The 72,089-nt window shown below is 44.3% G+C and overlaps 1 protein-coding gene, 1 long non-coding RNA gene and 1 pseudogene across 4 annotated transcripts in view; all 3 read left to right on the top strand.

The window, feature by feature from the left end:
* Nucleotides 1-8,515: 8,515 nt before the first annotated feature.
* Nucleotides 8,516-31,309, top strand: LOC135542703 (serine/threonine-protein kinase PAK 2-like; annotated as a pseudogene).
* Nucleotides 31,310-40,993: 9,684 nt separating this feature from the next.
* Nucleotides 40,994-60,710, top strand: LOC135542702 (plastin-1-like). 3 transcript variants are annotated; one of them, XM_064969835.1, is made up of 17 exons: nt 40,994-41,104; nt 41,938-42,069; nt 43,300-43,392; nt 55,217-55,377; nt 55,925-56,054; nt 56,410-56,542; nt 56,651-56,732; nt 56,867-57,032; nt 57,254-57,396; nt 57,510-57,605; nt 57,692-57,887; nt 58,120-58,198; nt 58,872-58,986; nt 59,381-59,514; nt 59,602-59,725; nt 59,806-59,930; nt 60,040-60,710. In XM_064969835.1, exons 3-17 carry the CDS (start codon nt 43,323-43,325, stop codon nt 60,176-60,178), a joined length of 1,893 nt encoding a protein of 630 aa, XP_064825907.1. In that variant the 5' UTR covers nt 40,994-41,104; nt 41,938-42,069; nt 43,300-43,322; the 3' UTR covers nt 60,179-60,710. The 3 variants fall into 3 exon arrangements, with proteins under 3 accessions (XP_064825907.1, XP_064825908.1, XP_064825909.1); XM_064969836.1 differs by having other exon boundaries at nt 41,938-42,102; XM_064969837.1 differs by having other exon boundaries at nt 40,999-41,104; nt 41,943-42,069.
* Nucleotides 60,711-69,450: 8,740 nt separating this feature from the next.
* The window catches only part of LOC135541209 (uncharacterized), a 12,764-nt gene continuing 10,125 nt past the window's right edge, over nt 69,451-72,089 (top strand). The window contains exons 1-2 of the long non-coding RNA XR_010455939.1: nt 69,451-69,653; nt 69,820-69,970. This is a non-coding gene — a long non-coding RNA (uncharacterized LOC135541209). The remainder of the gene's footprint in view (nt 69,654-69,819; nt 69,971-72,089) is intronic.

The following is a 72,089-nucleotide window of genomic DNA, read 5'->3' as shown; positions in this document are numbered from 1 at the left end:
GGGCAGCGTTTAGGTCATGTAATTGATTTTGTTGGAAAGGGGAGAAATTGTGCTTTACAATGGTGTTGACATACAGTTGATCTGGAAGTATTACGTTTTTGGGGCGCTAAAATAAGGACAATTGTACGGACCAAAGCAATGTACAAGTTTACGTTATACTGTATTCTTGTCAAACGCCATCCTATTTAACTATTGCTGTACATATACTATTCTATCCACATATTCTTCAGATATACTACATATTCTATCCATATACTGTGCATAATGTCTATACATCCCAACACACACACACACACAGTACCAGTAAAAGTTTGGACATACCTACTCATTCCAGGGTTTTTCTTTGAAGACATCAAAACCAGGAGACTGGGTCTGGGTCCACTCACTAAAGAAAAAGGACTGGAAGCAGCCACGTTGGGAGGGGCCATACCAAGTACTCCTGGTGACAGCCTTCGCTGTGAAAATATCTGAAAGAGCTACCTGGCTTCATATCACACATTGCAAGAGGGAAAGACACACTGCCATTGTCGAACAATCACAGAGTTAGGAGAAGAACCTAATACCAAAAGGGTTCGGGGGTTACCTCTAATGAAGATTCCCTGACACTTTCATAGAAGTGAAAGTATGGGCTGGCCTCTAGCTGATGATATGTTCTCTGGGAAAGGGTGGGGCTTTACAGGAGTGCTGATTGGTCTGAGCTGTCTTATTGTGGGAGCCATATTCCTATTACACCATGACCCATCCGAGAATGCAGAAGGTGGTAACTTGACCCATAGTTTAGACGATGAGGATTTTGTATTAACCAAGCATTAGAAATCACTTGAACTGGGTAAACAGGAAGTGAGAGTGGAGATCGAGAAGGATGTCTCAGTGGAGTTCGATGTAGACAAAATGGGTTCTCTAACTCCGTGGCAGTCTAGGACTATGAGCCATTATGGAAGATATCTGTGCAGGTCCCCGTGTAGTTCATGGAAACAGGTCATAGCTCACACCGAGAGAGAGGGCTACATAAATCCACATACCCAGTATGGAAGAAGATGGAGTGTAGTGAAGGTGAGGGTTTTTGACTGTAATCCTGAGCAAGGGAAATATTGCGTAAAGGTACGAATTACCATTAAAAACGTAAAGGAAGAGGATCTCAGGTTATGGTATGTTGGTTTTGATCAGGTTTTGGTTGACACCATAGTACCATTCTGGTTAGAAGAGGTTAGGGCAGGTGATAGTTCTACAGCCAGCCAGAATACAAGCAGAGCCCCTGGCAAATCAGACACTGACCGTGGAGTCGTCCAGAGCCAAGGGCCGGTGCGGATAGTGCAGACGAAAGATCTTAAGGAAGTGATTGAGGTGGAAACTAGTTATGGGGATTCTAACCTATGGTTAGAATGGATTCAGTATACAGCCAGATCAGTAGCGAAAGAAGAATGTTATGCCTGCGCCACAGCAAAACCTCAATTGACAACCATTCCCTTTCAATTTAATGGAATTGATTCACCCAGGGGAATGGCTTTTATGTTAATTAAAGCTGTTCATGAAGGCAGGGAAGCCAGACAATGACAGTTGCATTGATCTGCATTATCGGTATCCCCATGTGCCCATTACATCCAGACTTCCCCCTTTCACAGTTACAGGACATTACTATTGTATGGCTTGCGACATCACACACGTATGGGACGTAGGGGAAGTAAGAACATGCAATAGGACAGAGAATGTTACACCCGACAAGACAATGAGGGACCTGACTGGGTGGTTGAGTTCCGAGGACTTTAGTGAGCTAAAAAAGGCCGAGAGCGGATGTCTGGTGGTTGTGTGGAGGTATGAAGCTGTGGCCCAACCTGCCTACAAATTGGACCGATATAGGTGCAGTTGGGCATGCCCTTCACCCTTATCAAATACAAAGACCGCGGGCAAGGTAGAAGAGACAGGAGTGCTCTATCAGGATCTTTTGACAATAGAGTTTACATTGATAGCATTGGAGTTCCCAGGGGGATGATGAGTTCAAAGATAGGAATCAGAGGGCTGGCTTGGAATCAAGCATCTTCTGGTGGTCAACTCTCAATAAGAATGTAGATTGTATTAATTATATCTACTATAACCAACAGCGTTTCGTCAACTATACTAGAGATGTGATACAAGGGTTGACAGAACAGACAGCTGCAACTGGTTTGATGGTGTGGCAGAATAGAATAGCATTGGATATGTTACTGGCTGAAAAGGGTGGTGTGTGTGTGTGATATTCGAGGCCGAATGTTGTACTTTCATCCCCGATAACACAGCTCCAGACGGATCAGTGACCAAGACCCTGGCTGGTTTAACCACATTAGCTCACAAATTAGCAGAGAACTCTGGGGTGGATAATGCTCTAACAAATTGGTTTGATAGTCTGTTTGGGAAATGGAAAAATGTCAATCACTGTGTTGTGCGCAACTTTCACCTGTATGAGTATCTTGGCTCTGTGTGGATGTTGTTTGGTCCCCTGTGTGAGAGGTTTGATTACCAGGACTCTGGAGAGGTCAATGACGCAACAGGTGGTGAGGTACGGACCGATTTCGCGCTCCGGCCAGTGTGATGACGAATACGGGCCTCCGGGCCTAGAAGATGGCTCCATTTCTTTTAACTACGAGGAGCCCATGTTGGATGAGACTGTTTTTTTATGAAGATTGTAATAAAAATCCTAACAGGAAGCGTTATGATTGGATAGGCCTATAACAGTCATTGATGAATATCGAATGTACATACATGTATTGGTTTGATTTATTCTTGGATACCATAAATATTTCCATATAGTATATATTGTATTTTTAGTCAATAAGGGTGGATGTGTTGATGGAATTTATATGAATGACTAGAATATTCCACCCTGAAGCCATATAATCGCATGAAATTGATTAGAATTATGTATAACCATAGTTAGTGCAATATGTCTATAATAGTATCTTAAAAACAGACCAGAACGTTCTGTCTGAGCAAGATTCAGTGCCGACCTTGACTGGGGCCATTGAGAGTACTTTCCAGAGTACGGAATCCCCTAATCTTTGTCGGCTGGGTAGCAGGAAATGTGTGTGCGTATGTTAGTGTGAATGTGTGTGCGTGAGAAGCCAGTATAAAATGAATTGTCTTGTACAACAGAGCAGGGCGCTTTCGTAAATAAACTTACTGACTATCGTAGCTGGGCCTCCATCTGATTCATTTCAACCAGTTTATTACAAATTATGGGTTTCAGGCTGAGTAGTTCATTGAATTGGGTTTATGAACATTGAGAAGATAATTCTCGTGACAGTAGGATAGTCAGTTTTACGAGGGTATGTTTGGCAGCATGAGTGAAGGATGCTTTATTGCGAAATAGGAAGCCGATTCTAGATTTGATTTTGGATTGGAGATGCTTAATGTGAGTCTGAAAGGATAGTTTACAGTCTAACCAGACACCTAGGTATTTGTAGATATCCACAAATTCTAAGTCAGAACCGTCCAGAGTAGTGATACTGGACGGGCGGGCAAGTGCTGGTAGCGATCGGTTGAAGAGCACGCATTTAGTTTTACATTTAATTTAAGAGCAGTTGGAGGCCACGGAAGGAGAGTTGTATGGCATTGAAGCTCGTCTGGAGGTTAGTTAACACAGTGTCCAAAAAAGGGCCAGAAGTATATAGAATGTTTTCGTCTGCGTAGAGGTGGATCAGAGAATCACCCGCAGCAAGAGCGACATCATTGATGTATACAGAGAAAAGAGTCGGCCTGAGAATTTAACCCTGTGGAACCCCCACAGACTGCCAGAGGTCCAGACAACAGGCCCTCCGATTTGACACACTGAACTCTGTCTGAGAAGTAGTTGGTGAACTAAGTGAGGCGGTCATTTGAGAAACCAAGGCTGTTGAGTCTGCCGATAAGAATGTGGTGATTGACAGAGTCGAAAGCCTTGGCCAGGTCGATGAATACAGCTGCACAGTATTGTTTCTTATCGATGGAGGTTATGATATCGTTTAGGACATTGAACGTGGCTGAGGTGCACCCATGACCAGCTCGGAAACGAGATTGCATAGCGGAGAAGGTATGGTGGGATTCAAAATGGTCAGTGATCTGTTTGTTAACTTGGCTTTCAAAGACCTTAGAAAGACAGGGTAGGATAGATATAGGTCTGTAGCAGTTTGGGTCTAGAGTGTCACCCCCTTTGAAGAGGGGGATGACCGCTGCAGCTTTCCAATCTTTGGGGATCTCAGATGATACGAGAGGTTAAACAGGCTAGTAATAGGAGTTGCAACAATTTCGTCTGATAATTGTAGAAAGAGAGGGTCCAGATTGTCTAGTCCTGCCAATTTTAGGGGTCCAGATTTTGCAGCTCTTTCAGAACATCAGCTATCTGGATTTGGGTGAAGGATACATGGGGAGGCTTGGGCAAGTAGATGTGAGGGGTGCAGGGCTGTTGACCTGGTGGAAAGCATGGCCAGCCGTAGAAAAATGCTTGTTGAAATTCTCATTTATCGTTGGTTTATTGGTGGTGACAGTGTTTCCTAGCCTCAGCGCAGTGGGCATTTGGGAGGAGGTGCTCTTATTCTCCATGGACTTTACAGTGTCCCAGAACATTTTGGAGTTTGTGCTGCAGGATGCAAATTTCTGTTTGAAAAAGATAGCCTTTGCTTTCCTAACTGCCTGTGTATATTAGTTCCAAACTTCCTTGAAAAGTTGCCTATCGCGGGGGCTATTTGATTCTAATGCAGTACACCACAGGATGTTTTTGTGCTGGTCAAGGGCCAGTCAGGTCTGGAGTGAACCACGGGCTATATATTTTCCTGGTTCTACATTTTTTGAATGGGACATGCTTATTTACGATTGTGAGGAAAGCACTTTTAAAGAATAACCAGGCATCTTCTACTGACAGAATGTGGTAAATATCCTTCCAGGATACCTGAGCCAGGTCGATTAGGAAGGCCTGCTCGCTGAAGTGTTTTAGGGAGCGTTTGACAGTGATGAGGGGTGGTCATTTGACCGCAGACCCATTACAGATTACGGATATCTGGTGGTCTGTCTCCTCATGGCTCAGCCACATAATGCCAGAGTATATCTGGTGGTCTGTCTCCTCATGGCTCAGCCACATAATGCCAGAGTATATCTGGTGGTCTGTCTCCTCATGGCTCAGCCACATAATGCCAGGGTATATCTGGTGGTCTGTCTCCTCATGGCTCAGCCACATAATACCAGGGTATATCTGGTGGTCTGTCTCCTCATGGCTCAGCCACATAATACCAGGGTATATCTGGTGGTCTGTCTCCCCATGGCTCAGCCACATAATGCCAGGGTATATCTGGTGGTCTGTCTCCTCATGGCTCAGCCACATAATGCCAGAGTATATCTGGTGGTCTGTCTCCTCATGGCTCAGCCACATAATGCCAGGGTATATCTGGTGGTCTGTCTCCTCATGGCTAGGCCACATAATGCCAGGGTATATCTGGTGGTCTGTCTCCTCATGGCTCAGCCACATAATGCCAGGGTATATCTGGTGGTCTGTCTCCTCATGGCTCAGCCACATAATACCAGGGTATATCTGGTGGTCTGTCTCCTCATGGCTCAGCAACATAATGCCAGGGTATATCTGGTGGTCTGTCTCCTCATGGCTAGGCCACATAATGCCAGGGTATATCTGGTGGTCTGTCTCCTCATGGCTCAGCCACATAATGCCAGGGTATATCTGGTGGTCTGTCTCCTCATGGCTCAGCAACATAATGCCAGGGTATATCTGGTGGTCTGTCTCCTCATGGCTCAGCCACATAATGCCAGAGTATATCTGGTGGTCTGTCTCCTCATGGCTAGGCCACATAATGCCAGAGTATATCTGGTGGTCTGTCTCCTCATGGCTCAGCCACATAATGCCAGGGTATATCTAGTGTGCTTTCTGGAATAAGAGAAAGCCTATATCGTGGCAGAAAGAGCAATAGAGGATAAAATTAGTTTCATTCTCTATTTCTTCAAGATCACAGTAGTTACATCGTCTTTCCTCTTCCATTTCACCACAATACCGACCTGTTTCAATTTGCAGAGGCAATATCCCTGATCTTAGCTATATTTCATATTTCCATTCTTTTACTTTTAGATTTGTGTGTTGTTGGTAAAATTATGATTAAATGACTGAACAAGTCATTTTAAATGGAACTGTAACTAAGTAAAACTTATACTCTGTTTTATTATATCTGATTAACAATATGAGTTCATAAGAAGGGATTGTGAGACACGGACAAGGAGTAATTAAAGTTAATGAACACCATTCCAACTAGGAAGAAACGAATGGGTTGGGGACTGTGAAAACAGATAAGGTTGTTAGCCTATGGTTGACCCTACAGAAACTTAGCTCTGGGGTTTTTAGATAAGACAGTGAGTGCATTCCTAAATGTTCTGTTAATTAGAACTGTCAGCTCAGTGGTGATTGATAATGTTGAGGGGTCAAAAGTTACCTGGGAGTGTGTTAGTAAGTTAGAATGAACTTTTCACCTCACTTTGTCCCAGTCGAGAGGAGGGGATTCTGTTAAAGCAATGAAATGACGTCATGATCTGTATATAAACTGTTGTTCGTGGTTAAGTGGCAGCGCGCTCCGAGAATAAATTCTGTTACCTATTATTGAAAGACTGGTCTGCATCTATTTTATGCAAACAAGAATCTTACAAATTCTCATAAAATAGATTAAGGGTTTTCAATTAATGAAAGCACATTGGCATAATTAAATTAACAGTGTTTAGTTGTTTATTGTTAGATATTACTGCACTGTTGGAGATAGGAAAACAAGCATTTTGCTCCATATGCAATAACATCTACTAAATACTGTATGTGCATGCAACCAATAACATTTTATTTGATTTCTGATCATATACTTAGACTAATTCAAACTGTTGGCCTCTTCATCAAATATTTGGCAGCCGTCAATAAAACATGTTTTTGCTTGCATATATTCAAATAGGCTACATTCAAATATTACTTGGTTTTCTGAGAGGTAGGCCTAGTCAAAATACTTTCAAATATTATTTGGTTTTCTGAGACCTGTATTTGAATATCAAAGAAAATATACTGAACAAAAATCTAAATTCATCATTTTCAGAAATTTGACTGAGTTACAGTTCATATAAGGAAATAGATCGATAGAAATAAATAAACGAGGCCCCAATCCATGGATTTCACATGACTTGGCAAGGGTGCAGCCATGGGTCGGCCTGCGAGGGCGTAGACTCACTCGGGAGCCAGGCTCACCCATTGGGGAGCCAGGCCCAGCCAATCAGAATGAGTTTTTCCACACAAAAGGGCTCTATAACTGTAACGGTTATCTTCCATTGAAGGAGAGGAGGACCAAAATGCCGCGTGGTTAGTGTTCAACATGTTTAATATAGACGATAAATGAGAACACTTACAAAATACAAAACAACAAATGTGAAAACCGAAAACAGTCCTATCTGGTGCATAGACACAAAGACAGAAGACATTTAGGCAGCCATATTCTGTGGGTACTTTGTGGGTGGTTGTCTTCTGTCTTTGTGTGTTTACATGTGGTCTGCGGTTTTGAGGCCGGTTGGACATACTGCCAAATTCTCTAAAATGACGTTGAAGATGGCTTATGGTAGAGAAATGAACATTCAATTCCCTGGTAACAGCTCTGGTGGACATTCCTGCAGTCAGCATTCCAATTGCAAGTTCCCTCAAAACTTGATACATCTGTGGTGTTGTGTGACAAAATTGCACATTTAGAACGGCCTTTTTTCTTGTGCCCAGCACAAGGTGCACCTGTGTAATGTGCATGCTGTTTAATCAGCTTCTTGATATGCCACACCTGCCAGGTAGATGGATTATCTTGGCAAAGAAGAAATGCTTACTAACAGGGATTTAAACAAATTTGTGCAAAAAAAATGAGCGAAATAAGCTTTTTGTACATATGGAACATTTCTAGGATATTTTATTTCAGCTCATGAAACATGGGACCAACACTTTTTACATGTTACATTTATATTTATAATACCTAGGATAGGATAAAGTAATCCTTCTCACCCCCCCACCCCCCCATTTTTAGATGCACTTTTGTAAAGTGGCTGTTCCACTGGATGTCATAAGGTGAATTCACCAATTTGTAAGTCGCTCTGGATAAGAGTGTCTGCCAAATGACTTAAATGTAAATATTGTTGTTCAATATAGTTGGCTTTTAGTTGAAACTCTATATAAACTATATTAGACGACCTAGAGTATCTTAAATGTTTTTATTTTCTACTGAACTACAAAATACAACTATTTTCGACCCTACTCTGTTTAGCTTTATGAATGTTGGTGGCACTTTAGATATAAAGAAATGGTAGTAACAAACTTGAGTTTAACTCAAATGTTGTCTTTAGATTGGATATGTGTATTTCGATGCTCTAAAGCTCTTATAGGAAATTGCCAGAAAAATGCAAAGAACGTTTTCTAAATCAATGTACAGACAGAGAAAGGCCACCACCACACTGTTTTAAAAACCCGCCCACCCGGCGCGCCGGCGTGGAAACTAAATCGAGTGTACCGTTCCGTCTGGGCTTGGTCTGTGGTTCGTTCCGTTTCCGCCCTGTCATCCTGGCTTTTCTCCGGTCCTCGGGGCCCAATTCCAGAAGAGGACAGCTAAACAAGTGAAAACTGTGTATTAGCTAAACTGACATCAGTCTATTAGCTCAAATCTTAAGTAAATCACAGCGCCAGATCGGTGTACCGCGGAGACAAAGAGAGGAGGAGGGGCGGGGTTTCAGGAGTTTTACATGAGACGAGATATTGCTTCCTAGTTAAGCTTACTGGTGAGTAAAAGGCGCACATTACAACATGGCTAGGCTATCCAGCTATCTGCTTAAACTAGCCGTACTACTGGACTTCTGTTAGATAGTTACTGATAATCACTAGTGAACGTAACATAATATTGCATTTCACATGGTTATAAACCTTTTATTACAGTGGATATAGTGCATCCATTCTCATAGGCCTAGCTGTGAACCGTATTTTTTATAGTGGACATACACCCACCTATCATACCCTGTCTGTAACCCTATCATTAAGGCCTAGTGGACATATTACACTCAGCCTCACATCCATATAGCTACTTTTATAGTGGAGATATCACACCCACCTATTATATAGCCTGGCTATAAACATATTATTATTATAGTGGAGATAGCACACCCACCTATTATATAGCCTGGCTATAAACATATTATTATTATAGTGGAGATAGCACATCCACCTATTATATAGCCTGGCTATAAACATATTATTAGATTATTATAGTGGAGATATCACATCCACCTATTATATAGCCTGGCTATAAACATATTATTATTATAGTGGAGATAGCACATCCACCTATTATATAGCCTGGCTATAAACATATTATTAGATTATTATAGTGGAGATATCACATCCACCTATTATATAGCCTGGCTATAAACATATTATTAGATTATTATAGTGGAGATAGCACATCCACCTATTATATAGCCTGGCTATAAACATATTATTATTATAGTGGAGATAGCACATCCACCTATTATATAGCCTGGCTATAAACATATTATTATTATAGTGGAGATAGCACATCCACCTATTATATAGCCTGGCTATAAACATAGTATTATTATAGTGGAGATAGCACATCCACCTATTATATAGCCTGGCTATAAACATATTATTATTATAGTGGAGATAGCACATCCACCTATTATAAGCCTGGCTATAAACATATTATTATTATAGTGGAGATAGCACATCCACCTATTATAAGCCTGGCTATAAACATATTATTATTATAGTGGGGATAGCACATCCACCTATTATATAGCCTGGCTATAAACATATTATTATTATAGTGGAGATAGCACATCCACCTATTATATAGCCTGGCTATAAACATATTATTATTATAGTGGAGATAGCACATCCACCTATTATATAGCCTGGCTATAAACATATTATTATTATAGTGGAGATAGCACATCCACCTATTATATAGCCTGGCTATAAACATATTATTATTATAGTGAAGATAGCACATCCACCTATTATATAGCCTGGCTATAAACATATTATTATTATAGTGGAGATAGCACATCCACCTATTATATAGCCTGGCTATAAACATATTATTATTATAGTGGAGATAGCACATCCACCTATTATATAGCCTGGCTATAAACATATTATTATTATAGTGGAGATAGCACATCCACCTATTATATAGCCTGGCTATAAACATATTATTATTATAGTGGAGATAGCACATCCACCTATTATATAGCCTGGCTATAAACATATTATTATTATAGTGGAGATAGCACATCCACCTATTATATAGCCTGGCTATAAACATATTATTATTATAGTGGAGATAGCACATCCACCTATTATATAGCCTGGCTATAAACATATTATTATTATAGTGGAGATAGCACATCCACCTATTATATAGCCTGGCTATAAACATATTATTATTATAGTGGAGATAGCACATCCACCTATTATATAGCCTGGCTATAAACATATTATTATTATAGTGGAGATAGCACATCCACCTATTATATAGCCTGGCTATAAACATATTATTATTATAGTGGAGATAGCACATCCACCTATTATATAGCCTGGCTATAAACATATTATTATTATAGTGGAGATAGCACCTCCACCTATTATATAGCCTGGCTATAAACATAGTATTATTATAGTGGAGATAGCACATCCACCTATTATATAGCCTGGCTATAAACATATTATTATTATAGTGGAGATAGCACATCCACCTATTATATAGCCTGGCTATAAACATATTATTATTATAGTGGAGATAGCACATCCACCTATTATATAGCCTGGCTATAAACATATTATTATTATAGTGGAGATAGCACATCCACCTATTATATAGCCTGGCTATAAACATATTATTATTATAGTGGAGATAGCACATCCACCTATTATATAGCCTGGCTATAAACATATTATTATTATAGTGGAGATAGCACATCCACCTATTATATAGCCTGGCTATAAACATAGTATTATTATAGTGGAGATAGCACATCCACCTATTATATAGCCTGGCTATAAACATATTATTATTATAGTGGAGATAGCACATCCACCTATTATATAGCCTGGCTATAAACATATTATTATAGTGGAGATAGCACATCCACCTATTATATAGCCTGGCTATAAACATATTATTATTATAGTGGAGATAGCACATCCACCTATTATATAGCCTGGCTATAAACATATTATTATTATAGTGGAGATAGCACATCCACCTATTATATAGCCTGGCTATAAACATATTATTATTATAGTGGAGATAGCACATCCACCTATTATATAGCCTGGCTATAAACATATTATTATTATAGTGGAGATAGCACATCCACCTATTATATTGCCTGGCTATAAACATATTATTATTATAGTGGAGATAGCACATCCACCTATTATATAGCCTGGCTATAAACATATTATTATTATAGTGGAGATAGCACATCCACCTATTATATAGCCTGGCTATAAACATATTATTATTATAGTGGAGATAGCACATCCACCTATTATATAGCCTGGCTATAAACATATTATTATTATAGTGGAGATAGCACATCCACCTATTATATAGCCTGGCTATAAACATATTATTATTATAGTGGAGATAGCACATCCACCTATTATATAGCCTGGCTATAAACATATTATTATTATAGTGGAGATAGCACATCCACCTATTATATAGCCTGGCTATAAACATAGTATTATTATAGTGGAGATAGCACATCCACCTATTATATAGCCTGGCTATAAACATAGTATTATTATAGTGGAGATAGCACATCCACCTATTATATAGCCTGGCTATAAACATATTATTATAGTGGAGATAGCACATCCACCTATTATATAGCCTGGCTATAAACATAGTATTATTATAGTGGAGATAGCACATCCACCTATTATATAGCCTGGCTATAAACACATTATTATTATAGTGGAGATATCACACCCACCTATTATATAGCCTGGCTATAAACATATTATTATAGTGGAGAGATCACACCCACCTATTATATAGCCTGGCTATAAACCTATTATTAGATTATTATAGTGGAGATATCACATCCACCTATTATATAGCCTGGCTATAAACATATTATTAAAAACCTAGTAGAATATTGCAACCATTCACATACATCTGTTATTACAGTTTAAATACTGTACAAAGCCCAAGGCAACTGATTACCAGTCAGTAGATGGATGCAGCTACTATCTCAACTAACGTTGTTATCCAACTGTAGTTCTTCTTATTTGTATTATTTCAGTAAGCCTACAGTACCACTGTCTGTGTGCATCACATGTAGCCTGCCACTGTCTGTGTGCATCACATGTAGCCTGCCACTGTCTGTGTGCATCACATATAGCCTGCCACTGTCTGTGTGCATCACATGTAGCCTGCCACTCTCTGTGTGCATCACATGTAGCCTGCCACTGTCTGTGCATCACATGTAGCCTGCCACTGTCTGTGTGCATCACATGTAGCCTGCCACTCTCTGTGTGCATCACATGTAGCCAGCCACTGTCTGTGCATCACATATAGCCTGCCACTCTCTGTGTGCATCACATGTAGCCTGCCACTGTCTGTGTGCATCACATGTAGCCTGCCACTGTCTGTGTGCATCACATGTAGCCTGCCACTGTCTGTGCATCACATGTAGCCTGCCACTGTCTGTGCATCACATGTAGCCTGCCACTGTCTGTGCATCACATGTAGCCAGCCACTGTCTGTGCATCACATGTAGCCTGCCACTCTCTGTGTGCATCACATGTAGCCTGCCACTCTCTGTGTGCATCACATGTAGCCAGCCACTGTCTGTGCATCACATATAGCCTGCCACTCTCTGTGTGCATCACATGTAGCCTGCCACTGTCTGTGCATCACATATAGCCTGCCACTCTCTGTGTGCATCACATGTAGCCTGCCACTGTCTGTGCATCACATGTAGCCTGCCACTCTCTGTGTGCATCACATGTAGCCTGCCACTCTCTGTGTGCATCACATGTAGCCAGCCACTGTCTGTGCATCACATATAGCCTGCCACTCTCTGTGTGCATCACATGTAGCCTGCCACTGTCTGTGCATCACATGTAGCCTGCCACTGTCTGTGTGCATCACATGTAGCCTGCCACTGTCTGTGTGCATCACATGTAGCCTGCCACTGTCTGTGCATCACATGTAGCCTGCCACTGTCTGTGCATCACATGTAGCCTGCCACTGTCTGTGTGCATCACATGTAGCCTGCCACTGTCTGTGCATCACATGTAGCCTGCCACTGTCTGTGTGCATCACATGTAGCCAGCCACTGTCTGTGCATCACATATAGCCTGCCACTCTCTGTGTGCATCACATGTAGCCAGCCACTGTCTGTGCATCACATGTAGCCTGCCACTCTCTGTGTGCATCACATGTAGCCAGCCACTGTCTGTGCATCACATATAGCCTGCCACTCTCTGTGTGCATCACATGTAGCCTGCCACTCTCTGTGTGCATCACATGTAGCCTGCCACTCTCTGTGTGCATCACATGTTGCCTGCCACTGTCTGTGTGCATCACATATAGCCTGCCACTCTCTGTGTGCATCACATGTAGCCTGCCACTCTCTGTGTGCATCACATGTAGCCTGCCACTCTCTGTGTGCATCACATGTTGCCTGCCACTGTCTGTGTGCATCACATATAGCCTGCCATTGTAAGTTGAATTCTGACATGTGTTCTGAGGTGTGATGTGTGCTGGAATGAATGAATACAGGATGAATGGATTGTCTACACTGTGTAGCATGGCATGGAGGCGTCTGTGTGTGTCCTGTGCAGTCAGCTATTTCCTTTTATAGACGTTGAACACTAAAGGCTGTTTCACTCTACTTCCTGAAAACAACGTTGACTATGTTTGCTTCCTGCTTCTGTCTGATTAGTCAGTTTGGCCCTTGTGACCCTCAGGGCCTCTAGGAGTTCCAGGATAAGGAAGTGGATTTCCCCGAGAAACAAAGAGGAGAGAGCAGAATGTAATGGAGAGAGCAGAATGTAACAGAGAGAGCAGGATGTAACGGAGAGAGCAGAATGTAACGGAGAGAGCAGAATGTAACGGAGAGAGCAGAATGTAACGGAGAGAGCAGAATGTAACGGAGAGAGTAGACCTACAATGTATAAACAGAGGGTGGGTTCAGATTCCCTCTCCTATCCTGGAAGTCTGCACTTGTTCAAAGTGTGCTTTTGTTCACTCCCCCTTATGGATATAAAAACATTAGATTGGCTGGGACGAAGCAATATGGTGATAATTCCCTGCAGCCTATCAGAGGGCATGATGGTGATATTAATTTGTTTCTGTGGCCTAAGGGAAGTGCGTCTGCCTCTGATTTACCCAATCCCAGGCCTGGAGCTATGGAATTCCTAGGGAACGAGTCCCAGCCTGGATAGCACCCATTATTATCCTGACACACACACACACACACACACACACACGCAAACACACACTGCCTTACACGTTACTAGGCTAGGCTGTGCTGAGCAAGAACTGCTGGGCATGATAGAACTGGCTGTGTCTGAGACCGCTGTGGAATGAGACTGCCTGTTATAACATGTCCTGGAGAGAGAGGAATAGAGAGAGGGGGGAAAGAGAAAGAAAGAGACCAAGATAGACAGGGACAAGGACTGAGAGAGACAGGGACTGAGAGAGACAGGGACCGAGAGAGTAATAAGGTACACACACGGATATTACAAGCTAAAGTAAAGCTGTTGTTGACCTACTCTTCTGAAAAGCACAGGGGAGGAGAACAGAAAGGGTAAGTAGGAGGGAGAGGGGTGGGGAAACGGAGAGAGGCTGGGGACAGCTAATGTAGTTGTTGATGTCTGATCGGGGATACAAAGCTGTAGACAGAGAGACAGAGGGAGAAGGAGGCTAGCGTGTCTTTCCGACAGTGTGGAATGTTGACTGTGTCCTTTTAGTGGAGGGGAGAGAAAAACATTGGAAATCGAAAGGCAGTTGTCCTGGACGGACTTGTACACACACACAGCAGGGTCAGAGACGGGACGTGATGAAAGCTCTGTGAGCTAGATGTAGGCTATTTCCTGTTGATGGGGATGATGTCACTGTGCCTTATACCTTTTGAAGGGGAACTCTGTCGCGTTTTTCTCTGAGAGAGGAAGAGGTTGTGGTGTGCAGGTGAAAAGGTGTCAGACGGGAGCTTTTACCTTATTTGGAGCCGAAAACATCCTTCTGCTCTGCAATGCATTATACACACACACACACACACACACACACACACACACAACAGGAAACCACACATAACATGTACCTTCCTCATCCACTCTTTGTTCCCTCTTACACGCAGACACACACACGGACACACACGCCAAACACACACCTTCTCACTTTGTGTCGGTGTGTCAAGGCATGATAGAGGTCTCTCTTTTTCTCTGACAGCGGTGTGTGTCTCTCTCCCTCTCCAGGTGTGTGTGTGTGTGTAGATGTGTGACAGCGGTGTGTGTGAAGACAAGCCCCCCGCCCCCCCTGTCAGAATGAACAGCCAAGGAGGCGGAGCCAAGGACTCAGTGTCGGGCAACTACAACTCTCGGTCCCTCCCCTCTGTTCCTGAGGAGAAACAGAAACGAAATAAAATCATCTCCATGTTCGCCTCCGAGAAAGGTACACACACAAACACACACACACAAACACACACACACTTGCTTATGGCTGTCGACCGATGCCGATGATGATGCCACACAGACACAAGCACAAACATACACACACTCACATACACAGAACCACACAGACGTCTAAGCTGTGTTAAGGAGTGTGTATATTAATTATAGAGTGTGTGTGTGTGTGTGTGTGTGTGTGTGTGTGTGTGTGTGTGTGTGTGTGTGTGTGTGTGTGTGTGTGTGTGTGTGTGTGTGTGTGTGTGTGTGTGTGTGTGTGTGTGTGTGTGTGTGTGTGTCAGGAGGCAGGAAGAAGGATCGTGATAAGGACAACAGACCAGAGATCTCCTCTCCGTCAGACTTTGAACACACCATCCATGTGGGCTTCGACGCCGTCACAGGAGAGTTCACAGTGAGTCTGTCTTTGTTTCTCTTAGTGTGTGTGTTTATAACTATTCATCTGTGGGTGGGTGTGTGTGTCTGTGGCGTGTATGTGTGTTTGGGTAATAATCTGTGTGTGTGTGTAGGGTATGTGTGTTTGAGTAATAATCTGTGGGTGTGTGTAGGGTATGTGTGTTTGAGTAATAATCTGTGGGTGTGTGTAGGGTATGTGTGTTTGAGTAATAATTTGTGTGTGTGTGTGTAGGGCATGTGTGTTTGAGTAATAATCTGTGTGTGTGTGTGTGTGTGTGTGTAGGGTATGTGTGTTTGAGTAATAATCTGTGTGTGTGTGTGTAGGGCATGTGTGTTTGAGTAATAATCTGTGTGTGTGTGTGTAGGGCATGCCGGAGCAGTGGTCCAACCTGCTCCAGACGTCTAACATCAGTAAATCGGAGCAGAAGCAGAATCCTCAGGCTGTTCTGGACATTCTCAAGTTCTACGACTCCTCCACCGCAAAACAGAAATACCTCTCCTTCTCAGGTTGGTTCTCTCTCCCTCCCTCACTCACTCACGCACGCACACACACACACACAACCTCTCCCTCAATGTTAGCAAGACAAATCAGCTGATCGTGGACTACAGGAAAAGGAGGGCAGAGCACGCCCCCGTTCTCATCGACAGTTCTGTAATGGAGCAGGTTGAGAGCTTCAAGTTCCTTGGTGTCCACATCCCCAACAACTATCCTGGTCCAAACACACCAAGACAGTCGTGAAGTGGGCGTGACAAAACCTATTCCACCTCAAGAGACTGAAAAGATTTGACATGGGTCGTCAGATCCTCAAAAGGTTTTACAGCTGCACCATCGAGAGCATCCTGACTGGTTGCATCACTGCCTGGTATGGCAACTGCTCGGCCTCCGACCACAAGGCACTACAGAGGGTAGTGCGAACGGCCCAGTACATCACCGGGGCCAAGCTTCCTGCCATCCAGGACCTCTATACCAGGTGGTGTCAGAGGAAGGCCCTAAAAATTGTCAAAGACTCCAGCCACCCAAGTTATAGACTGTTCTCTCTGCTACCACACGGCAAGCGGTACCGGAGCGCCAAGTCTAGGTCCAAGAGGCTCCTTAACAGCTTCTACCCCCAACCCATAAGACTGATGAAACATTAATCAATTGGCCACCTGGACTATTTGCATTGACCACCTTTTTTACACTGCTGCTACCACTGTTTATTATCTATGTATAGTCACTTCACCCCTACCTACATGTACATATTACCTCAATTACCTCAACTAACCTGTTTATTATCTATGTATAGTCACTTCACCCCTACCTACATGTACATATTACCTCAATTACCTCAACTAACCTGTTTATTATCTATGTATAGTCACTTCACCCCTACCTACATGTACATATTACCTCAATTACCTCAACTAACCTGTTTATTATCTATGTATAGTCACTTCACCCCTACCTACATGTACATATCACCTCAATTACCTCAACTAACCTGTTTATTATCTATGTATAGTCACTTCACCCCTACCTACATGTACATATTACCTCAACTAACCTGTTTATTATCTATGTATAGTCACTTCACCCCTACCTACATGTACATATTACCTCAATTACCTCAACTAACCTGTTTATTATCTATGTATAGTCACTTCACCCCTACCTACATGTACATATTACCTCAATTACCTCAACTAACCTGTTTATTATCTATGTATAGTCACTTCACCCCTACCTACATGTACATATTACCTCAATTACCTCAACTAACCTGTTTATTATCTATGTATAGTCACTTCACCCCTACCTACATGTACATATTACCTCAACTAACTATTATCTATGTATAGTCACTTTACCCCTACCTACATATACGTATTACCTCAATTACCTGAACTAACCTGTTTATTATCTATGTATAGTCACTTCACCCCTACCTACATGTACATATTACCTCAACTAACCTGTTTATTATCTATGTATAGTCACTTCACCCCTACCTACATGTACATATTACCTCAATTACCTCAACTAACCTGTTTATTATCTATGTATAGTCACTTCACCCCTACCTACATGTACATATTACCTCAATTACCTCAACTAACCTGTTTATTATCTATGTATAGTCACTTCACCCCTACCTACATGTACATATTACCTCAATTACCTCAACTAACCTGTTTATTATCTATGTATAGTCACTTCACCCCTACCTACATGTACATATTACCTCAATTACCTCAACTAACCTGTTTATTATCTATGTATAGTCACTTCACCCCTACCTACATGTACATATTACCTCAACTAACTATTATCTATGTATAGTCACTTTACCCCTACCTACATATACGTATTACCTCAATTACCTCAACTAACCTGTTTATTATCTATGTATAGTCACTTCATCCCTACCTACATGTACGTATTACCTCATTTACCTCAACTAACCTGTTTATTATCTATGTATAGTCACTTCACCCCTACCTACATGTACATATTACCTCATTTACCTCAACTAACCTGTACATTGACTCGGTACCTGCACCCCCTGTAGAAAGCCTCGCTACTGTTATTTTATTGTGTAACTTTTTCTTTCTTTCCTTTATTTAACAAATATTTTCTTAACCTCTTGTCTTAAAACTCTGCATTGTTGGTTAAGCGCTTGTAAGTCCGCATTTCACAGTTAGCGACATGTTGTATTCGGCGCATGTGATAAATACCATTTCATTTGATTTGTCTTGCATCCCAAATGGCACCCTTTTCCCTGATAGTGCACTACTTTCATCCAGTACTGCACTGTGAAGGGAATAGGATGCCATTTGGGAAGTACCCTGGGTCTCTTCTATCATGTGAATGAAAACTCTCCCTCCTCTCTCTCCTCTCTCTCTCTCTCTCTCTCTCTCTCTCTCTCCCCTCTCTCTCTCTCTCTCCCCTCTCTCTCTCTCTCTCTCTCTCTCTCTCTCTCTATCTCCCCTCTCTCTCGCTCTCCCCTCTCTCCTCTCTCTCTCTATCTCTCTCTCTCTCTCTCTCTCTCCCCTCTCTCTCTCTCTCTCCCTCTCTCCTCTCTCTCTCTCTCTCTCTCTCTATCTCCCCTCTCTCTCGCTCTCCCCTCTCTCTCTCTCTCTCTCCTCTCTCTCTCTATCTCTCTCTCTCTCTGTCCTTTTCCTTCAGAAAAAGATGCACAGTCGGTGAGTACTAAACTACCACAAGAAAATTTCAAAGTACAAACTACTAAGGGCTTCTTCATTGCAACACAGTGTGTGTGTGTGTGTTCCAGCCTGGAAAGCAGGGTGCCACGTCCTCGCCATCCGGCGGTAAAGACGGTGAAGATGATGACGATGATGGAGACGAAGCTCCGCCCCCTATTGTGGCGCCACGGCCTGAGCACACCAAATCAGTAAGTTACCCCGTACACACACACACACACACACATTGCCTGGAAAAGTGTTTCAGTGACGCTACTCTTCTGCAATGAAAACAAAACCTAGAACTCAACAGTGTGTCTGTGTGTGTGGTAGGTGTACACCAAGTCTGTCATCGACCCACTTCCTCCGCTGCCAGAGCCTGACTCCGCCTCCAACAGGAACAAGAAGAAACAGCAGGGCAAGATGACTGACGAGGAAATCATGGAGAAACTACGTAAGGAAACACACACACACACCTGGAACACACACACACCTGGAACACACACACACCTGGAACACACACACACCTGGAACATACACCCCTGGAACACACACACATAAACCTGGAACACACATACAGTATTCTTACACAAATAGAATATATTGTGCATATATCACACACATCACATTACACACAGACATACAGTATATCACACACATCATACACAGACATACAGTATATCACACACATCACATTACACACCAACATACAGTATATCACACACATCACATTACACACAGACATACAGCATATCACACACATCACATGACACACAGACATACAGTATATCACACACATCACATGACATACAGCATATCACACACATCACATGACATACAGTATATCACACACATCACATGACATACAGTATATCACACACATCACGACATACAGCATATCACACACATCACATTACACACAGACATACAGCATATCACACACATCACATGACATAGAGTATATCACACACATCACATTACACACAGACATACAGCATATAACACACATCACACACATCACATGACATACAGCATATCACACACATCACATTACACACAGACATACAGTATATCACACACATCACATGACATACAGCATATCACACACATCACATTACACACAGACATACAGCATATCACACACATCACATGACATACAACATATCACACACATCACATTACACACAGACATACAGCATATCACACACATCACAGACATACAGCATATCACACACATCACATGACATACAGCATATCACACACATCACATTACACACAGACATAGAGCATATCACACACATCACATGACATACAGCATATCACACACATCACATTACACACAGACATACAGCATATCACACACATCACATTACACACAGACATACAGCATATCACACACATCACATTACACACAGACATACAGCATATCACACACATCACATGACATACAGCATATCACACCCATCACATGATATACAGCATATCACACATATCACATGATATACAGCATATCACACACATCACATGACATACAGCATATCACACACATCACATGACATACAGCATATCACACACATCACATGATATACAGCATATCACACACATCACATGACATACAGCATATCACACACATCACATGATATACAGCATATCACACACATCACATTACACACAGACATACAGTATATCACACACATCACATGACATACAGCATATCACACACATCACATGACATACAGCATATCACACACATCACATTACACACAGACATACAGTATATCACACACATCACATGACATACAGCATATCACACACATCACATGACATACAGCATATCACACACATCACATGACATACAGCATATCACACACATCACATTACACACAGACATACAGTATATCACACACATCACATTACACACAGACATACAGTATATCACACACATCACATTACACACAGACATACAGTATATCACACACATTATGTCACCAGTCTGGTTCTATGTCTTTCAGGAACCATCGTCAGTATTGGAGATCCCAAGAAGAAGTACACACGCTATGAGAAGATCGGCCAGGGGTGAGACACACACACACACACACACACACTGCAGAGGTGAGTCCATTTACATGTTCACCTTTTTGTGCCCTTATCCATGTCTAAGTTACAAATTGGACTCTACTCTCTCTCTATCTCTCGTTCTCTCTCTCTCTCTCTCGTTCTCTCTCAGAGCGTCTGGTACTGTCTACACAGCCATCGATGTTGCCACTGGTGCAGAGGTATTGTCCCTTCCTGTCTCAACACCAACACACACACACACATTCAGGCTGACATACAGTACAAACTAAGAATGCAATTCACACAACAGACTTGACACAGATTTAGAACTTGTGTGAGTGTGTGTGTTACAGGTAGCTATCAAACAGATCAACCTCCAGAAACAGCCGAAGAAGGAGCTGATCATCAACGAGATCCTGGTGATGAAGGAGTTACAACAACCTAACATCGTCAACTACGTAGACAGGTAACACACACACACACACACCTCAGAAGTACGCCTGTGTCAGTACTCTGTGTGTTGGAGTCATTTATTTACTTTGTTTCTGTTTGTGTGTGTGTGTGTGTGTGTGTGTGTGTGTGTGTGTGTGTGTGTGTGTGTGTGTGTGTGTGTGTGTGTGTGTGTGTGTGTGTGTGTGTGTGTGTGTGTGTGTGTGTGTGTGTGTGTGTAGTTTCCTGGTAGGTGAGGAGTTGTTTGTGGTGATGGAGTATCTGGCTGGAGGATCACTCACGGACGTTGTCACGGAAACATGCATGGACGAGGCTCAGATCGCTGCTGTGTGCAGAGAGGTACACACACACACACACACACACTGCTGCTGTCTGCTGAAAGGTATACTCACACACACTCAGTCACAGAGCACAGGGAGGTGTGTGTGACGGTGTGTCCTGTGTGTGTCCTGTAGTGTCTGCAGGCTCTGGAGTTTCTCCATGCCAACCAGGTGATCCACAGAGACATCAAGAGTGACAACGTGCTGCTGGGCATGGACGGATCTGTCAAGCTCAGTAAGAACACACACACACTGTCACGTATACTCCCTCTCCGGCGCTCTAGGTCACCAGGCTGCTCATTATTACGGACACTTGTCACCATCGTTCCGCACACCAGCGCCTCATCAGACTCACCTGGACTCCATCACTTCCCTGATCACCTTCCCTATATACAGTTGAAGTCGGAAGTTTACATACACTTCGGTTGGGGTCATTAAAACTAGTTTTTCAACCACTCCACAAATGTCTTGTTAACAAACTATAGGTTTGACAAGTCGGTTAGGACATCTACTTTGTGGATGACACAAGTCAGTTTTCTAACAACTGTTTACAGACTGATTATTTCACTTATAATTCACTGTATTACAATTCCAGTGGGTCAGAAGTTTACATACACGAAGTTGACTGTGCCTTTAAACAGCTTGGAAAATTCCAGAATATTACACACAGCTTAAGAAGCAAATTGACATCATTTGAGTCAATTGGAGGTGTACCTGTGGATGTATTTCAAGGCCTACCTTCAAACTCAGTGCCTCTTTGCTTGACATCATGGGAAAATCAAAAGAAATCAGCCAAGATCTCAGAAAAAATATTGTAGACCTCCACAAGTCTGGTTCATCCTTGAGAGCAATTTCCAAACGCCTGAAGGTACCACATTCATCTGTACAAACAATAGTACGCACGTATAAACACCATGGGACCACGCAGCCGTCATACCGCTCAGGAAGGAGACACGTTCTGTCTCCTAGAGATGAAGGTACTTTGGTTCGAAAAGTGCAAATCAATCCCAGAACAACAGCAAAGGACCTTGTGAAGATGCTGGAGGAAACAGGTACAAAAGTATCTATATCCACAGTAAAACGAGTCCTATATCGACATAACCTGAAAGGCCGCTCAGCAAGGAAGAAGCCACTGCTCCAAAACCACCATAAAAAAGCCAGAGTACGGTTTGCAACTGCACATGGGGACAAAGATCGTACTTTTTGGAGAAATATCCTCTGGTCTCATGAAAGAAAAATAGAACTGTTTGGCCATAATGACCCTTGTTAAGTTTGGAGGAAAAGGGGGGAGGATTGCAAGCCGAAGAACATCATTCCAACCGTGAAGCACGGGGGTTGGTAGCATCATGTTGTGGAGGTGCTTTGCTGCAGGAGGGACTGGTGCACTTCACAAAATAGGTGGCATCATGAGGTAGGAAAATGATGTGGATATATTGAAGCAACATCTCAACACATCAGTCAGGAAGTTAAAGCTTGGTCGCAAATGGGTCTTCCAAATGGACAATAACCCCAAGCATACTTCCAAAGTTGTTGCAAAATGTCTTAAGGGCAAAAAAGTCAAGGTATTGGAGTGACCATCACAAAGCCCTGACCTCAATCCCATAGACAAATTGTGGGCAGAACTGAAAAAGCGTGTGCGAGCAAGGAGGCCTACTAACCTGACTCAGTTACACCAGCACTGTCAGGAGGAATGGGCCAAAATTCACCCAACTTATTGTGGGAAGCTTGTGGAAGGCTACCCGAAATGTTTGACCCAAGTTAAACAATTTAAAGGCAATGCTACCAAATACTAATTGAGTGTATGTAAACCCACTGGGAATGTGATGAAAGAAATAAAAGCTGAAATAAATCATTATTTCTCCTATTATTCTGACATTTAACATTCTTAAAATAAAGTGGTGATCCTAACTGACCTAAGACACGGAACCTAAGACTGGGAATTGTTACTCAGATTAAATGTCAGGAATGGTGAAAAACTGAGTTTAAATGTGTTTGGCTAAGGTCAAATCAAATCAATCAAATCAAATTGTATTTTCCACATACACATGGTTAGCAGATGTTAATGTGAGTGTAGCGAAATGCTTGTGCTTCTAGTTCCGACAATGCAGTAATAACCAACAAGTAATCTAACTAACAATTCCAAAACTACTGTCTTATACACACAAGTGTAGGGGGATAAAGAAATGTACATGAAGATATATGAATGAGTGATGGTACAGAGCGGCATAGGCAAGATACAGTAGATGGTATCGAGTGCAGTATATACATAGGAGATGAGTATGTAAACAAAGTGGCATAGTTAAAGTGGCTAGTGATACATGTATTACATAAAGATGCAGTAGATGATATAGAGTACAGTATATACGTATACATATGAGATGAATAATGTAGGGTATGTAAACATTATATTAGGTAGCATTGTTTAAAGTGGCTAGTGATATATTTTACATCATTTCCCATCAATTCCCATTATTAAAGTGGCTGGAGTTGAGTCAGTGTGTTGGCAGCAGCCACTCAATGTTAGTGGTGGCTGTTTAACAGTCTGATGGCCTTGAGATAGAAGCTGTTTTTCATTCTCTCGGTCCCTGCTTTGATGCATTTGTACTGACCTCGCCTTCTGGATGATAGCGGGGTGAACAGGCAGTGGCTCGGATGGTTGTTGTCCTTGATGATCTTTATGGCCTTCCTGTAACATCGGGTGGTGTAGGTGTCCTGGAGGGCAGGTAGTTTGCCCCCGGTGATGCGTTGTGCAGACCTCACTACCCTCTGGAGAGCCTTACGGTTGTGGCCGGAGCAGTTGCCGTACCAGGCTGTGATACAGCCCACCAGGATGCTCTCGATTGTGCATCTGTAGAAGTTTGTGAGTGCTTTTGGTGACAAGCCGAATTTCTTCAGCCTCCTGAGGTTGAAGAGGCGCTGCTGCACCTTCTTCACGATGCTGTCTGTGTGGGTGGACCAATTCAGTTTGTCTGTGATGTGTATGCCGAGGAACTTAAAACTTACTACCCTCTCCACTACTGTTCCATCGATGTGGATAGGGGGGTGTTCCCTCTGCTGTTTCCTGAAGTCCACAATCATCTCCTTAGTTTTGTTGACGTTTAGTGTGAGGTTATTTTCCTGACACCACACTCCGAGGGCCCTCACCTCCTCCCTGTAGGCCGTCTCGTCGTTGTTGGAAATCAAGCCTACCACTGTTGTGTCGTCCGCAAACTTGATGATTGAGTTGGAGGCGTGCGTGGCCACGCAGTCGTGGGTGAACAGGGAGTACAGGACAGGGCTCAGAACGCACCCTTGTGGGGCCCCAGTGTTGAGGATCAGCGGGGTGGAGATGTTGTTGCCTACCCTCACCACCTGGGGGCGGCCCGTCAGGAAGTCCAGTACCCAGTTGCACAGGGTGGGGTTGAGACCCAGGGTCTCGAGCTTGATGACGAGCTTGGAGGGTACTATGGTGTTAAATGCCGAGCTGTAGTCGATGAACAGCATTCTCACATAGGTATTCCTCTTGTCCAGATGGGTTAGGGCAGTGTGCAGTGTGGTTGAGATTGCATCGTCTGTGGACCTATTTGGGCGGTAAGCAAATTGGAGTGGGTCTAGGGTGCCAGGTAGGGTGGAGGTGATATGGTCTTTGACTAGTCTCTCAAAGCACTTCATGATGACGGAAGTGAGTGCTACGGGGCGGTAGTCGTTTAGCTCAGTTACCTTAGCTTTCTTGGGAACAGGACCAATGGTGGCCCTCTTGAAGCATGTGGGAACAGCAGACTGGGATAGGGATTGATTGAATATGTCCGTAAACACACCAGCCAGATGGTCTGCACATGCACTGAGGGCGCGGCTGGGGATGCCGTCTGGGCCTGCAGCCTTGCGAGGGTTAACACATTTAAATGTTTTACTCACCTCGGCTGCAGTGAAGGAGAGTCCGCATGTTTTGGTTGCAAGCCGTGTCAGTGGCACTGTATTGTCCTCAAAGCGGGCAAAAAAGTTATTTAGTCTGCCTGGGAGCAAGACATCCTGGTCCGTGACGGGGCTGGTTTTCTTTTTGTAATCCGTGATTGACTGTAGACCCTGCCACATACCTCTTGTGTCTGAGCCGTTGAATTGAGATTCTACTTTGTCTCTATACTGACGCTTAGCTTGTTTGATTGCCTTGCGGAGGGAATAGCTACACTGTTTGCATTCGGTCATGTTTCCGGTCACCTTGCCCTGATTAAAAGCAGTGGTTCGCGATTTCAGTTTCACACAAATGCTGCCATCAATCCATGGTTTCTGGTTTGGGAATGTTTTAATCGTTGCTATGGGAACGACATCTTCAACGCACGTTCTAATGAACTCGCACACCGAATCAGCGTATTCGTCAATGTTGTTGTCTTACGCAATACGAAACATATCCCAGTCCACGTGATGGAAGCAGTCTTGGAGTGTGGAATCAGATTGGTCGGACCAGCGTTGGACAGACCTCAGCGTGGGAGCTTCTTGTTTTAGTTTCTGTCTGTAGGCAGGGATCAACAAAATGGAGTCGTGGTCAGCTTTTCCGAAAGGAGGGCGGGGCAGGGCCTTATGCGTCGCGGAAGTTAGAATAGCAATGATCCAAGGTTTTGCCAGCCCTGGTTGCGCAATCGATATGCTGATACAATTTAGGGAGTCTTGTTTTCAGATTTGCCTTGTTAAAATCCCCAGCTACAATGAAAGCCGCCTCGGGATGTATGGATTCCAGTTTGCAAAGAGTCAAATAAAGTTCGTTCAGAGCCATCGATGTGTCTGCTTGGAGGGGAATATATACGGCTGTGATTATAATCGAAGAGAATTCTCTTGGTAGATAATGCGGTCAACATTTGATTGTGAGGAATTCTAAATCAGGTGAACAGAAGGATTTGAGTTCCTGTATGTTTCTGTGATCACACCACGTCTCGTTAGCCATAAGGCATACGCCCCCGCCCCTCTTGTTACCAGAAAGGTGTTTGTTTCTGTCGGCGCGATGCGTGGAGAAACCCGCTGGCTACACCGCCTCCGATAGCGTCTCTCCAGTGAGCCATGTTTCCGTGAAGCAAAGAACGTTACAGTCTCTGATGTCCCTCTGGAATGCTACCCTTGCTCGGATTTCATCAACCCTGTTGTCAAGAGACTGGACATTGGCGAGAAGAATGCTAGGAAGTGGGGCACGATGTGCCCGTCTCCGGAGTCTGACCAGAAGACCGCCTCGTTTCCCTCTTTTATTGGAGTCGTTTTTTTGGGTCGCCGGCTGGGCTCCATTCCGTTGTCCTGGTTGAAAGGCAGAACACAGGATCCGCTTCGCGAAAAGTCATATTCTTGGTCGTACTGATGTTGAGTTGACGCTGCTCTTATATTCAGTAGTTCTTCTCGACTGTATGTAATGAAACCTAAGATGACCTGGGGTACTAATGTAAGAAATAACACGTAAAAAAAAAAAAAAAAACTGCATAGTTTCCTAGAAACGCGAAGCGAGGCGGCCATCTCTGTCGGCACCGGAAGGTGTATGTAAACTTCCTACTTCAACTGTATATCACTCCCTTTATCACTCCCTTCCTCAGGCATTATTGACTCTGTTCTGGTTTCATGTCTGTGAGCGTTTTCTGTTTCTTGTTTTGTATTACGTTCTATGTATTCATTAAATGATTCAATCCCTGTACTTGCTTCCCAACTCCCAGTGTACACGTTACACACACACTTTCTGTCTGCCTCCTCTTCCTCTCTCCCTTCATCTCTCCCCCTCTCCTCTGTAGCTGGTTCTGGGTTCTGTTCCTAGATAATATGCCTTGCCAATCCTAAGTGTCCTATTGTTTTGTGTCCTATCATTGTATTTGCTTGACAATCACACTAACTTACCTGTTTTCTCTCCTCTGTCTTGCTGAATGTGACTCGGTGAATGTTTCATATTAACTTGACAGTCACACTAGCTTGGATCTTATTGCATTGTCCCCTGTCATTATACTGCTGGGTTGACCTTCCCTCTTACATGTCTGTTCTCTCCCCTCCCTCTCCAGCTGACTTTGGGTTCTGTGCCCAGATCACTCCAGAGCAGAGTAAAAGAAGCACCATGGTGGGGACTCCCTACTGGATGGCTCCTGAGGTGGTGACCAGGAAAGCCTACGGACCCAAGGTGGACATCTGGTCCCTGGGCATCATGGCTATAGAGATGGTGGAGGGAGAACCCCTTACCTCAACGAGAACCCACTCAGGGTGAGGATGGATTTGTGTGTGTGTATGTGAGGGGGGGGGGTGGGGGATTGCACTTGGTGGCCAGTAATGTTCAGTGTGTGTCTGTGTCTTATACAGGCCCTCTACCTGATAGCCACCAATGGGACTCCAGAGCTCCAGTCTCCAGAGAAGTTATCTCCAGTGTTCAGGTCCTTCCTGTCCCGCTGTCTGGAGATGGATGTAGAGAAGAGAGGAGGGGGGAAAGAACTACTGCAGGTACACACACGCACAAACAAACACACACTCATACACACATTCACACACACCGTGATGAGAAGAGTTTGTTTCATTGGTTGATCTCTTGTCTTCCCTGTAGCATCCATTCCTAAAGCTGGCCAAGCCTCTCTCCAGCCTCACCCCTCTCATCCTGGCAGCCAAGGAGGCCATGAAGAGTAACCGCTAACCCTGGTTAGCCACAGATACACTGGATTCCTATGTCTCTGTGTTAGCCTGAGCGCTAACTACTAGCCTTACCAGCTAACTTCCAGCCCTACTGTGCCAACTCGTCAGTGCCTCTCAGTAACTGACAGCATCTCCTCCTCGATGCTAAACACCAGCCTGCTAGCACCCTGCCTCGTACACCTACAAGTCACACAAGTCAGCTTCCTGCTCTGTTTGACTCCCCTTCCCCTCTGTCCTTTACCCCTCACTCCATATCACACACCAGTCTTCCTTTGTCTCTTACCCCCTCCCTGTCTGTCCTTCACCCCCCCTCCTCATCTGTCCTTACCCCCTCCCTGTCTGTTCCTTCACCCCTCACTCCCTGTCTGTCCTTCACCCCTCACTCCATATCACACACCAGTCTTCCTATGTCTCTTACCCCCTCCCTGTCTGTCCCTCACCCCCCTTCCCCTCTGTCCTTCACCCCTCACTCCATATCACACACCAGTCTTCCTATGTCTCTTACCCCCTCCCTGTCTGTCCTTCACCCCTCACTCCCTGTCTGTCCTTCACCCCTCACTCCATATCACACACCAGTCTTCCTTTGTCTCTTACCCCCTCCCTGTCTGTCCTTCACCCCTCACTCCATATCACACACCAGTCTTCCTTTGTCTCTTACCCCCTCCCTGTCTGTCCTTCACCCCTCACTCCATATCACACACCAGTCTTCCTATGTCTCTTACCCCCTCCCTGTCTGTCCTTCACCCCTCACTCCATATCACACACCAGTCTTCCTATGTCTCTTACCCCCCCCTCCCTGTCTGTCCTTCACCCCTCACTCCCTGTCTGTCCTTCACCCCTCACTCCATATCACACACCAGTCTTCCTTTGTCTCTTACCCCCTCCCTGTCTGTCCTTCACCCCTCACTCCATATCACACACCAGTCTTCCTTTGTCTCTTACCCCCTCCCTGTCTGTCCTTCTCCCCCCCTCCTCATCTGTCCTTGCCCCCTCCCTGTCTGTCCTTCACCCCTCACTCCCTGTCTGTCCTTCACCCCTCACTCCATATCACACACCAGTCTTCCTATGTCTCTTACCCCCTCCCTGTCTGTCCCTCACCCCCCCTCCTCATCTGTCCTTACCCCCTCCCTGTCTGTCTGTCCCTCACCCCCCTCCTCATCTGTCCCTCACCCCTCACTCCATATCACACACCAGTCTTCCTATGTCTCTTAACCCCTCCCTGTCTGTCCCTCACCCCCTCCTCATCTGTCCTTACCCCCTCCCTGTCTGTCTGTCCCTCACCCCCTCCTCATCTGTCCCTCACCCCTCACTCCATATCACACACCAGTCTTCCTATGTCTCTTACCCCCTCCCTGTCTGTCCCTCACCCCCCCTCCTCATCTGTCCTTACCCCCTCCCTCCCTGTCTGTCCCTCACCCCCCCTCCTCATCTGTCCCTCACCCCTCACTCCATATCACACACCAGTCTTCCTATGTCTCTTAACCCCTCCCTGTCTGTCCCTCACCCCCCCTCCTCATCTGTCCTTACCCCCTCCTTGTCTGTCTGTCCCTCACCCCCTCCTCATCTGTCCCTCACCCCTCACTCCATATTACACACCAGTCTTCCTATGTCTCTTACCCCCCCCTCCCTGTCTGTCCCTCACCCCCCCCCCCTCATCTGTCCCGCACCCCTCACTCCATATCACACACCAGTCTTCCTTTGTCTCTTACCACCTCCCTGTCTGTCCCTCACCCCTCCTCCTCATCTGTCCCTCACCCGCCCTCCATTTTCCTCACCCTCTTTTTCATTCAGATGTTGTGAGGTTTTCTTGTTCTGTTTGTCTCTCTGCCTGCTACCTGTTCTTTCTCTCTCTTTACTCTGACTAAGAAACTTAAAGGTGCAATCTGTAACTTTTTTTGTCCCACAAACAAATGGTTCATTTCAAGCCTACAGTATCAGTGTTGCAGTACACCTTCAAATAAAACTACAGATTGCACCTTAAAAATAATTGCTGTATGGAACTATCTCGGTATTCAATTCAAATATTTTGGCAGCAAAACCAAATAAAACATTTCAAAGTCGTTTTGTATATTATGTACTTTGGGAAACGTTGAGGGGTAAAAAAAATCTGGATATTTAGACAACTGTTTTTTAATGTGTATGAATACTTTTCAGTTGGTGTTTTGTGACTAACATTCTGATAGAAACCTTCCATAACGGTGTGCCTTAATGAACACAACATCTAGGCTCTATGGGGTGAATCCTAACTTTCACTTCATTAAGTTGAATTGTCACTTAGTCTCCCATTGACATCAACGCATGACTACGTGAAAACGGGATTTAAGTGGAAGTTAGGATTTGCTCCTATGATTGGCCAATCAAAAAGCATTCCACCGTGCCAGACTCGTTCCATTCCATTTCACAGACATTCCAGTCAGAGAGGTTGATTGGTTGAGTGATGATGTTGATGATTTTAATAAGTATCCCCTTCTGTTGTTCATTTTTAATTAATGAAACCAAACTGGGGTTTTTTACAGGAAGCCATGTATTTTCAAACAGTCTATGTAAATGATTAAAGATAGACTTGAACTAATGCTTGTGTGTGTGTGTCTGTGTAGAACTTTATAGGGTGAAGTGCTGTGTCTGTGTAGAACATTATAGGGTGAAGTGCTGTGTCTGTGTAGAACATTATAGGGTGAAGTGCTGTGTCTGTGTAGAACATTCTATTTGAAGTGCTGTGTCTGTAGAACATTATAGGGTGAAGTGCTGTGTCTGTGTAGAACATTATAGGGTGAAGTGCTGTGTCTGTGTAGAACATTCTATTTGAAGTGCTGTGTCTGTGTAGAACATTATAGGGTGAAGTGCTGTGTCTGTGTAGAACATTATAGGGTGAAGTGCTGTGTCTGTGTAGAACATTATAGGTGAAGTACTGTGTCTGTGTAGAACATTCTATTTGAAGTGCTGTGTCTGTGTAGAACATTATAGGGTGAAGTGCTGTGTCTGTGTAGAACATTATAGGGTGAAGTACTGTGTCTGTGTAGAACATTATAGGGTGAAGTACTGTGTCTGTGTAGAACATTATAGGGTGAAGTGCTGTGTCTGTGTAGAACATTATAGGGTGAAGTACTGTGTCTGTGTAGAACATTATAGGTGAAGTACTGTGTCTGTGTAGAACATTATAGGGTGAAGTACTTTGTCTGTGTAGAACATTATAGGTGAAGTGCTGTGTCTGTGTAGAACATTATAGGGTGAAGTGCTGTGTCTGTGTAGAACATTATAGGGTGAAGTACTGTGTCTGTGTAGAACATTATAGGGTGAAGTACTGTGTCTGTGTAGAACATTATAGGTGAAGTACTGTGTCTGGGTAGAACATTATAGGTGAAGTACTGTGTCTGGGTAGAACATTATTACATTTACATTTAAGTCATTTAGCAGACGCTCTTATCCAGGGCGACTTACAAATTGGTGAATTCACCTTCTGACATCCAGTGGAACAGCCACTTTACAATAGTGCATCTAAATCATTAAGGGGGAGGGGGGGTGAGAAGGATTACTTATCCTATCCTAGGTATTCCTTGAAGAGGTGGGGTTTCAGGTGTCTCCGGAAGGTGGTGATTGACTCCGCTGTCCTGGCGTCGTGAGGGAGTTTGTTCCACCATTGGGGGGCCAGAGCAGCGAACAGTTTTGACTGGGCTGAGCGGGAACTGTACTTCCTCAGTGGTAGGGAGGCGAGCAGGCCAGAGGTGGATGAACGCAGTGCCCTTGTTTGGGTGTAGGGCCTGATCAGAGCCTGGAGGTACTGCGGTGCCGTTCCCCTCACAGCTCCGTAGTCAAGCACCATGGTCTTGTAGCGGATGCGAGCTTCAACTGGAAGCCAGTGGAGAGAGCGGAGGAGCGGGGTGACGTGAGAGAACTTGGGAAGGTTGAACACCAGACGGGCTGCGGCGTTCTGGATGAGTTGTAGGGGTTTGATGGCACAGGCAGGGAGCCCAGCCAACAGCGAGTTGCAGTAATCCAGACGGGAGATGACAAGTGCCTGGATTAGGACCTGCGCCGCTTCCTGTGTGAGGCAGGGGCGTACTCTGCGGATGTTGTAGAGCATGAACCTACAGGAACGGGCCACCGCCTTGATGTTAGTTGAGAACGACAGGGTGTTGTCCAGGATCACGCCAAGGTTCTTAGCGCTCTGGGAGGAGGAAACAATGGAGTTGTCAACCGTGATGGCGAGATCATGGAACGGGCAGTCCTTCCCCGGGAGGAAGAGCAGCTCCGTCTTGCCGAGGTTCAGCTTGAGGTGGTGATCCGTCATCCACACTGATATGTCTGCCAGACATGCAGAGATGCGATTCGCCACCTGGTCATCAGAAGGGGGAAAGGAGAAGATTAATTGTGTGTCGTCTGCATAGCAATGATAGGAGAGACCATGTGAGGTTATGACAGAGCCAAGTGACTTGGTGTATAGCGAGAATAGGAGAGGGCCTAGAACAGAGCCCTGGGGGACACCAGTGGTGAGAGCGCGTGGCGAGGAGACAGATTCTCGCCACGCCACCTGGTAGGAGCGACCTGTCAGGTAGGACGCAATCCAAGCGTGGGCCGCGCCGGAGATGCCCAACTCGGAGAGGGTGGAGAGGAGGATCTGATGGTTCACAGTGTCGAAGGCAGCCGATAGGTCTAGAAGGATGAGAGCAGAGGAGAGAGAGTTAGCTTTAGCAGTGCGGAGCGCCTCCGTGATACAGAGAAGAGCAGTCTCAGTTGAATGACTAGTCTTGAAACCTGACTGATTTGGATCAAGAAGGTCATTCTGAGAGAGATAGCGGGAGAGCTGGCCAAGGGCGGCACGTTCAAGAGTTTTGGAGAGAAAAGAAAGAAGGGATACTGGTCTGTAGTTGTTGACATCGGAGGGATCGAGTGTAGGTTTTTTCAGAAGGGGTGCAACTCTCGCTCTCTTGAAGACGGAAGGGACGTAGCCAGCGGTCAGGGATGAGTTGATGAGCGAGGTGAGGTAAGGGAGAAGGTCTCCGGAAATGGTCTGGAGAAGAGAGGAGGGGATAGGGTCAAGCGGGCAGGTTGTTGGGCGGCCGGCCGTCACAAGAAGCGAGATTTCATCTGGAGAGAGAGGGGAGAAAGAGGTCAGAGCACAGGGTAGGGCAGTGTGAGCAGAACCAGCGGTGTCGTTTGACTTAGCAAACGAGGATCGGATGTCGTCGACCTTCTTTTCAAAATGGTTGATGAAGTCATCTGCAGAGAGGGAGGAGGAGGAGGGGAGGAGGATTCAGGAGGGAGGAGAAGGTGGCAAAGAGCTTCCTAGGGTTAGAGGCAGATGCTTGGAATTTAGAGTGGAAGAAAGTGGCTTTAGCAGCAGAGACAGAGGAGGAAAATGTAGAGAGGAGGGAGTGAAAGGATGCCAGGTCCGCAGGGGAGGCGAGTTTTCCTCCATTTCCGCTCGGCTGCCCGGAGCACTGTTCTGTGAGCTCGCAGTGAGTCGTCGAGCCACGGAGCGGGAGGGGAGGACCGAGCCGGCCTGGAGGATAGGGGACATAGAGAGTCAAAGGATGCAGAAAGGGAAGAGAGGAGGGTTGAGGAGGCAGAATCAGGAGATAGGTTGGAGAAGGTATGAGCAGAGGGAAGAAATGATAGGATGGAAGAGGAGAGAGTAGCGGGGGAGAGAGAGCGAAGGTTGGGACGGCGCGATACCATCCGAGTAGGGGCAGTGTGGGAAGTGTTGGATGAGAGCGAGAGGGAAAAGGATACAAGGTAGTGGTCGGAGACTTGGAGGGGAGTTGCAATGAGGTTAGTGGAAGAACAGCATCTAGTAAAGATGAGGTTGAGCGTATTGCCTGCCTTGTGAGTAGGGGGAAGGTGAGAGGGTGAGGTCAAAGAGGAGAGGAGTGGAAAGAAGGAGGCAGAGAGGAATGAGTCAAAGGTAGACGTGGGGAGGTTAAAGTCGCCCAGGACTGTGAGAGGTGAGCCGTCCTCAGGAAAGGAGCTTATCAAGGCATCAAGCTCATTGATGAACTCTCCGAGGGAACCTGGAGGGCGATAAATGATAAGGATGTTAAGCTTGAAAGGGCTGGTAACTGTGACAGCATGGAATTCAAAGGAGGCGATAGACAGATGGGTAAGGGGAGAAAGAGAGAATGACCACTTGGGAGAGATGAGGATCCCGGTGCCACCACCCCGCTGACCAGAAGCTCTCGGGGTGATGTACTGTGTGTATAACATTATAGGGTGAAGTGCTGTGTCTGGGTAGAACATTATAGGGTGATGTACTGTGTCTGTGTAGAACATTATAGGGTGAAGTACTGTGTCTGGGTAGAACATTATAGGGTGATGTACTGTGTGTATAACATTATAGGGTGAAGTGCTGTGTCTGGGTAGAACATTATAGGGTGAAGTACTGTGTCTGGGTAGAACATTATAGGGTGAAGTGCTGTGTCTGTGTAGAACATTATAGGGTGAAGTGCTGTGTCTGTGTAGAACATTATAGGGTGAAGTGTTGTGTCTGTGTAGAACATTATAGGGTGAAGTGCTGTGTCTGTGTAGAACATTATAGGGTGAAGTGCTGTATCTGGGTAGAACATTATAGGGTGAAGTGCTGTGTCTGTGTAGAACATTATAGGGTGAAGTGCTGTGTCTGTGTAGAACATTATAGGTGAAGTACTGTGTCTGTGTAGAACATTATAGGTGAAGTACTGTGTCTGTGTAGAACATTATAGAGTGAAGTACTGTGTCTGTGTAGAACATTATAGGTGAAGTACTGTGTCTGTGTAGAACATTATAGGGTGAAGTGCTGTGTCTGTGTAGAACATTATAGGTGAAGTACTGTGTCTGTGTAGAACATTATAGGGTGAAGTGCTGTGTCTGTGTAGAACATTATAGGGTGAAGTGCTGTGTCTGTGTAGAACATTATAGGGTGAAGTGCTGTGTCTGTGTAGAACATTATAGGGTGAAGTGCTGTGTCTGTGTAGAACATTATAGGGTGAAGTGCTGTGTCTGTGTAGAACATTATAGGGTGAAGTGCTGTGTCTGTGTAGAACATTATAGGGTGAAGTGCTGTGTCTGTGTAGAACATTCTATTTGAAGTACTGTGTCTGTGTAGAACATTATAGGGTGAAGTGCTGTGTCTGTGTAGAACATTATAGGGTGAAGTGCTGTGTCTGTGTAGAACATTATAGGGTGAAGTGCTGTGTCTGTGTAGAACATTCTATTTGAAGTACTGTGTCTGTGTAGAACATTATAGGGTGAAGTGCTGTGTCTGTGTAGAACATTTTAGGGTGAAGTACTGTGTCTGTGTAGAACATTATAGGGTGAAGTACTGTGTCTGGGTAGAACATTATAGGGTGATGTACTGTGTCTGTGTAGAACATTATAGGGTGATGTACTGTGTCTGGGTAGAACATTATAGGGTGAAGTGCTGTGTCTGTGTAGAACATTATAGGGTGAAGTACTGTGTCTGTGTAGAACATTATAGGGTGAAGTACTGTGTCTGGGTAGAACATTATAGGGTGATGTACTGTGTCTGTGTAGAACATTATAGGTGAAGTACTGTGTCTGGGTAGAACATTATAGGGTGAAGTGCTGTGTCTGTGTAGAACATTATAGGGTGATGTACTGTGTCTGTGTAGAACATTATAGGTGAAGTACTGTGTCTGGGTAGAACATTATAGGTGAAGTGCTGTGTCTGGGTAGAACATTATAGGGTGAAGTACTGTGTCTGGGTAGAACATTATAGGGTGATGTACTGTGTGTATAACATTATAGGGTGAAGTACTGTGTCTGTGTAGAACATTTTAGGGTGAAGTACAGTGTCTGTGTAGAACATTATAGGGTGAAGTACTGTGTCTGGGTAGAACATTATAGGGTGATGTACTGTGTGTATAACATTATAGGGTGAAGTGCTGTGTCTGTGTAGAACATTATAGGGTGAAGTACTGTGTCTGTGTAGAACATTATAGGTGAAGTACTGTGTCTGTGTAGAACATTATAGAGTGAAGTGCTGTGTCTGGGTAGAACATTATAGGGTGAAGTGCTGTGTCTGTGTAGAACATTATAGGGTGATGTACTGTGTCTGTGTAGAACATTATAGGTGAAGTACTTTGTCTGTGTAGAACATTATAGGTGAAGTACTGTGTCTGGGTAGAACATTATAGGGTGAAGTACTGTGTCTGTGTAGAACATTATAGGTGAAGTACTGTGTCTGTGTAGAACATTATAGGTGAAGTACTGTGTCTGTGTAGAACATTATAGGGTGAAGTACTGTGTCTGTGTAGAACATTATAGGGTGAAGTACTGTGTCTGGGTAGAACATTATAGGGTGATGTACTGTTTCTGTGTAGAACATTATAGGGTGATGTACTGTGTCTGGGTAGAACATTATAGGGTGAAGTGCTGTGTCTGTGTAGAACATTATAGGGTGAAGTACTGTGTCTGTGTAGAACATTATAGGGTGAAGTACAGTGTCTGGGTAGAACATTATAGGGTGATGTACTGTGTCTGTGTAGAACATTATAGGGTGATGTACTGTGTCTGGGTAGAACATTATAGGGTGAAGTGCTGTGTCTGTGTAGAACATTATAGGGTGAAGTACTGTGTCTGTGTAGAACATTATAGGGTGAAGTACTGTGTCTGTGTAGAACATTATAGGGTGATGTACTGTGTCTGTGTAGAACATTATAGGGTGATGTACTGTGTCTGGGTAGAACATTATAGGGTGATGTACTGTGTCTGGGTAGAACATTATAGGGTGAAGTGCTGTGTCTGTGTAGAACATTATAGGGTGATGTACTGTGTCTGTGTAGAACATTATAGGTGAAGTACTGTGTCTGGGTAGAACATTATAGGTGAAGTGCTGTGTCTGGGTAGAACATTATAGGGTTAAGTACTGTGTCTGGGTAGAACATTATAGGGTGATGTACTGTGTGTATAACATTATAGGGTGATGTACTGTGTCTGGGTAGAACATTATAGGGTGATGTACTGTGTGTATAACATTATAGGGTGAAGTGCTGTGTCTGGGTAGAACATTATAGGGTGAAGTGCTGTGTCTGTGTAGAACATTATAGGGTGATGTACTGTGTCTGTGTAGAACATTATAGGTGAAGTACTGTGTCTGGGTAGAACATTATAGGTGAAGTGCTGTGTCTGGGTAGAACATTATAGGGTGATGTACTGTGTGTATAACATTATAGGGTGAAGTGCTGTGTCTGTGTAGAACATTATAGGGTGAAGTACTGTGTCTGTGTAGAACATTATAGGTGAAGTACTGTGTCTGTGTAGAACATTATAGAGTGAAGTGCTGTGTCTGTGTAGAACATTATAGGGTGAAGTGCTGTGTCTGGGTAGAACATTATAGGTGAAGTACTGTGTCTGTGTAGAACATTATAGGTGAAGTACTGTGTCTGTGTAGAACATTATAGAGTGAAGTGCTGTGTCTGTGTAGAACATTATAGGCGAAGTACTGTGTCTGGGTAGAACATTATCGGTGAAGTGCTGTGTCTGTGTAGAACATTATAGAGTGAAGTGCTGTGTCTGTGTAGAACATTATAGGGTGAAGTACTGTGTCTGTGTAGAACATTATAGGTGAAGTGCTGTGTCTGTGTAGAACATTATAGGTGAAGTACTGTGTCTGTGTAGAACATTATAGGTGAAGTACTGTGTCTGTGTAGAACATTATAGAGTGAAGTGCTGTGTCTGTGTAGAACATTATAGGCGAAGTACTGTGTCTGGGTAGAACATTATCGGTGAAGTGCTGTGTCTGTGTAGAACATTATAGAGTGAAGTGCTGTGTCTGTGTAGAACATTCTAGAGTGAAGTACTGTGTCTGTGTAGAACATTATAGGGTGAAGTACTGTGTCTGTGTAGAACATTATAGAGTGAAGTACTGTGTCTGTGTAGAACATTATAGGGTGAAGTGCTGTGTCTGTGTAGAACATTATAGAGTGAAGTACTGTGTCTGTGTAGAACATTTTAGGGTGAAGTACTGTGTCTGTGTAGAACATTATAGGTGAAGTACTGTGTCTGTGTAGAACATTATAGGGTGAAGTACTGTGTCTGTGTAGAACATTATAGGGTGAAGTACTGTGTCTGTGTAGAACATTATAGGTGAAGTACTGTGTCTGGGTAGAACATTATAGGTGAAGTACTGTGTCTGTGTAGAACATTATAGGGTGAAGTGCTGTGTCTGTGTAGAACATTATAGGGTGAAGTGCTGTGTCTGTGTAGAACATTATAGGGTGAAGTACTGTGTCTGTGTAGAACATTATAGGGTGAAGTGCTGTGTCTGTGTAGAACATTATAGGGTGAAGTGCTGTGTCTGTGTAGAACATTTTAGGGTGAAGTACTGTGTCTGTGTAGAACATTATAGGGTGAAGTACTCTGGCTGTACCAGTGGAGGGCATTCTGCGTTCACTGCTTTCCACTGTAGATTTTCACGGGCGTATCTCCCTCTCGCTCTCTCTCTCTTTTCCCCACCCCTTTACCCCACCCTCTCTCTCTCTTTCCCCCACCCCTTTACCCCACCCTCTCTCTCTCTTTCCCCCACCCCTTTACCCCACCCTCTCTCTCTTTTCCCCACCCCTTTACCCCACCCTCTCTCTCTCTTTCCCCCACCCCTTTACCCCACCCTCTCTTTCCCCCACCCCTTTACCCCACCCTCTCTCTCTCTTTCCCCCACCCCTTTACCCCACCCTCTCTCTCTCTTTTCCCCACCCCTTTACCCCCACCCTCTCTCTCTCTTTCCTCCACCCCTTTACCCCACCCTCTCTTTCTCTTTCCCCCACCCCTTTACCCCACCCTTTCTCTCTCTTTTCCCCACCCCTTTACCCCACCCTCTCTCTCTCTTTCCCCCACCCCTTTACCCCACCCTCTCTCTCTCTCTTTCCCCCACCCCTTTACCCCACCCTCTCTCTTTCTCACTCCCTCCCTCCCGTTTCTCTCTCTCCGCTCCTCCTTTCTATCTCCCTTCTCTCCCATGCTCTCTTTCTCAGTCATAATGTTTCATCTCTCAGGTCTTTAACAGCTGGATTACAGTGTAATTATGGGACCAATACAAAACACTGATTGTTAGATGGTTTCACATTGAGAGATGTAAGCTGTACAATACCCCTATAGCTGTAGTTGGGGGACATTTATGTCTTGATAGCTCTGTGTGTGTTTGTGTGTGTGTGTGTGTAACCAGAGAGGCCCGGTGTGAGACTGGGCTGATCAGATGTCGGAGAGCAGAGCTGAGGAAGAGATGTCCTGAAGGTCTGTTTTAGAGGTAGACAGACTACTGAGGTCGGTGTGTGTCGAGACAACGTATAGAGACGTGTGTTATTTGGTTCAGGGAGAGAGTGGGACTTGTGTGTTTCTGAAGAGAGGAGAGGGTGAGGCTGGATCCCTGTTATCCTGCAGGCCGGGTCCTAAACCTCTCAGCAGGCTGGTGAGTGACAGACAGTAAGCTCTTTACTGCAGTACTGGAGGACTAAGTTACTGGGTGACCAAAGACAAATAAAGGTTTGGGCAACTTTGCCAGTCATAAGGAGTATTTGGATTCTCAGTAACCATAGCAGTTCAGCTAGCTGTTGTTTGAAAAGTCAATAAATTCAGCATTTCTCTATGTGGCTCTATCTGTGTGTCACTACCAAGGTGAAGCATTTCTGTGGCAGTAAAGCAGTGGGTTGTTACAGTAATACAGTGGGTTGTTACAGTAAAGCAGTGGGTTGTTACAGTAATACAGTGGGTTGTTACAGTAAAGCAGTGGGTTGTTACAGTAAAGCAGTGGGTTGTTACAGTAAAGCAGTGGGTTGTTACAGTAAAGCAGTGGGGTGTTACAGTAAAGCAGTGGGTTGTTACAGTAAAGCAGTGGGTTGTTACAGTAAAGCAGTGGGTTGTTACAGTAAAGCAGTGGGTTGTTACAGTAAAGCAGTGGGGTGTTACAGTAAAGCAGTGGGTTGTTACAGTAAAGCAGTGAGTTTTTGTAATAAAGTGCTGTTTTCTCCTTGCATCAAGTTTCACTGTATTGTCTGGCAAAGTAGAAAGGAATGTGTGTGTGAGTGTGGAGGGGTATGAACAGCTAGAGTTCTCATTTATTAAACATGGCTGTTAGAAACCCAACACACCTGTAGCCAACACACACCTCTCCCTCTTCCATCTCTTTGCAATGTGTGAGTGCATGCGTGTGTGCGTTCGTGCATGCCGGTGTGTGGTGAAAGAAACCGATGACACAGCTAAAGGGTTAATTGCTAACTCCCAGGCTGGAGTCTCTGGAGGACCACGCCCATCCCAGAGTTCAATGGGCCGAAGGTCTCTAGTCCTCCGCTGCTTCGGTCAAGACAGCGAGCAAGAAGACACCTGACCACCTCGAAACCTCTACCAAGCTTCTCCAGCCCTGTCTGATCCTCTCTTCACGGTAAGTCTTCAGTTTCCTGTTTTGGCTACTATTTACTACACAAATACAGTAGCCTATGTGGTGCTTTCTGACACTTACTGTATATCAAAGGAGGAAGACTGATTGATCACTACTTGGCACCAAATGATAATTTGTTTTGCTATCGTTCTTCTTTTACATCCGTTATTAGACAGTGACGATGATGATTATGAACATGGTCTTTTGCCTGCTAATGTCTGCAATGCAGTGAAGAAAATGATGACAACAATAACATCTAATGTAACTGGCCCCTCTAACAGTACAACTGGCTCCAGCTTGCCCCCCCCCAGTTGAAATGGTCTAGAACCGCCACTGAGTCTAGGGCCGCAATGGCTCACCAAAGTCTTCTAAGTAGCTGGCGGGATGAAAAAATATAGCAGAATTTGTCATGCAGAACCTGTCTCAGCCAATAGTGTTTAAGTTCTGTAATATACTTGTTGCAGTGGTTAGAGCGTTGGACTAGTAACTGGAAGGTTGCAAGTTCAAATCCCTGAGCTGACAAGTTACAAATCTGTTGTTCTGTCCCTGAACAGGCAGTTAACCCACTGTTTCCTAGGCCGTCATTGAAATTAAGAATTTGTTCTTAAATTACTTGCCTAGTTAAATAAAGGTAAAATAAAAACTTAGTTAGTCAATTTCTTGCTAAGTAACTGGCTACTGCTATCATTCATCTGTATATATCTTTTAATAATGTCATTTAGTTATGAAGGACACCACATAATAATGAACATATCAGCTCACGACACCGCAGTTATCTCCACAGCTGATCATGTGGAGATGGCTGTAAAATAATAAAACTCCTGTTCTCTACTCAGCGCAGCTGAACAACTCCTAGCCTCTGTCAGGCCAGTCGGCAGACCTGCTCTACTCAGCCAGGAGTGACTGAACGCGGGGAGCAGAGAGACCGTGACCCCTCTCGTCCAGAACAGAACCAGGCTTTTCTGAAGGTGTGTTCTGGGGTGTGAGCCCCCGGGGATCAGGTGTGTGGAGGGTCAGCGAGGGGAGCTGTCAGGGTGTGTGGTGGGGGAGGGGCGAGGAGTGTGTAAAATTTACACAAGGCAGCAGGGTGTGGGTCCATTCATTTTCAATTCAGTCAATTCAAATTCAAAAATGTGCATCCGATATCAAATTCATTTCCTGGATTGACTAAACTTGAATGGAACAGTACAGAGCTGTGGGATCAAAGTCACGGCCATATATGGAGTCTACGCTGAGTGAGCCCTCAGAACAGCCTCAGTTGGACGGGCCATGGACTCTACAAGGTGTCAAAAGCACACTGTTGAGCGTGAAAATCCCACCAGCGTTGCAGTTCTTGACACACTCAAACCGGTGCGCCTGGCACCTACTACCATACCCTGTTCAAAGGCACTTCAATGTTTTGTCTTGCCCAATCACCCTCTGAATGGCACACACACACAATCCATGTGTTAATTGTCTCAAGACTTAAAAATCCTTCCTTAACCTGTCTCCTCCCCTTCATCTACACTGATTGAAGTGACATCAATAAGGGTTCATAGCTTTCACCTGGATTTACCTGGTCAGTCTATGTCATGGAAAGAGCTGGTGTTTCTAATGTTTTGTACACTCAGTATATATTGAGGCCGTTCCATGACACAACACATGTCCTTATTGTACTCGTATCTCTCCCTCTAGTTAATCAATAACCACACAACTATTTTCAATAATAATATCATCATACAGAACTGTATCATGTCGTTTTTGAGAGTTTAAACATATAGACCCTTACCTTCTGGGGCTTAGATCGTATGGTTCATTATATAGATTAGATTCTAGATTGTAGATAGTCTTATCTTCATTCTCTCCTTATTCTCGTTGTCTCTGTATTCTCTGCAGCCTGTGGTAGCACACTTATCACTGTTAGAATGGGTAGATTATTGCTCATTACACTGGCAGGTCAATGGAAGCATGAGGTCACAATGGAAGCATGAGGTCACAATGGAAGCATGAGATTACAATGGAAGCATGAGGTCACAATGGAAGTATGAGATCACAATGGAAGCATGAAATCACAATGGAAGCATGAGGTCACAATGGAAGCATGTTGCCTCTTTGTCAGTTTAGAAGTCAAGTTTGTTCTGCATCTGTACCTCGCGTTTCTATTACAAATATTTCCCTTTATTGTGATGATAAATTGACTGTGTGTGTGTGTGTATCAGGTAATCTAGATAGACTGTCCAGTATGGCGAACAAGGTGACCCAGATATCACGAGAGGACCTGGAGGAGCTCCGAGAGGCTTTCAACAGGATCGGTTAGTCACACACACACACACACACACACACACACACACACACACACACACACACACACACACACACACACACACACACACACAAACACACACACACAGTGCTTGCAGCAAATGCTGACTCAGGTCATGGTTTATAACCAATCATAAAGCAGTATAAGTTTTTTTTATTGGTAAGTTCACTCTGTGTTAGGGACCTGCACACATGTTCTACGACTTCACTTCAGGTGTACAAAAGGTTTTGTTCTACGTGTCAGGGGTTGCCAGGTCCATCGGTGAACTGAGTGGTTGCCAGATGACTCATCATTAGAGTCAGTACATTCCTGATAAGTGAGCATCAGATTTCTACAGACTCTGTAAGTGCACTGCAGTTCATCAGACCCAATTAGGAGATGTTAGATCATCTAGAGGTTAGAGAGGGAGATAGGTAACCTATATGTTAGAGAGGTAACCTAGAGGTTAGAGAGGTAACCTAGAGGTTAGAGAGGGAGATAGGTAACCTAGAGGTTAGAGAGGTAACCTAGAGGTTAGAGAGGTAACCTAGAGGTTAGAGAGGGAGATATATAACCTAGAGGTTAGAGAGGTAACCTAGAGGTTAGAGAGGGAGATATATAACCTAGAGGTTAGAGAGGTAACCTAGAGGTTAGAGAGGGACATATATAACCTAGAGGTTAGAGAGGTAACCTAGAGGTTAGAGAGGGAGATATATAACCTAGAGGTTAGAGAGGTAACCTAGAGGTTAGAGAGGGAGATATATAACCTAGAGGTTAGAGAGGTAACCTACAGGATAGAGAGGGAGATATATAACCTAGAGGTTAGAGAGGTAACCTAGAGGTTAGAGAGGGAGATATATAACCTAGAGGTTAGAGAGGTAACCTAGAGGTTAGAGAGGGACATATATAACCTAGAGGTTAGAGAGGTAACCTAGAGGTTAGAGAGGGAGATATATAACCTAGAGGTTAGAGAGGTAACCTAGAGGTTAGAGAGGGAGATATATAACCTAGAGGTTAGAGAGTTAACCTACAGGTTAGAGAGGGAGATATATAACCTAGAGGTTAGAGAGGTAACCTAGAGGTTAGAGAGGGAGATATATAACCTAGAGGTTAGAGAGGGAGAAAGGTAACCTAGAGGTTAGAGTGGGAGATAGGTAACCTAGAGGTTAGAGAGGTAACCTAGAGGTGAGAAAGGGAAATATATAACCTAGAGGTTAGAGAGGGAAATAGTTAACCTAGAGGTTAGAGAGGGAGATATATAACCTAGAGGTTAGAGAGGTAACCTAGAGGTTAGAGAGGGACATATATAACCTAGAGGTTAGAGAGGTAACCTAGAGGTTAGAGAGGGAGATATATAACCTAGAGGTTAGAGAGGTAACCTAGAGGTTAGAGAGGGACATATATAACCTAGAGGTTAGAGAGGTAACCTAGAGGTTAGAGAGGGAGATATATAACCTAGAGGTTAGAGAGGTAACCTAGAGGTTAGAGAGGGAGATATATAACCTAGAGGTTAGAGAGGTAACCTAGAGGTTAGAGAGGGACATATATAACCTAGAGGTTAGAGAGGTAACCTAGAGGTTAGAGAGGGAGATATATAACCTAGAGGTTAGGAGAGGTAACCTAGAGAGGTTAGAGAGGGAGATATATAACCTAGAGGTTAGAGAGGGGTAACCTAGAGGTTAGAGAGGGAGATATATAACCTAGAGGTTAGAGAGGTAACCTAGAGGTTAGAGAGGGAGATATATAACCTAGAGGTTAGGAGAGGTTAGAGAGGGAGATATATAACCTAGAGGTTAGAGAGGTAACCTAGAGGTTAGAGAGGGAGATATATAACCTAGAGGTTAGAGAGGTAACCTAGAGGTTAGAGAGGGAGATATATAACCTAGAGGTTAGAGAGGGAGAGGTAACCTAGAGGTTAGAGAGGGGAGATATATAACCTAGAGGTTAGAGAGGTAACCTAGAGGTTAGAGAGGGAGATATATAACCTAGAGGTTAGAGAGGTAACCTAGAGGTTAGAGAGGGAGATATATAACCTAGAGGTTAGAGAGGTAACCTAGAGGTTAGAGAGGGACATATATAACCTAGAGGTTAGAGAGGTAACCTAGAGGTTAGAGAGGGAGATATATAACCTAGAGGTTAGAGAGGTAACCTAGAGGTTAGAGAGGGAGATATATAACCTAGAGGTTAGAGAGGTAACCTAGAGGTTAGAGAGGGAGATATATAACCTAGAGGTTAGAGAGGTAACCTAGAGGTTAGAGAGGGAGATATATAACCTAGAGGTTAGAGAGGGAGGAAAGGTAACCTAGAGGTTAGAGTAGGGAGATAGGATATATAACCTAGAGGTTAGAGAGGTAACCTAGAGGTTGAGAAAGGGAAATATATAACCTAGAGGTTAGAGAGGGAAATAGTTAACCTAGAGGTTAGAGAGGGAGATATATAACCTAGAGGTTAGAGAGGTAACCTAGAGGTTAGAGAGGGACATATATAACCTAGAGGTTAGAGAGGTAACCTAGAGGTTAGAGAGGGAGATATATAACCTAGAGGTTAGAGAGGTAACCTAGAGGTTAGAGAGGGACATATATAACCTAGAGGTTAGAGAGGTAACCTAGAGGTTAGAGAGGGAGATATATAACCTAGAGGTTAGAGAGGTAACCTAGAGGTTAGAGGTTAGTTAGAGGGAGATATATAACCTAGAGGTTAGAGAGGTAACCTAGAGGTTAGAGAGGGACATATATAACCTAGAGGTTAGAGAGGTAACCTAGAGGTTAGAGAGGGAGATATATAACCTAGAGGTTAGAGAGGTAACCTAGAGGTTAGAGAGGGAGATATATAACCTAGAGGTTAGAGAGGTAACCTACAGGTTAGAGAGGGAGATATATAACCTAGAGGTTAGAGAGGTAACCTAGAGGTTAGAGAGGGAGATATATAACCTAGAGGTTAGAGAGGTAACCTAGAGGTTAGAGAGGGACATATATAACCTAGAGGTTAGAGAGGTAACCTAGAGGTTAGAGAGGGAGATATATAACCTAGAGGTTAGAGAGGTAACCTAGAGGTTAGAGAGGGAGATATATAACCTAGAGGTTAGAGAGGGAGAAAGGTAACCTAGAGGTTAGAGTGGGAGATAGGTAACCTAGAGGTTAGAGAGGTAACCTAGAGGTTAGAGAGGGACATATATAACCTAGAGGTTAGAGAGGTAACCTAGAGGTTAGAGAGGGAGATATATAACCTAGAGGTTAGAGAGGTAACCTAGAGGTTAGAGAGGGACATATATAACCTAGAGGTTAGAGAGGTAACCTAGAGGTTAGAGAGGGAGATATATAACCTAGAGGTTAGAGAGGTAACCTAGAGGTTAGAGAGGGAGATATATAACCTAGAGGTTAGAGAGGTAACCTACAGGATAGAGAGGGAGATATATAACCTAGAGGTTAGAGAGGTAACCTAGAGGTTAGAGAGGGAGATATATAACCTAGAGGTTAGAGAGGTAACCTAGAGGTTAGAGAGGGACATATATAACCTAGAGGTTAGAGAGGTAACCTAGAGGTTAGAGAGGGAGATATATAACCTAGAGGTTAGAGAGGTAACCTAGAGGTTAGAGAGGGAGATATATAACCTAGAGGTTAGAGAGTTAACCTACAGGTTAGAGAGGGAGATATATAACCTAGAGGTTAGAGAGGTAACCTAGAGGTTAGAGAGGGAGATATATAACCTAGAGGTTAGAGAGGGAGAAAGGTAACCTAGAGGTTAGAGTGGGAGATAGGTAACCTAGAGGTTAGAGAGGTAACCTAGAGGTGAGAAAGGGAAATATATAACCTAGAGGTTAGAGAGGTAACCTAGAGGTTAGAGAGGGACATATATAACCTAGAGGTTAGAGAGGTAACCTAGAGGTTAGAGAGGGAGATATATAACCTAGAGGTTAGAGAGGTAACCTAGAGGTTAGAGAGGGAGATATATAACCTAGAGGTTAGAGAGGGAGAAAGGTAACCTAGAGGTTAGAGTGGGAGATATATAACCTAGAGGTTAGAGAGGTAACCTAGAGGTTAGAGAGGGACATATATAACCTAGAGGTTAGAGAGGTAACCTAGAGGTTAGAGAGGGAGATATATAACCTAGAGGTTAGAGAGGTAACCTAGAGGTTAGAGAGGGACATATATAACCTAGAGGTTAGAGAGGTAACCTAGAGGTTAGAGAGGGAGATATATAACCTAGAGGTTAGAGAGGTAACCTAGAGGTTAGAGAGGGAGATATATAACCTAGAGGTTAGAGAGGTAACCTACAGGTTAGAGAGGGAGATATATAACCTAGAGGTTAGAGAGGTAACCTAGAGGTTAGAGAGGGAGATAGGTAACCTAGAGGTTAGAGAGGTAACCTAGAGGTTAGAGAGAGAGATAGGTAACCTAGAGGTTAGAGAGGTAACCTAGAGGTTAGAGAGGGAGATATATAACCTAGAGGTTAGAGAGGGAGAAAGGTAACCTAGAGGTTAGAGTGGGAGATAGGTAACCTAGAGGTTAGAGAGGTAACCTAGAGGTTAGAGAGGGACATATATAACCTAGAGGTTAGAGAGGTAACCTAGAGGTTAGAGAGGGAGATATATAACCTAGAGGTTAGAGAGGTAACCTAGAGGTTAGAGAGGGACATATATAACCTAGAGGTTAGAGAGGTAACCTAGAGGTTAGAGAGGGAGATATATAACCTAGAGGTTAGAGAGGTAACCTAGAGGTTAGAGAGGGAGATATATAACCTAGAGGTTAGAGAGGTAACCTACAGGTTAGAGAGGGAGATATATAACCTAGAGGTTAGAGAGGTAACCTAGAGGTTAGAGAGGGACATATATAACCTAGAGGTTAGAGAGGTAACCTAGAGGTTAGAGAGGGAGATAGGTAACCTAGAGGTTAGAGAGGTAACCTAGAGGTTAGAGAGGGACATATATAACCTAGAGGTTAGAGAGGTAACCTAGAGGTTAGAGAGGGAGATATATAACCTAGAGGTTAGAGAGGTAACCTACAGGTTAGAGAGGGAGATATATAACCTAGAGGTTAGAGAGGTAACCTAGAGGTTAGAGAGGGAGATATATAACCTAGAGGTTAGAGAGGGACATATATAACCTAGAGGTTAGAGAGGTAACCTAGAGGTTAGAGAGGGAGATATATAACCTAGAGGTTAGAGAGGTAACCTAGAGGTTAGAGAGGGAGATATATAACCTAGAGGTTAGAGAGGGAGAAAGGTAACCTAGAGGTTAGAGTGGGAGATAGGTAACCTAGAGGTTAGAGAGGTAACCTAGAGGTTAGAGAGGGACATATATAACCTAGAGGTTAGAGAGGTAACCTAGAGGTTAGAGAGGGAGATATATAACCTAGAGGTTAGAGAGGTAACCTAGAGGTTAGAGAGGGACATATATAACCTAGAGGTTAGAGAGGTAACCTAGAGGTTAGAGAGGGAGATATATAACCTAGAGGTTAGAGAGGTAACCTAGAGGTTAGAGAGGGAGATATATAACCTAGAGGTTAGAGAGGTAACCTACAGGTTAGAGAGGGAGATATATAACCTAGAGGTTAGAGAGGTAACCTAGAGGTTAGAGAGGGAGATAGGTAACCTAGAGGTTAGAGAGGTAACCTAGAGGTTAGAGAGGGAGATAGGTAACCTAGAGGTTAGAGAGGTAACCTAGAGGTTAGAGAGGGAGATATATAACCTAGAGGTTAGAGAGGTAACCTAGAGGTTAGAGAGGGAGATATATAACCTAGAGGTTAGAGAGGTAACCTAGAGGTTAGAGAGGGACATATATAACCTAGAGGTTAGAGAGGTAACCTAGAGGTTAGAGAGGGAGATATATAACCTAGAGGTTAGAGAGGTAACCTAGAGGTTAGAGAGGGACATATATAACCTAGAGGTTAGAGAGGTAACCTAGAGGTTAGAGAGGGAGATATATAACCTAGAGGTTAGAGAGGTAACCTAGAGGTTAGAGAGGGAGATATATAACCTAGAGGTTAGAGAGGTAACCTACAGGATAGAGAGGGAGATATATAACCTAGAGGTTAGAGAGGTAACCTAGAGGTTAGAGAGGGAGATATATAACCTAGAGGTTAGAGAGGTAACCTAGAGGTTAGAGAGGGACATATATAACCTAGAGGTTAGAGAGGTAACCTAGAGGTTAGAGAGTGAGATATATAACCTAGAGGTTAGAGAGGTAACCTAGAGGTTAGAGAGGGAGATATATAACCTAGAGGTTAGAGAGGTAACCTACAGGTTAGAGAGGGAGATATATAACCTAGAGGTTAGAGAGGTAACCTAGAGGTTAGAGAGGGAGATATATAACCTAGAGGTTAGAGAGGGAGAAAGGTAACCTAGAGGTTAGAGTGGGAGATAGGTAACCTAGAGGTTAGAGAGGTAACCTAGAGGTGAGAAAGGGAAATATATAACCTAGAGGTTAGAGAGGGAAATAGTTAACCTAGAGGTTAGAGAGGGAGATATATAACCTAGAGGTTAGAGAGGTAACCTAGAGGTTAGAGAGGGACATATATAACCTAGAGGTTAGAGAGGTAACCTAGAGGTTAGAGAGGGAGATATATAACCTAGAGGTTAGAGAGGTAACCTAGAGGTTAGAGAGGGACATATATAACCTAGAGGTTAGAGAGGTAACCTAGAGGTTAGAGAGGGAGATATATAACCTAGAGGTTAGAGAGGTAACCTAGAGGTTAGAGAGGGACATATATAACCTAGAGGTTAGAGAGGTAACCTAGAGGTTAGAGAGGGAGATATATAACCTAGAGGTTAGAGAGGTAACCTAGAGGTTAGAGAGGGACATATATAACCTAGAGGTTAGAGAGGTAACCTAGAGGTTAGAGAGGGAGATATATAACCTAGAGGTTAGAGAGGTAACCTAGAGGTTAGAGAGGGAGATATATAACCTAGAGGTTAGAGAGGTAACCTACAGGTTAGAGAGGGAGATATATAACCTAGAGGTTAGAGAGGTAACCTAGAGGTTAGAGAGGGAGATATATAACCTAGAGGTTAGAGAGGTAACCTAGAGGTTAGAGAGGGACATATATAACCTAGAGGTTAGAGAGGTAACCTAGAGGTTAGAGAGGGAGATATATAACCTAGAGGTTAGAGAGGTAACCTAGAGGTTAGAGAGGGAGATATATAACCTAGAGGTTAGAGAGTTAACCTACAGGTTAGAGAGGGAGATATATAACCTAGAGGTTAGAGAGGTAACCTAGAGGTTAGAGAGGGAGATATATAACCTAGAGGTTAGAGAGGGAGAAAGGTAACCTAGAGGTTAGAGTGGGAGATAGGTAACCTAGAGGTTAGAGAGGTAACCTAGAGGTGAGAAAGGGAAATATATAACCTAGAGGTTAGAGAGGGAAATAGTTAACCTAGAGGTTAGAGAGGGAGATATATAACCTAGAGGTTAGAGAGGTAACCTAGAGGTTAGAGAGGGACATATATAACCTAGAGGTTAGAGAGGTAACCTAGAGGTTAGAGAGGGAGATATATAACCTAGAGGTTAGAGAGGTAACCTAGAGGTTAGAGAGGGACATATATAACCTAGAGGTTAGAGAGGTAACCTAGAGGTTAGAGAGGGAGATATATAACCTAGAGGTTAGAGAGGTAACCTAGAGGTTAGAGAGGGAGATATATAACCTAGAGGTTAGAGAGGTAACCTACAGGTTAGAGAGGGAGATATATAACCTAGAGGTTAGAGAGGTAACCTAGAGGTTAGAGAGGGAGATATATAACCTAGAGGTTAGAGAGGTAACCTAGAGGTTAGAGAGGGACATATATAACCTAGAGGTTAGAGAGGTAACCTAGAGGTTAGAGAGGGAGATATATAACCTAGAGGTTAGAGAGGTAACCTAGAGGTTAGAGAGGGAGATATATAACCTAGAGGTTAGAGAGTTAACCTACAGGTTAGAGAGGGAGATATATAACCTAGAGGTTAGAGAGGTAACCTAGAGGTTAGAGAGGGAGATATATAACCTAGAGGTTAGAGAGGGAGAAAGGTAACCTAGAGGTTAGAGTGGGAGATAGGTAACCTAGAGGTTAGAGAGGTAACCTAGAGGTGAGAAAGGGAAATATATAACCTAGAGGTTAGAGAGGGAAATAGTTAACCTAGAGGTTAGAGAGGGAGATATATAACCTAGAGGTTAGAGAGGTAACCTAGAGGTTAGAGAGGGACATATATAACCTAGAGGTTAGAGAGGTAACCTAGAGGTTAGAGAGGGAGATATATAACCTAGAGGTTAGAGAGGTAACCTAGAGGTTAGAGAGGGACATATATAACCTAGAGGTTAGAGAGGTAACCTAGAGGTTAGAGAGGGAGATATATAACCTAGAGGTTAGAGAGGTAACCTAGAGGTTAGAGAGGGAGATATATAACCTAGAGGTTAGAGAGGTAACCTAGAGGTTAGAGAGGGACATATATAACCTAGAGGTTAGAGAGGTAACCTAGAGGTTAGAGAGGGAGATATATAACCTAGAGGTTAGAGAGGTAACCTAGAGGTTAGAGAGGGAGATATATAACCTAGAGGTTAGAGAGGTAACCTACAGGTTAGAGAGGGAGATATATAACCTAGAGGTTAGAGAGGTAACCTAGAGGTTAGAGAGGGACATATATAACCTAGAGGTTAGAGAGGTAACCTAGAGGTTAGAGAGGGAGATATATAACCTAGAGGTTAGAGAGGTAACCTAGAGGTTAGAGAGGGAGATATATAACCTAGAGGTTAGAGAGGTAACCTAGAGGTTAGAGAGGGACATATATAACCTAGAGGTTAGAGAGGTAACCTAGAGGTTAGAGAGGGAGATATATAACCTAGAGGTTAGAGAGGGAGATATATAACCTAGAGGTTAGAGAGGTAACCTACAGGTTAGAGAGGGAGATATATAACCTAGAGGTTAGAGAGGTAACCTAGAGGTTAGAGAGGGAGATATATAACCTAGAGGTTAGAGAGGTAACCTAGAGGTTAGAGAGGGACATATATAACCTAGAGGTTAGAGAGGTAACCTAGAGGTTAGAGAGGGAGATATATAACCTAGAGGTTAGAGAGGTAACCTAGAGGTTAGAGAGGGACATATATAACCTAGAGGTTAGAGAGGTAACCTAGAGGTTAGAGAGGGAGATATATAACCTAGAGGTTAGAGAGGTAACCTAGAGGTTAGAGAGGGAGATATATAACCTAGAGGTTAGAGAGGTAACCTACAGGTTAGAGAGGGAGATATATAACCTAGAGGTTAGAGAGGTAACCTAGAGGTTAGAGAGGGAGATATATAACCTAGAGGTTAGAGTGGGAGATAGGTAACCTAGAGGTTAGAGAGGTAACCTAGAGGTGAGAAAGCGAAATATATAACCTAGAGGTTAGAGAGGGAAATAGTTAACCTAGAGGTTAGAGAGGGAAATAGTTAACCTAGAGGTTAGAGAGGGAGATAGGTAACCTAGAGGTTAGAGAGGGACATAGGTAACCTAGAGGTTAGAGTGGGAGATATATAACCTAGAGGTTAGAGAGGTAACCTAGAGGTTAGAGAGGGAGATAGGTAACCTAGAGGTTAGAGAGGTAACCTAAAGGTTAGAGAGGGAGATATATAACCTAGAGGTTAGAGAGGTAACCTAGAGGTTAGAGAGGGAGATATATAACCTAGAGGTTAGAGAGGGAGATAGGTAACCTAGAGGTTAGAGTGGGAGATAGGTAACCTAGAGGTTAGAGAGGGAGATATATAACCTAGAGGTTAGAGAGGGAGATAGGTAACCTAGAGGTTAGAGTGGGAGATAGGTATCCTAGAGGTTAGAGAGGTAACCTAGAGGTGAGAAAGGGAAATATATAACCTAGAGGTTAGAGAGGGACATATATAACTTAGAGGTTAGAGAGGGAAATTGGTAACCTAGAGGTTAGAGAGGGAAATAGTTAACCTAGAGGTTAGAGAGGGAAATAGTTAACCAAGAGGTTAGAGAGGGAGATAGGTAACCTAGAGGTTAGAGTGGGAGATGGGTAACCTAGAGGTTAGAGTGGGAGATGGGTAACCTAGAGGTTAGAGAGGGAGATATATAACCTAGAGGTTAGAGAGGGACATAGGTAACCTAGAGGTTAGAGTGGGAGATAGGTAACCTAGAGGTTAGAGAGGGAAATATATAACCTAGAGGTTAGAGAGGTAACCTAGAGGTTAGAGTGGGAGATAGGTAACCTAGAGGTTAGAGTGGGAGATAGGTAACCTAGAGGTTAGAGTGGGAGATAGGTAACCTAGAGGTTAGAGAGGGAGATAGGTAACCTAGAGGTTAGAGAGGGAGATATATAACCTAGAGGTTAGAGAGGGAGATAGGTAACCTAGAGGTTAGAGAGGTAACCTAGAGGTGAGAAAGGGAAATATATAACCTAGAGGTTAGAGTGGGAGATAGGTAACCTAGAGGTTAGAGAGGGAAATAGTTAACCAAGAGGTTAGAGAGGGAGATAGGTAACCTAGAGGTTATAGTGGGAGATTGTTAACCTAGAGGTTAGAGTGGGAGATGGGTAACCTAGAGGTTAGAGAGTGAGATATATAACCTAGAGGTTAGAGAGGGACATAGGTAACCTAGAGGTTAGAGTGGGAGATAGGTAACCTAGAGGTTAGAGTGGGAGATGGGTAACCTAGAGGTTAGAGTGGGAGATAGGTAACCTAGAGGTTAGAGAGGTAACCTAGAGGTGAGAAAGGGAAATATATAACCTAGAGGTTAGAGAGGGATATATATAACTTAGAGGTTAGAGAGGGAAATATATAACCTAGAGGTTAGAGAGGGAAATAGTTAACCTAGAGGTTAGCGAGGGAAATAGTTAACCAAGAGGTTAGAGAGGGAGATAGGTAACCTAGAGGTTAGAGTGGGAGATGGGTAACCTAGAGGTTAGAGTGGGAGATGGGTAACCTAGAGGTTAGAGAGTGAGATATATAACCTAGAGGTTAGAGAGGGACATAGGTAACCTAGAGGTTAGAGTGGGAGATAGGTAACCTAGAGGTTAGAGTGGGAGATGGGTAACCTAGAGGTTAGAGAGGTAACCTAGAGGTTAGAGAGGGAGATAGGTAACCAAGAGGTTAGAGAGTTAACCAAGAGGTTAGAGAGGGATATATATAACTTAGAGGTTAGAGAGGGAGATAGGTAACCTAGAGGTTAGAGGGGTAACCTAGAGGTGAGAGAGGGAAATATATAACCTAGAGGTTAGAGAGGGAAATAGGTAACCTAGAGGTTAGAGAGGGAGATAGGTAACCTAGAGGTTAGAGTGGGAGATAGGTAACCTAGAGGTTAGAAAGGTAACCTAGAGGTTAGAGAGGGACATATATAACCTAGAGGTTAGAGAGGGACATAGGTAACCTAGAGGTTAGAGTGGGAGATAGGTAACCTAGAGGTTAGAAAGGTAACCTAGAGGTTAGAGAGGGACATATATAACCTAGAGGTTAGAGAGGGACATAGGTAACCTAGAGGTTAGAGTGGGAGATAGGTAACCTAGAGGTTAGAGTGGGAGATAGGTAACCTAGAGGTTAGAGAGGGAAATATATAACCTAGAGGTTAGAGAGGTAACCTAGAGGTTAGAGTGGGAGATATATAACCTAGAGGTTAGAGAGGGGGACAAGTAGCTAAACGGTTGCTGGTTCATATCCTGAACCCGGAGATGACAAGAGGGGAGGGAACAAGTAAAGGGCCGCCATTTTGGCCTTGAGCATGGCACTTCATCTGGTCATAATTCTGTCTTCCTGCCTGCCTACCTACCTACCTATCTCTCTCTCTCTCTCTCTCTCTCTCTGTCTGCCTGTCTGTCTGTCTGCCTGTCTGTCTGCCTGTCTGTCTGCCTATCTGCCTGTCTGTGTTTCCTCCCATACAGACACTGACAACAGTGGTTTTGTCAGTGACTTTGAGCTGCAGGAGCTGTTCAGAGAGGCTAGTTTCTCCATGCCAGGCTACAGAGTCAGAGACATAGTGGAGATCTTCGTAGCAGGAGACACCAACAAGGACGGGAAGATCAGCTTTGAAGAGTTTGTCTCGGTAAGATTTAAAATACACCGAAGTAAAGATGGTGACACGTAGGCACGAATCCACATACACACTCACACAGACACACTCACACAGACACACTCACACAGACACACTCACACAGACACATTCACACAGACACACTCACACAGACACACTCACACAGACACACTCACACAGACACTCTCACACAGACACTCTCACACAGACACACTCACACAGACACACTCACACAGACACTCTCACACAGACACACTCACACAGACACACTCACACAGACACACTCACACAGACACACTCACACAGACACACTCACACAGACACTCTCACACAAACACATTTACACATTTACACAGACACTCTCATACGGACACATTCACACAGACACACTCACACAGACACATTCACACAGACACTCTCACACAGACACATTCACACAGACACACTCACACAGACACACTCACACAGACACACTCACACAGATACACTCACACAGACACACTCACACAGACACACTCACACAGACACACTCAGAGACACGGCCCATCCTGTCTTGTAGATCTACCAGGAGCTGAAGAGTAAGGAGCTCAGTGAGACGTTCAAGAAAACCATCGCCAGGAGAGAAGGGATACAATCCTTTGGAGGATTGTCAGGAATCTCCAGCGAGGGAACACAGCACTCCTACTCAGGTAGATAGATAGATAGATAGATAGATAGATAGATAGATAGATAGATAGATAGATAGATAGATAGATAGATAGATAGATAGATAGATAGATAGATAGATAGATAGAAAGATAGATAGATAGATAGAGAGAGAGAGAGAGAGAGAGAGAGAGAGAAGAGAGAAAGAGAGAGAGAGAGAGAGAGAGAGAGAGAGAGAGAGAGAGAATTATGTGTGTGTCCTGTTCATGTAAGTGTGTGTGTGTGTGTGTGTGTGTGTGTGTGTGTGTGTGTGTGTGTGTGTGTGTGTGTGTGTGTGTGTGTGTGTGTGTGTGTGTGTGTGTGTGTGTGTGTGTGTGTGTGTGTGTGTGTGTGTGTTAGATGAGGAGAAGGTGGCGTTTGTGAACTGGATCAATAAGTCTCTGGCCAAAGATGAAGACTGTAAACACCTTCTACCCATGAACCCTGATGGAGACAGTCTCTTCAAATCAGTAAAAGATGGGATCCTGCTCTGGTAACTCACACACACACACACACACACACACACACACACACACACACACACACACACACACACACACACACACACTGCTATCATATATACTCTGTTTTGTCATTGCAGTAAAATGATCAACCTCTCCCAGTCTGACACCATCGATGAGAGAGTCATCAACACCAAGAAACACACCACCTTTACCATGACCGTGAGTAAACACACACACACACACACACACACACACACACACACACACACACACACACACACACACACACAGGAAAAGTTGGATTGTCCCTTATCAAAACAAACTGTAACTCACTCTCTCTCTCCCTTCTCTAGGAGAACCTGATGCTGGCGATAAACTCTGCGTTGTCTATCGGCTGTACCGTGGTCAACATCGACGCCCCTGACCTGATGGCTGGGAAACCCCACCTGGTGCTGGGGCTGCTTTGGCAGATTATCAAGATAGGACTGTTTGCTGACATAGAGATCAGCAGCAACGAAGGTACACACACACACACACATTGTCAAACACATACACACATGCACGCATACACAGCCACAAACAAAGAGAGTGTCTAATTTAGTTTCAATGTCATATGAACTTTATGCCCATGTCCAATTATATGACCCCACCTGTAACATCCTGCAACCCTATTGGCTGTTTGTGTGTGTGTGTATCTGTACCACACTGCAAGCCGATTGGCTTATTGTGTTTATTTGCAGCTCTTATTAACCTGCTGTTTGAGGGGGAGGAGTTAGAGCACCTGATGTCATTGTCTCCTGAAGAACTGTTGCTACGCTGGGTCAACCATCACCTAGGCAACGCTGGGGCCCAACCAATCAGCAACTTCAGCCAAGACATCAAGGTAATACATACACACACAGTCACTCACGCGCACACACACACACACACACACACACACACACACACACACTGAAAATATGTTGTTTATGTATTAATGCTGTTATTATACTGTAGGATTCCAGGGCGTATTTCACCCTGTTGGACCAGATCTCACCTAAAGGAGAGGACATAGACGAGATGGCCATCCACATCGATATGACCGGCATCAATGTAAGTGGGTGTATATTCATATGTGCGTGTTCATGTTTTCATGCGTGTGTGTGTGTTGCCGTTTTCGTTTGTGTGTGTGTGTATAGGAGCGTGACGACGAACGCAGGGCAGAGATGATGCTTCGCCAGGCAGCCCGTCTGGACTGCAGACAGTTTGTGTCTCCTATGGATGTGGTGTCTGGCAACAGCAAGCTGAACCTGGCCTTCGTAGCCAACCTCTTCAACACACACCCGGCCCTGAAGAGGACTAACAGCAACAACATAGACACAGCACTCATAGAGGGTGAGCTACACACACACACACACACACACACACACACACACACACACAACACACACACACACACACACACGGCCCTGAAGAGGACTAACAGCAACAACATAGACACAGCACTCTTAGACGGTGAGCTTCACACACACACACATACAAACACACACACACACACACACACACACTCTTTCTCTCTCACACAAAGACACAGCAAACTGTAATATGTGTAATGTTGTCCTAACAGGAGAATCCAGAGAGGAGAAAACATTCAGGAACTGGATGAACTCTCTGGGAGTTGCTCCCTATGTCAACCACCTCTACTGGTACAGTAACCACACACACACACACACACACACACACACACACACACACACACACACACACACACACACACACACACACACACACACACACACACACACACACAGAGAGAGAGAGTATGCATGTGTGTGTGTTGATGTTTGCATGTGTTGATTGGTGTGTGTGTGTTGATGTTTACATGTGTTGATTGGTGTGTGTGTGTTGATGTTTGCATGTGTTGATTGGTGTGTGTGTGTTGATGTATGCATGTATTGATTGGTGTGTGTGTGTTGATGTTTGCATGTGTTGATTGGTGTGTGTGTGTGTTGATGTTTGCATGTGTTGATTGGTGTGTGTGTGTGTTGATGTTTGCATGTGTTGATTATTGTGTGTGTGTTGATGTTTGCATGTGTTGATTGGTGTGTGTGTGTTGATGTTTGCATGTGTTGATTAGTGTTTGTGTGTTGATGTTTGCATGTGTTGATTGGTGTGTGTGTGTTGATGTATGCATGTATTGATTGGTGTGTGTGTGTTGATGTTTGCATGTGTTGATTGGTGTGTGTGTGTGTGTTGATGTTTGCATGTGTTGATTGGTGTGTGTGTGTGTTGATGTTTGCATGTGTTGATTGGTGTGTGTGTGTGTTGATGTTTGCATGTGTTGATTGGTGTGTGTGTGTGTGTGTGTGTGTGTTGCAGTGACCTGTGTGATGCGGTGGTGATTCTCCAGTTGTATGAGAAAGTCAACGTCCCTGTAGAGTGGAAAAAAGTCAACAGACCTCCATACTCTGCACTGGGCAGCAACATGAAGAAGGTACACACACATTTTAAATACTTTACTTGAATCCACCAATCAAATTGACAAAAAAAAGGATCCCAAACATTTCAAATGTTGATGTATGAGTTGCACAGAAAGCACCTGGTTCTCCAAACAGCTAGGCTGCCCATGACAGCTGAAACAGAGAGTACCTAGCCAATTGCTTTGCCCTAGTTTATGTCAGGCTTCTCAGCAAAGGCCTGCTCCACATAGTCATCCAATGAGCAGCCCACTTCCAAAACGAGCACCTACCCTGGCCTCCCCCACAACAACATTATCCGGCATATTTGGCACACACACACACATGCACAGAGACTCTCTTTTATCAATATATTGTTGATGAAAATACAGAGGATTTCCAGGCATTGTGTTGGTGTGTCTGTGTGTGTAGTTGGAGAACTGTACCTATGCGGTGGAACTGGGTCGGAATAAAGCTCGATTCTCATTGGTGGGAATTGGAGGAGTGAATCTGAACGAGGGAAGTCCCATGCACACATTGGCTCTGGTCTGGCAGCTGATGAGGAGGTATGTACAGTACAAACACACACCTTTCCTTTTCACTTTGACATCTCTCTCACCTCTTACTATCCCTCTATCACCCCCCCCCCCCAGGTACACTCTCCAGGTGTTGTCTGATCTAGGAGATGGGGAGAAGATTGGAGACCAGATCATAATCAACTGGGTCAACACTCAGCTCAAAGAGGGAGGCAAGGACTCACAGATCAACAGCTTCAAGGTGGGTGTGTGAGTGTGTGAGTGTGCAGTGCACGTTGTGTTCATGTGAACAGCTTTAATGTGTGTGTGTGTGTCCTGCAGGATAAGCTGATCAGTACTAGTCTCCCAGTGATAGATTTGTTAGACACCATCGCCCCCAAATCTATCAAAGAGGAGCTGGTGAAGAGAGGGGAGCTCAGCGATGCAGACAAGCTTAACAACGCCAAGTAAATAACCCCTGACCCGTAACCTCTGAACTCTAAATGACCTCGACCCCCAACCCGTAACCTCTCACTTCTGACTGACCTCTTTCCCTTCCCTTTTGTCTTCCTGTAGGTACGCTATCACGGTATCCAGGAAGATTGGAGCCCGTGTCTACGCTCTGCCTGATGACCTGGTCGAGGTGAAACCCAAGATGGTTCTGACTGTGTTTGCATGCCTGATGGGGAGGGGCATGAAGAAAGCTGACGGCTGAACACACACACACTCAGACACACTAACATACACTAACAGCCTGTCCCAATTGGCTCCTTACCCTTTACCCTCTTCCTGTCTCCTGCACATCTAGCCTGTGATTAGATCAGTGTATAGAATCAGAGCGCAGGTGATTGTTCATTAAACATTTATTTCATACTGATAGAAAGCGAGCGGTTATGTGCCTAGTGTGCTCAAGGAGGATCATTTTAATATTCTCTAATTATGTTAATGTATTAATTCATTCTGTGTAAAAGAAACAGCAGAATAGAATTATAAATCTATGTAGTGGAGGGGACATGAACCCTTTGGTTTCAATCACACACACACGCACACATACACACACCTTACAGAATTAACAGTACAGACCTACAGACCTGTAAATGTTGTGTAATTCTCTTGACTTAGTAAACTCAATCCACCCAACGATAACAGACTGACATTTTGTTCATTCAAATTGTGTGTGTGTGGGAGGGGTGGTGCATTTTTGAATACTCAATCATAAACATGTATAATAAAACCCATTTAAGAAACACGTGTTTTTGACACCCTTCATCTGGGACTGAGAGAAATGGAAACATAGGAAACAAAGGAGAACTGTGTGTTGGAATGAGGTCGGTTGACCTTGTGGGATTTGATGCATGGTCCCAACTTTCATCTCAGTAACAATGCTGGGATGTGACTTAGTCCATTTATTTCAGTTACATCTTCCCCTCTTGCCTCACTCCCACCTTTCAACTGGCAGTGATAATTACTGTACCACAGATACAGCTTTTTTGGGCTGAGCCTCAGAGGTGGAAACACAAACGGCAACATTTTGGAGCCAAACACTGGAGCCAAACACCTACAAACTCTTAGATTATATACCACAAGAGACCTACAAGCTATTTGAATATATACACAAGAGACCTAAAAGCTATTTGAATAAATACACAAGAGCTCTTAGAATATGAAGTACCAGTCAAAAGTTTGGACACACCTACTCATTCAAGGGTTTTTCTTTATTTATACTATTTTCTACATTGTAGAATAGTGAAGACATCAAAACTATTAAATAACACATATGCAAATATGTAGTAACCAAAAAGGTGTTAAACAAATCAAAATACATTTTGTATTTTAGATTCTTCAAAGTAGCCACCCTTTCTTTGCCTGGATGACAGCTTTGCACACTCTTGGCGATCTCTCAAACAGCTTCACCTGGAATGCTTTTCCAATAGTATTGAAAGAGTTCCCACATATGATGAGCAGTTTTTGGCTGCTTTTCCTTCACTCTGAAGTCCAACTCATCCCAAACCATCTCAATTGGGTTGAGGTTGGGTGATTGTGAAGGCCAGGTCATCTGATGTAGCCCTCCATCACTATCCTTCTTCGTCAAATAGCCCTTACATAGCCTGAAGGTGTATTTGGTCATTGTCAGTTTGAAAAACATAGTCCCACTAAGCGCAAACCAGATGGGATGGTGTATCGCTACAGAATGCTGTGGTAGCCATGCTGGTTAAGTGTGCCTGCAAACTTGATGATTGAGTTGGAGGCGTGCATGGCCACGCAGTCATTGGTGAACAGGGAGTACAGGAGAAGGCTGAGAACGCACCCTTGTGGGGCCCCAGTGTTGAGGATCAGCAGGGTGGAGATGTTGTTTCCTACCCTCACCACCTGGGGCGGCCCGTCAGAAAGACCAGGACCCAGTTGCACAGGGCGGGGTCGAGACCCAGGGTCTCGAGCTTGACGACGAGTTTGGAGAGTACTATGGTGTTAAATGCTGAGCTGTAGTCAATTAACAACATTCTTACATTGGTATTCCTCTTGTCCAGATAGTTTAGGGCAGTGTGATGGTGATTGCGTAGTCTGTGGACCTATTGGGGCGGTAAGCAAATTGGAGTAGGTCTAGGGTGTTAGGTAGGGTGGAGGGGATATGATCCTTGACTAGTCTCTCAAAGCACTTCATGATGACAGAAGTGAGTGCTACAGGGCGATAGTCATTTAGTTCAGTTACCTTGGCTTTCTTGGGAACAGGAATAATGGTGGCCATCTTGAAGCATGTGGGCACAGCAGACTGGGATAGGGATTGATTGAATATGTCCATAAACACACCAGCCAGCTGGTCTGCGCATGCACTGAGGACGCGGCTAGGGATGCTGTCTGGCCCGGCAGCCTTGCTAGGGTTAACATGTTTAAATGTTTTACTCATGTTGGCCACGGAGAAGGAGCCCACAGGCTTTGGTAGCGGGCTGTGTCAGTGGTACTGTATTGTCCTCAAAGCGAGCAAAGAAGTTGTTTAATTTATCTGGGAGCAAGACGTCGATGTCCGCGACGGGGCTGGTTATCTTTTTGTAATCTGTGATTGACTGTAGACCCTGCCACATATGTTTTGTGTTTGAGCCGTTGAATTGTGACTCTACTTTGTCTCTATACTGACACTTTGCTTGTTTGATTGCCTTGCGGAGGAAATAGCTACACTGTTTGTATTCGGTCATGTTTCCAGTCGCCTTCCCACCATGAGTACAACATCACCGATGCACTTGCTAATAAACTCGCTCACCGAGTCAAAGTATACGTCAATTGTCTGAGGCTACCCGGAACATATCCCAGTCCACGTGATCGAAGCAATCTTGAAGCATGGAATCCGATTGGTCAGACCAGCGTTGGATAGACCTGAGCATGGGAGTTTCCTGTTTTTGTTTCTGTCTATAGGCTGGGAGCAACAAAATGGAGTCATGCTCAGATTTGCTGAAGGGAGGGCTTTGTATGCATCACGGAAGTTAGAGTAGCAATGGTCCAGAATGCTACCAGCCCGTGTTGCCCATTCGATATGCTGATAGAATTTAGGAAGTCTTGTTCTCAGATAAGATTTGTTAAAATCCCCAGCTACAATAAATGCAGCCTTAGGATATAAGGTTTCCAGTTTACATAGAGTCCAGTGACGTTCTTTCAGGGCCGTCGAGGTGTCTGCTTGGGGGGATATACACGGCTGTGACTATAACCAAGGAGAATTCTCTTGGTAGATAATGCAGTCGGCATTTCATTGTAAGGAATTCTAGGTCAGGTGAACAAAAGGACTTGAGTTCTTATGTATGTTGTTATGATCACACCATGAGTCATGAATCATAAGGCATACACCCCCGCCCATCTTCTTACCAGAGAGATGTTTGTTTCTGTCGGCGCGATGCGTGAAGAAACCGGGTGGCTGTAACGACTCTGACAACATATCCCGAGTGAGACATGTTTCTGTGAAACAGAGAATGTTACAATCTCTGATATCTCTCCGGAAGGCAACTTCGTCCACCTTGTTATCTAGAGGTTGGAAATTGGCGAGTAATATGCTCAGAAGTCTCTCCTGCGGCGACCATGTTGTTTTGGGTCGGCCTCTGGGATAAGATCCCATGTCCAGGGTGGAGTTCCAAACAGAGGATCTGCTTCAGGAAAGTTGTATTCCTGGTCGTAATGATGGTAAGTTGACGTCGCTTTTATATCCAATAGTTCTTCCCGGCTGTATGTAATAACACTTGAGGTTTTCTGGGCTAACATTGTAAGAAATGATACATAAATAACAAATTACTGCATAGTTTCCTTAGGTCCTGAAGGACCTGAAGTGAGGCGACCATCTCTGTCGGCGCCATCTTGCATGGGTGACTACTTTGAAGAATCTCAAATATAAAATATATTTTGATTCGTTTAACACTTTTTTGGTTACTACATGATTCCATATGTGTTATTTCATAGTTTTGATGTCTTCAATAGTATTGTACAATGTATAAAATAGTAAAAAGAAAGAAAAACCCTTGAATGAGTAGGTGTGTCCAAACTTTTGACTGGTACTGTATATTATTCTCCTCACAGATATCCTATTCAATTACTGGTATGTGAGTTCTGTAAATCTGTACATTTTACATCATATCTACTGCAGTTTCCTCAAGGGAGAGCCGACTGGACCTCTACAGTTGCCATAGCCAAACGTCACTTTGAAGCGAAAGATTTCAAAGGCTCCTTTGAGGAAGACATGAGGGCCGAAATGTTGTCGTTTCTCTCATAACAGGGTACAATTTAGCCAGCTGTTTTTAAATAGAGCGTTTTGTGGACTGTTCACAGTCCCTGGTCTAAAGATGAAAGGCTTGGAAATGTCCGCTATTATACCTGCACTGCAGGAGCTTGCGAGGTGAGACTCGAGACTGCGCTGTCTATACGGTGGACATTGCTATTGTTTTGCTACTGTAGGTAACGTTAACTTTGCTAACATGCTAGCTAATGCTGGCTAACTTAGTACAGTTTTCCAACTGCTCCTCACATTGTTTAGTAAAATCATTTAACAGTATGACTTGATAAACATCACTAATGCTAACTAGCTCGGTAGCTTGTTAATAGTACACTAAGCTCGCTACTGTAGCTAACTAATTAACTGCATTGCTGTAACAACTTGTTGTCAGTGCAGTAGGTTTAAATAATGCAAAAACAAAGTGTTGGAGAAGAAAGTAAAAGTGCAATATGTGCTATGTAAGAAAGCTAACTTTTCAGTTCCTTACTCAGAACATGAGAAAATATGAAAGCTGGTGGTTCCTTTTAACATGAGTCTCCAATATTCCCAGGTAAGAAGGTTTAGGTTGTAGTTATTATAGGAATTATAGGACTATTTCTCTCTATATGATTTGTATTTTATATACCTTCGACTGTTGGATGTTCTTATAGGCACTTTAGTATTGCCAGTGTAACAGTATAGCTTCCATCCCTCTCCTCGCTCCTCCCTGGGCTCGAACTAGCAACACAACGACAACAGCCACCCTCGAAGCAGCGTTACCCATGCAGAGCAAGGCGAACAACCACTCCAAGTCTCAGAGCAAGTGACGTTTGAAACGCTATTAGCGCACACCCCGCTAACTAGCTAGCCATTTCACATCGGTTACACAAGCCTAATCTCGGGAGTTGATAGGCTTGAAGTCATAAACAGCGCAATGCTTGAAGAATTGCGAAGAGTTGCTGGCTACCATCGCTCAGTCAGACTGCTCTATCAAAAATCAAATCATAGACTTAATTATAGCATAATAACACACAGAAATATGAGCCTTAGATCATTAAAATGGTCGAATCCGAAAACGATCATTTAGAAAACAAAACGTTGTTTATTCTTTCAGTGAAATACGGAACCGTTCCGTATTTTATCTAACGGGTGGCATCCCTAAGTCTAAATATTGCTCTTACATTGCACAACCTTCAATGTTATGTTATAATTATGCACAATTCTGGCAAATTAATTATGGCCTTTGTTAGGAATAAATGGACTTCACACAGTTCACAATGAGCCAGGCAGCCCAAACTGTTGCATATACCCTGACTCTGCTTGCACGGAACGCAAGAAAAGTGACACAATTTCCCTAGTTAAAAGAAATTAATGTTAGCAGGCAATATTAACTAAATATGCAGGTTTAAAAATATATACTTGTGTATTGATTTTAAAGAAAGGTATCGATGTTTATGGTTAGGTACATTGGTGCAACGACAGTCCTTTTTTTCTCGCAAATACGCTTGTTAAATCATCACCCGTTTGTCGAAGTAGGCCGTGATTCGATGAGAAATTAACAGGCACCGCATCGATTATATGCAACGCAGGACAATCTAGTTAACCTTAGTAATATCATCAACCATGTGTAGTTAGTTAACTAGTGATTATGTTAAGATTGATTGTTTTTTATAAGATTAGTTTAATGCTAGCTCGCAGAGAAATGGGGTCCATTTCTCTCTCTCTGTATTCCAGGTGGATGGTAACAGCAGTACTCTCAGTATGGGGTCCATTTCTCTCTCTCTGTATTCCAGGTGGATGGTAACAGCAGTACTCTCAGTATGGGGTCCATTTCTCTCTCTCTGTATTCCAGGTGGATGGTAACAGCAGTACTCTCAGTATGGGGTCCATTTCTCTCTCTCTGTATTCCAGGTGGATGGTAACAGCAGTACTCTCAGTATGGGGTCCATTTCTCTCTCTCTCTGTATTCCAGGTGGATGGTAACAGCAGTAATCTCTCAGTATGGGGGTCCATTTCTCTCTCTCTCTGTATTCCAGGTGGATGGTAACAGCAGTACTCTCAGTATGGGGTCCATTTCTCTCTCTCTCTCTGTATTCCAGGTGGATGGTAACAGCAGTACTCTCAGTATGGGGTCCATTTCTCTCCCTCTGTATTCCAGGTGGATGGTAATAGCAGTACTCTCAGTATGGGGTCCATTTCTCTCTCTCTGTATTCCAGGTGGATGGTAACAGCAGTACTCTCAGTATGGGGTCCATTTCTCTCTCTCTCTGTATTCCAGGTGGATGGTAACAGCAGTAATCTCTCAGTATGGGGGTCCATTTCTCTCTCTCTCTGTATTCCAGGTGGATGGTAACAGCAGTACTCTCAGTATGGGGTCCATTTTCTCTCTCTGTATTCCAGGTGGATGGTAACAGCAGTACTCTCAGTATGGGGTCCATTTTCTCTCTCTGTATTCCAGGTGGATGGTAACAGCAGTACTCTCAGTATGGGGTCCATTTCTCTCTCTGTATTCCAGGTGGATGGTAACAGCAGTACTCTCAGTATGGGGTCCATTTCTCTCTCTCTGTATTCCAGGTGGATGGTAACAGCAGTACTCTCAGTATGGGGTCCATTTCTCTCTCTCTGTATTCCAGGTGGATGGTAACAGTAGTACTCTCAGTATGGGGTCCATTTCTCTCTCTCTGTATTCCAGGTGGATGGTAACAGCAGTAATCTCTCAGTATGGGGGTCCATTTCTCTCTCTCTCTGTATTCCAGGTGGATGGTAACAGCAGTACTCTCAGTATGGGGTCCATTTCTCTCTCTCTGTATTCCAGGTGGATGGTAACAGCAGTACTCTCAGTATGGGGTCCATTTCTGTCTCTCTGTATTCCAGGTGGATGGTAACAGCAGTACTCTCAGTATGGGGTCCATTTCTCTCTCTCTGTATTCCAGGTGGATGGTAACAGCAGTACTCTCAGTATGGGGTCCATTTCTCTCTCTCTGTATTCCAGGTGGATGGTAACAGCAGTACTCTCAGTATGGGGTCCATTTCTCTCTCTCTGTATTCCAGGTGGATGGTAACAGCAGTACTCTCAGTATGGGGTCCATTTCTGTCTCTCTGTATTCCAGGTGGATGGTAACAGCAGTACTCTCAGTATGGGGTCCATTTTCTCTCTCTGTATTCCAGGTGGATGGTAACAGTAGTACTCTCAGTATGGGGTCCATTTCTCTCTCTCTGTATTCCAGGTGGATGGTAACAGCAGTACTCTCAGTATGGGGTCCATTTCTGTCTCTCTGTATTCCAGGTGGATGGTAACAGCAGTACTCTCAGTATGGGGTCCATTTCTGTCTCTCTGTATTCCAGGTGGATGGTAATAGCAGTACTCTCAGTATGGGGTCCATTTCTCTCTCTCTGTATTCCAGGTGGATGGTAACAGCAGTACTCTCAGTATGGGGTCCATTTCTCTCTCGCTCTGTATTCCAGGTGGATGGTAACAGCAGTACTCTCAGTATGGGGTCCATTTCTCTCTCTCTGTATTCCAGGTGGATGGTAACAGCAGTACTCTCAGTATGGGGTCCATTTCTCTCTCTCTGTATTCCAGGTGGATGGTAACAGCAGTACTCTCAGTATGGGGTCCATTTCTCTCTCTCTGTATTCCAGGTGGATGGTAACAGCAGTACTCTCAGTATGGGGTCCATTTCTCTCTCTCTGTATTCCAGGTGGATGGTAACAGCAGTACTCTCAGTATGGGGTCCATTTCTGTCTCTCTGTATTCCAGGTGAATGGTAACAGCAGTACTCTCAGTATGGGGTCCACTTCTCTCTCTCTCTCTGTATTCCAGGTGGATGGTAACAGCAGTACTCTCAGTATGGGGTCCATTTCTCTCTCTCTCTGTATTCCAGGTGGATGGTAACAGCAGTACTCTCAGTATGGGGTCCATTTCTCTCTCTCTGTATTCCAGGTGGATGGTAACAGTAGTACTCTCAGTATGGGGTCCATTTCTGTCTCTCTGTATTCCAGGTGGATGGTAACAGCAGTACTCTCAGTATGGGGTCCATTTCTGTCTCTCTGTATTCCAGGTGGATGGTAATAGCAGTACTCTCAGTATGGGGTCCATTTCTCTCTCTCTCTGTATTCCAGGTGGATGGTAACAGCAGTACTCTCAGTATGGGGTCCATTTCTCTCTCGCTCTGTATTCCAGGTGGATGGTAACAGCAGTACTCTCAGTATGGGGTCCATTTCTCTCTCTCTGTATTCCAGGTGGATGGTAACAGCAGTACTCTCAGTATGGGGTCCATTTCTCTCTCTCTGTATTCCAGGTGGATGGTAACAGCAGTACTCTCAGTATGGGGTCCATTTCTCTCTCTCTGTATTCCAGGTGGATGGTAACAGCAGTACTCTCAGTATGGGGTCCATTTCTCTCTCTCTGTATTCCAGGTGGATGGTAACAGCAGTACTCTCAGTATGGGGTCCATTTCTCTCTCTCTGTATTCCAGGTGGATGGTAACAGCAGTACTCTCAGTATGGGGTCCATTTCTCTCTCGCTCTGTATTCCAGGTGGATGGTAACAGCAGTACTCTCAGTATGGGGTCCATTTCTCTCTCTCTGTATTCCAGGTGGATGGTAACAGCAGTACTCTCAGTATGGGGTCCATTTCTCTCTCTCTGTATTCCAGGTGGATGGTAACAGCAGTACTCTCAGTATGGGGTCCATTTCTCTCTCTCTGTATTCCAGGTGGATGGTAACAGCAGTACTCTCAGTATGGGGTCCATTTCTCTCTCTCTGTATTCCAGGTGGATGGTAACAGCAGTACTCTCAGTATGGGGTCCATTTCTCTCTCGCTCTGTATTCCAGGTGGATGGTAACAGCAGTACTCTCAGTATGGGGTCCATTTCTGTCTCTCTGTATTCCAGGTGGATGGTAACAGCAGTACTCTCAGTATGGGGTCCATTTCTCTCTCTCTGTATTCCAGGTGGATGGTAACAGCAGTACTCTCAGTATGGGGGTCCATTTCAAGCAGTTGAAGCGTCTGGTGGAGGAGCCGTCGTTCAGCCAGATCCTGATCCCTCTGCAGTCTGTCCTCATCCCCACACTGCCCTCTACTGGCTCTGCAAACACACTGCACCACGACGCATTCCCCGGACACTGGGCCTACCTCCATGGCTTTGACGATACTCTGTGTGTGTGGGGGAGAGGTTTGTCTTTCTGTGTGTGTGTGGGGGGGGGGGTAGTTTGTCTTTCTGTGTCTGTGTGTGTCGTGCCACATGGTGTGTGTGTGTGTGTGTGTGTGTGTGTGTGTGTGTGTGTGTGTGTGTGTCTCATGATGATTTGTGTATACGTGGAGATCCTAGCCTCCCTCCAGGAGCCCAAGAAGATCGGCCTGAAGGGAGGTGATGGGAGGAGCTACACTGTGATGTGTAAACCTAAAGATGACCTCCGGAAAGACTGTCGCCTCATAGAGTTCAACTGCCTCATCAACAAGGTGTTTAACCTGTCACTTCTCCAACTGGCATCTGTACATCACTCTACTGTAGCCCAGAGATGACAGAACACTTCAGACTAGTGTGTGTGTGTGTGTGTGTGTGTGTGTGTGTGTGTGTGTGTGTGTGTGTGTGTGTGTGTGTGTGTGTGTGTGTGTGTGTGTGTAGTGCCTGCGTAAGGATGCAGAGTCCAGGAGGAGGGAGCTCCATATCCGTACATATACTGTGATCCCACTGAATGAGGAGTGTGGCATCAACGAGTGGGTCAACAACACTGGAGGTCTCCGACACATTCTGAACAAACTCTACTAGGAGAGAGGTAACCACACTCTACTAGGAGAGAGGTACATACACACTGACCACACTCAACTAGGAGAGAGGTACACACACACTGACCACACTCTACTAGGAGAGAGGTACACACACACTGACCACACTCTACTAGGAGAGAGGTACACACACACTGACCACACTCTACTAGAAGAGAGGTACACACACACTGACCACACTCTACTAGGAGAGAGGTACACACACTGACCACACTCTACTAGGAGAGAGGTACACACACACTGACCACACTCTACTAGGAGAGAGGTACACACACTGACCACACTCTACTAGAGAGAGGTACACACACTGACCACACTCTACCAGGAGAGAGGTACACACACTGACCACTCTCTACTAGGAGAGAGGTACACACACACTGACCACACTCTACTAAGAGAGAGGTACACACACACTGACCACACTCTACTAGGAGAGAGGTACACACACTGACCACACTCTACTAGGAGAGAGGTACACACACTGACCACACTCTACCAGGAGAGAGGTACACACACTGACCACTCTCTACTAGGAGAGAGGTACACACACACTGACCACACTCTACTAAGAGAGAGGTACACACACACTGACCACTCTCTACTAGGAGAGAGGTACACACACACTGACCACACTCTACTAAGAGAGAGGTACACACACACTGACCACACTCTACTAGGGGAGAGGTACACACACTGACCACACTCTACTAGGGGAGAGGTACACACACTGACCACACTCTACTAGGAGAGAGGTACACACACTGACCACACTCTACCAGGAGAGAGGTACACACACTGACCACACTCTACCAGGAGAGAGGTACACACACTGACCACTCTCTACTAGGAGAGAGGTACACACACACTGACCACACTCTACTAAGAGAGAGGTACACACACACTGACCACTCTCTACTAGGAGAGAGGTACACACACACTGACCACACTCTACTAAGAGAGAGGTACACACACACTGACCACACTCTACTAGAGAGAGGTACACACACTGACCACACTCTACTAGGAGAGAGGTACACACACTGACCACACTCTACTAGGAGAGAGGTACACACACACTGACCACACTCTACTAGGAGAGAGGTACACACACACTGACCACACTCTACTAGGAGAGAGGTACACACACTGACCACACTCTACGAGGGGAGAGGTACACACACTGACCACACTCTACTAGGAGAGAGGTACACACACTGACCACACTCTACTAGGGGAGAGGTACACACACTGACCACACTCTACTAGGAGAGAGGTACACACACTGACCACTCTCTACTAGGAGAGAGGTACACACACACTGACCACACTCTACTAGGGGAGAGGTACACACACTGACCACACTCTACCAGGAGAGAGGTACACACACTGACCACTCTCTACTAGGGGAGAGGTACACACAATGACCACACTCTACTAGGAGAGAGGTACACACACTGACCACACTCTACTAGGAGAGAGGTACACACACTGACCACACTCTACTAGGAGAGAGGTACACACACACTGACCACACTCTACTAGGAGAGAGGTACACACACACTGACCACACTCTACTAAGAGAGAGGTACACACACTGACCACACTCTACTAGGGGAGAGGTACACACACTGACCACACTCTACTAGGAGAGAGGTACACACACTGACCACTCTCTACTAGGAGAGAGGTACACACACACTGACCACACTCTACTAGGGGAGAGGTACACACACTGACCACACTCTACCAGGAGAGAGGTACACACACTGACCACTCTCTACTAGGAGAGAGGTACACACACACTGACCACACTCTACTAGGGGAGAGGTACACACACTGACCACACTCTACCAGGAGAGAGGTACACACACTGACCACTCTCTACTAGGGGAGAGGTACACACAATGACAACACTCTACCAGGAGAGAGGTACACACACTGACCACACTCTACTAGGAGAGAGGTACACACACTGACCACACTCTACTAGGAGAGAGGTACACACACTGACCACTCTCTACTAGGAGAGAGGTACACACACTGACCACACTCTACTAGGGGAGAGGTACACACACTGACCACACTCTACTAGGAGAGAGGTACACACAC

The sequence above is a fragment of the Oncorhynchus masou genome, chromosome 6, assembly GCF_036934945.1.
Source record: "Oncorhynchus masou masou isolate Uvic2021 chromosome 6, UVic_Omas_1.1, whole genome shotgun sequence".
NCBI lineage: Eukaryota > Metazoa > Chordata > Actinopteri > Salmoniformes > Salmonidae > Oncorhynchus > Oncorhynchus masou.
This window is presented reverse-complemented; position numbering and strand designations above follow the sequence as displayed.

What these genes read in the sequence shown, in the direction of transcription:
- LOC135542702 (XM_064969835.1), top strand. Translation starts at nt 43,323, where the DNA reads ATGGCGAACAAGGTGACCCAGATATCACGAGAGGACCTGGAGGAGCTC. An exon ending in AAAGATGGGATCCTGCTCTG is followed by an intron (nt 56,543 to 56,650) that starts GTAACTCACACA and finishes TTGTCATTGCAG; the next exon opens with TAAAATGATCAACCTCTCCC. An exon ending in TATGTCAACCACCTCTACTG is followed by an intron (nt 58,199 to 58,871) that starts GTACAGTAACCA and finishes TGTGTGTTGCAG; the next exon opens with TGACCTGTGTGATGCGGTGG.